At 47.8% G+C, this 72,089-nt stretch overlaps 1 protein-coding gene across 1 annotated transcript; it reads right to left on the reverse strand.

Moving 5' to 3' along the window:
* Positions 1–3,545: 3,545 nt before the first annotated feature.
* On the reverse strand, positions 3,546–29,818 carry LBH (LBH regulator of WNT signaling pathway). The gene is made up of 3 exons (XM_081100510.1): positions 29,566–29,818; positions 26,937–27,039; positions 3,546–6,182 (listed from the first exon to the last, which is right to left on the reverse strand). Exons 1-3 carry the CDS (start codon positions 29,589–29,591, stop codon positions 5,994–5,996), a joined length of 318 nt encoding a protein of 105 aa, XP_080956636.1. The 5' UTR covers positions 29,592–29,818; the 3' UTR covers positions 3,546–5,993.
* Positions 29,819–72,089: the final 42,271 nt, after the last annotated feature.

Below are 72,089 nucleotides of genomic sequence, written 5' to 3' on the forward strand. Positions count from 1 at the left end.
AGTAAGAGGTAGGAAGGACTGAGCTACAGATCTGGGAGTATGATCTCAGAACCACAAGTTCTCTTAGCCCAGTGGTTGGCAAACTGCGGCTCACGAGCCACATGCGGCTCTTTGGCCCCTTGAGTGTGGCCATGAAATTTCAATCGCATTGTACGTGCGCACCCGCATATGGTATTTTGTGGAAGAGCCACACTCAAGGGGCCACAGTTTGCCAACCACTGTCTTAGCCACAAGTTCCCTTCAGTAATTGGAGGACAGATGAACAAACTGAATTCTACCTCATTTAATTCTTCCTTGATGATCCAAAAGTCCCTTCAGGATGTGATGGTGCCTCAGGTCCATCAATACTGACTGCCATATATCATGAGTCAGGTAACTTTGGATAGACTGACCAGTAGACTTTTAGGGGCTGAGATGCCTGGTGAGCCTGCTTCCTTCTTGGGGGGGCTTCTCACAGTGGGCAATAGTGATTCTCCGTGGTATCTGACCTCAGCTACTCTTTCTCTGTACTCCAGCCATGCCAGCTTCACAGATATTCCTCAAAAAGGTCAATTTCTACCATGGAGCCTTTGTACTAGGTGTCATCCCTGCCTGAAAGCTCTCCCCAATCTACACTAATAAAAGAGAAACATGCAAATTGGTGCCACTCTGCTACGCCCACCAGCCAATCAGAGCAACTATGCAAATTAACCCAACAAAGATGGCAGTTAATTTGCATACACAGGCACGAAACAAAGACTGAAGGCTCCAGCTGAAGACTGAAGACTGAAGAGGCTTGGCTTCTCTGCTGCGGCCGGACCAAAGGCCCGGGTCCCAGGTGCCAGAGGAAAACCGGTGCCGGCAGCCAGAGGAAGGAAGGCCTATTGTGCGAATCTTCGTGCAACGGGCTTCTAGTGTACAATAAGCACAAAGCTCAACAATCACATCAAGGATCACAAAGGAGCCAGGCATCAAGCCCATTTAGTGGGTCATGTCTCCCACTTCCCTCCCAACTAATTTGGTGGGCAGAAGGCATTAAAGTTCCCTTCTTTTTCTTGCTTCCCCTTCCCCTCCCATACCACCGCGCCCCCCCCCCACCCGCCCCCACCCCCCCCCCCCCCGTCCCCCAGTAAAGACTAAGGGAGTTGGGTTTGCAAGTAGGGAGATGTCTTCATCTTGAAGTTTCCCTTGACTCTGTTGTGCACAAATGTCCTGGAGCAAGAAGTTGGAGGAGAAGGCAGGAGCTAGTTTTGTAGACACCAGATCTTCAAGGGAAAGAGAGAAAAAATCCTGACTTGTGGGGCACCTACAGAGTGCTCACCTTCATACTCCTGTAAGGAGGTACTAATCTTAGCTCTGTTTCATAAGGACACTGAGGATCCTGGCCGTCAAGAAACTGGCTCCCAGTGACACATGGAGGGGCAGAGCAGAACTTGAATGTAAGTCAGCCTGAATAACACAACAAAGGTCACCAGCTGCCACCTCATGCTCCCCCTTTAGGGAGAGAGGAAACAGTCTGGGGTGGAATAGGGACAATAGTGAAGCAATTGGCCAACCATGAAAAAAGAATTTATTTCTCAACGCATAATTTTTCTATTTAGAAAATTACATGAAAACAATAGGAGCAGAAGTGAAGACACACGCTCCCATCCCCTGGGACTATTGCAGGTGAGTATCCAATTGTCCCAGCACCATTTGTTGTAAAGATTAACCTTTCTCCACTGAGTTGCCTTGGCACCTTTGTCAAAATCAAATGACCATTTATGTGTGCATTTATTTTTGGATTCTCTATTCTGTTCCATGAATCTATTTGTCTGTCTAGACCAGTGATGGTGAACCTATGACACATGTGTCAGAGGTGGCACGCGAACTCATTTTTTTGGTTGATTTTTCTTTGTTAAATGGCATTTAAATATATAAAATAAATACCAAAAATTTAAGTCTTTGTTTTACTATGGTTGCAAATATAAAAAAATTTCTATATGTGACACAGCACCAGAGTTAAGTTAGGGGTTTTCAAAATGCTGACACGCCGAGCTCAAAAGGTTCGCCATCACTGGTCTAGATGCTACTCATTGTTTTGATCACTGTAGCTTTGTAGTAAGGTTTGAAATTGAATTCTTTGTTCTTTTTCAAATTGTGTTCTTTTTCAAAATTGTTTTAACTATTCTAGGTTCTTTGCATTTCCATATGGATTTCAGAGATGGTCAATTTCAAAAGCTTGCTGGGATTTTGAGTGTGTTGAATCCATAGGTCAACTTGGAGAAAATGACATCTTAGCATTATGTTCTCAGATCAATGAACATAGTATACCTCTCTGTTTATGTAGGTCTTATTTCATTGATCCCAGCAGTGTTTTGTAATTTTCATTGAAGAGATTTTGCACATCTTTTGGAGATCTATCACTAAATAGTTTATATTTTTTTGAGGCTAATGTAAGTGGTATTTTAAATTTCAACTTCCAACTGTTTATTGCTATTATATAGAAACTAGAAGCCCAGTGTGCAAAATCGCACAGCCCTACCCACCCACACATGCCTTGCTGTGCCCGCCCGCCTGCTGCCCTGCCCACCTGCCAGCTGCCAGCCTTATTGCAATTGCAGCCTGTGGGCCGCGCTGTGTGAGCCGAAATTACACGAGACCCCAGACTCGCCGAGTGAGGCGGGACCCCAGACCCCAGACCCACTGCGTGAAGCGGGACCCCAGACCTGCTGCGCTGGCGAGACCCATCAATGCACCTCCTGGTGACCGGTTGTTTGGTCATTACCATGTTACAGCCACAGGCTTTTTATATATATAGATATAGATATAGATATAGATATAGATATAGATATAGATATAGATATAGATATAGATATAGATATAGATATATAGATATAGATACAGTCAATTTTAATATATTGATCTTGGATCCAACTGATCTCTCAGAGCACCCTATTTTTCCTGCCTTGTACTTACCACACTTGTCATTGAAATGTGCACTAAAGCAACGCCACAAGGGCTGGGGCCATTTCTATTTTGTTTAGCCAAACCTCTCAACATGCCCAATAAGTGGTAGGCACTCAATAAATGGTCTTAATGAGTGCTGGCATTTTCTTTAGCTACATACATACCCTTCCATTCAACCCTAGTTTTTGTGAACAAACTTATAATATATCTTGGGTATTTCTCTTCCATTAGAATGGTGGTTTGAAATTGTGTATTAAAATCTCCCCAGGTGATTCTAAAATATACTAATGCTTCAGCCTCATGCCGGCCTATTGAAAGCCACCTCTCAGGGTGCAGGACACAGGCATTTTTATATTTTTAAAAAATATTTCTTGGTGATTCTGATGTGCATCCAGAGTTGTGAAACACAGGCATAGAAAAACAGGCTGCCTGCATTCAGCCAAGTTGTAAAATAAAAACATGGATGGGCTTACCCTGGAAGGTCCCACGGGTGAGATATAAGGAAACTCACATGGGGCTCCCCACTACCCAGCCTCCTCTGAGAGTTGCACCTTGGTTTCTCTCACACTCTCTCCGCTGCAATGGAGCAGGAATAAAAGAAGGAAGCCAGACCAGAGTGGAAAGCATTTTCAAACTTTATTTACAACTGTCACAGTGACAAAAAGTAGTTTGGAAAAAAAAAAAAAAAAAAGCTAGTTTCTCCCTGAGCCTCAAAAAAGAACAGATAGAAGTTACAGGAGGTTCATCTTACAACAGGCATGTTTACTGAAATACTAGTTTGTTTGCTTTTAGTACGATCAGTTAGAAATACACACAAGATACTTTAAAGAAAAAAAAAAAAGAGGAGGCCAGACAGGAGCTCAGCCACTTGTCCAAGAGCGACTGGGTCCCCCCAACAGGCTCACTGCTGAGGGTCCTGACTTTAGCTGTCAGCCTCTGGCCTGCTCAGACTCCACATGGTCGTACAAAGGGGTCTAGCGACCAGCAAAAATAATAAACCACCCCCATAAACACACATATACACAACGTAGGTCTGTTATGCAGTTTACAAGCACATTCCCATCACACGGACAGATGATACAGGGGAGCACATTGGAGGGGGACATGAAACACAGGATTTTAAAAGGCAAGACCCCATCCACAAGGGAGGCACAGGATGAGAAATGCTGCTGTGAGGGAAGGAGAGTGGGAGGGAAGGGTCTCCGCAGCCAAAACCGGAGGAAAGGGAGAGCAAGAGAGAAACACCCCCAGTACAGGCTGCAGGCTCTCCCACTTCCTCGAGGAGCTGGAAGAAGTTATTGCCATCGATCGGTGAGTAACACAAGCAGTCAACACAGAGGAAGGGAGCAGGGGCGGGGATGGGAGAGTGTCGGCTGCCCAGAACCAAACCCTGTTGATGTATCAACAGCACACCCTGTCCTCCTGCCCAACCTTCCCCAGAGCCACACTAACCTTGAGGTATTAAATACAACCTTCATGCAAGTCCAAACCCGGTCACCCTGGACTGACTGGACACCTGAGGGCTCACATGGGTGCCTCGCTGGGCAGAGTTCAGCCCCAGGGCTGCTCTTGAGCCCACCTCTTGGCAGCACCGTCTGCTCTGAGATAGAGATGAAGCGCGTCCTGCATTGTGCAGCTCCTGGTGGTTCTGAACTATGATAAGAAGCTCTAAGTCCAAGGCTAACTTTCTCGGGTAACTGTGCCCTTGCAGGGGACAGGCGGGAGGTGGGGAGTGAGGAGGACCACCGTTCCATGCTCCCTCGCCACGCCGTCCTCCCACCAGGAACACCAGGGGAGAAGCCAGGGATCGCATGACACCCGTTAGTGTCAAACTCGATCCCCAGGCTGCTGCACAAGAGCCTCCTCACCCATCCAGTAATTCCCGGGCTTTGCCAGCTCTCGGGATGGACACTAACTTAGTCACCTCCCCAACAAGAAACAGAGTCTCCTCTGCTCTTCATGCAGCTCCCACCAGGAGAGCAGGCCACAAGCCCACATGGGAGTGGGTACGCAACTGACTCTGGTGGCTGGAACCCACTGCAGGGCTGGGAGCCACCTGGGCCTCATGGCTGTGGCCGGGGGCTGGGAGGGCATGGTAAGGAGAGAGAAGGGCCAGCCTGGGAGAGCCCACCCACTCGCTCTGGGCCTCTGCTCAGACTGAGAGCAAGTGTGGAGGGGACCTTCATGTCCAAGTGTCCACATCAGTCCTCCGACAAGGGCAGGAAGAACTCTCACTGCTCCCAGGGGCGGGCGGGACAGAAAGGATAAATAAGGGAAGAGAAGCTCAAAAGCACTGCCTCTTAAAAACAACCACTCCAGCTTACCGCAGGGATGTCAACCCGCCACAGCCAGGAGCAGAGGGGCCGTGGAGAAAGATGGGGAGCCTTTCCCTTTCTGAGCACCACCTCCGGCTGGCTTTGCAGGCAGCCAGGGTGCACTGCTCTCCTTTACCCGCCTCCCCTGTAACAGGCAACACGCCTGAAACGAAAGCAAAGGCTGGCGGTGGGCGAAGCTGGAGAGAGATGAAGACTTGGTTGTCTGATGCCCCAGCAGCAGAGAGAGGGCTCACTGAGAAGTAAGTACTTCCTGGCTGCACCTCTCTGCTCAATGTTTTCCTTAAACCGTGCATTTGCTCTTTTGTCCTGTGTTTGTTTTCTTAGCCCAAATGTTCCTTGCTCGCTGTGTATGACCCATTCCCCCCACCCCCACCCCCCTACAGAGCCCCCTGGAATCCCACCGCTGCCTCTAGGTGCTGAGTTCAGATACTGATCTCAAAAACCAAAGCTTCCCCACACCCCCAACCCTGGCTTGAAGCAGTTTCCTTTCTCAGAAGGCCTTGCAAAGTGCCCCAGAGGGCTCCAGGGTGCGACACAGTTCAAAAAAAAAAAAAAAGAAAGAAAAGAAAGGGAAAGAAAACCAACTCAGTGATTCGCAGGAGCAAAACGGAAGCCTGGTCTGACGTTTCAGAACGATTGTGGCCCACTCTCTTCATCCATCACAATGGGAAAGAACACAGTTCAGGTACAGATGCTGTCTGGTGTGACCCGCGGGGAGTCGGTGGGAATCTACTGCTCCTTGTTCTCTGTCGCTGTCTCTTCACAGTTGTCCTGCTCATCCTCCTGGACCAAGAACTCCTCGGGGGGCCACCGCAGCTCCCCGCTCTCCACCTCCCCCTCTGTGGGCTCCACCACTATGGAGGGCAGGCGGTCCTTCAGTTTGCAGCAGCGGTCAAAGTCTGACGGGTCAGGGAAGATCTGAAATAAAAGCAGAGCGAGCGCCCGGTCACGTACAGATCTAAAAAGTGCAACTCCTTTCCTTCATCTCACACCCACGGGCAGGGCTGAGCACCTGCCGTGTGCCATGGACTGTGCTAAGCCGGGCTACAGCAGCCGGGAAGCGAATTCTGGGCAACGTGGGAAAGCATTCCTCAACTTGAAGCTGCAAGTTTTCAGGGCAGCACCACCGAGTCTAAAAGGTGGGGTAGCTCTGTTTGCACTATTTGTTTTGTTTTATTTCTGATAAAATCATTCAAAGCCATGTCATCCTCAGTAAGCCACATCTCTGTCTGCAGCAAGCATTTTACTCTGGCAGTCTGACAGGTCTCATTCGGTAGCTCAGTTGGTCAGAGTGTCGCCCTGATACACCAAGGATATGGGTTCGATCCCGGTCAGGGCACATACAAGAATCAACCAATGAATGCATAAATAAGTGGAACAACAGATCAATGTGTCTCTATCTCTCTCTCTCTCTCTCTCTCTCTCTCTCTCTCTCTCTCAAATCAATTTTTAAATTAAAAAAAAAATCCTCTCAGGATCATTACTGACACCTTGTATGAGCCAGCTCCCAGGTGCTTTACATATATAATTTTGAACTAACATAGTCATACTGACAAGCAGGTGTTCCTAATACTACCTTAAAGAATCCCAGGCTTAGAGAAAGAGGCTGCCCAGGCCATGCAGCCTGGAAATGGGTGGTGGAAGGAGATTCAGACCCAGGTATGTTTGACTCCTGTGCCCGTGCCCCAGTACCACCCTCACTCCTCCAGTAGATGGGTCCTGATCTCCTTTCAACTGGACAGTCAAGGCCACATAAGGGTTGAGGTGTGGCTCCCAGCCACAGGCAGGCTGGGGACAAAATCCCAGGCTCCTTTTTCATCTGTGAACAATTCCTGGCTCCTTGATGGCTCTACACCTGAAAGAACTTACTTCTCTCTCCAGAGTCCCATCAACAAGGCTTTTAAAAAATGCCTACTGTGTGTCCTGCCCAGAAGTGGGAGAAACCTCAAACCAGACTATAAAATTGAGGCCTCTGTGTATTCCCTTCGCATACACTGCCCTGTGACTACAGCTGACCCAATTCTTTGCCCAGCAGTTTAAGTACTTAATCCGATGGGCTGCTGGTCCCTTGCCATTCACAGTCCTGGGTGACGCATCCCAGAGCTGGAGAGAGGAGCCTCTGTGGCCTCAGAATCCCACGGCACCTTCAAGGCCATCTCTTCCCACCTCTCTATTTGACAGGTGAGTAAACGGAGGCCCAGAGGGGTCAGGAGACTTGCTCGAGGTCACACAGCTCGTTAATAGCAAAAGAAAGGAAGGCAAAACCAGGACTGAGTAGAAACACACACCTGAAGAGATGCCTGGCTCAGATCCAGACAAGCCCACGGCAACAGACAGGTGTCTTCCATTCCCCAGAGGCAGAAATGCTCTCCTACAATCGCAGGCCTTCCGTGATGCTATGAGGGTGCCCCATCTTCCTGCACCCCAACCCCAAGCAATGCTGTCCCAGTCAAGTCACCAACCGTGTCACAGGTCACGCGGGGCTGCCGGGAGTCATGGGCCTCGCCGAAACCTCCCCAATCCCTGCAGACAAGTGATTATTAACCATTTATCCAATAAAGCCCTATTGCTGGGGATTAAGCCTTAAGCCAGCTGCACAACCAGGCATCATTAAAGACTTAACAAGCCTTATAAAAAGTGCCTTAATGGCAGCCAGGAGGAAAACAAGGCAAGGGAGGGGCTGGGGGAGTGGGGCTGAAAGAAAGCACGGGACAGGTTGACCCCACTGCTGGCTTTCTCCTCCTGGTGTGGCCAGCCCTACAATTCTGCCCTCAGACTGTGCTGTGCACACAGATCGCCGGTGCTGAGCTAGGAGAGGGTCAAGGGCCTCTCTGGGCCGCTCCTCACTTCTCTTCCTGTGCAGCGGGAGCCTCTCCCTGTGTGTGATGACACAAGTCTACGAAGCTTTCAGACATCACCTCCTTTTGGCCTCACCACCCCCAAGAGCAGTGAGACCTGAGGCTCTGAGGGCCACGTGGAAGAACCAGGATTCAAACCCAGATCTTCTGTTTTCAATGCCTGTACCTTCTGAAAAAAATGAATAGATGCCACTGGGTGAACATGTCAATTTTACAGACAGAAAACTGACCAGGGAGGATGGGCAAGACTGTGGGTTTCAATGGCTCATTCAGCTGCCAGGGGCCCCATGATGACCCTCTGGGCAGCTGAGCTTCCCAGTCCGGGCAGTTGTTCTAAGTCTTCAGGACCCGAGAAAGAGCTGTGAAATGTCAACAGATGGCACCTGGCCCAGACTCGGCCCCCTACCTCTACCCTCTGACCGCAAGCCCAGGGCTGTGCCTGCCCTGTGACTCCCAGACGAAAGAGATGGCAGCCAGATTCTAACTGTGATCACCGTCTGAGCAAGAGTGACAGGGACAAGAAGTAAGAGGAGGAGGATAATAAGGGTGGAGAACAGGGATGTTTGTTTTAAGCTGGAAGCAGGCCTTTAGCTAAAATAGGCAGGGGTGGGGTGGGGGTGTGTGTTAAAATAATGATGATGATGGGAGACATACCAGGCTTATCTGCTGATCAGCCCTTGGTGACACATCCCAGATCAGATTCTCTGTCTTCACAATAGTCCTCTGAAGTAAGCAGCAGTGTGATCCCTATCCTATATAATAAAAGCCTAATATGCAAATCAACCGAACGGCAGAACAACTGGTGGCTATGACACACACTGATGACCAGAGGGCAGATGCTCAATGCAGGAGCTGCCCCCAGACTGCAGGCCCCAGGCCAGCCAAGGTAGATGCCAGCAGGGGCCCCGCCGGTTGCCCCACAGATTGGCCCTGATTGCCAGCCAGGCCTAGGGACCCTACCTGTGCATGAACTTCATGCACCAGGCCTCTAATATTATAGATAAGGAAACTGAAGTACAGAGAGGGCAAGCGACTTCCTCAAGGCCATGGAGCTAGGAAGTGGCAGATCTGAGACCCAAACTCAGACCTCAAGGACTTCAAGTAATGTGTTCATTTGATAACACAGCATCCAGCCAAAGACCACCAATTCTCATTATGTCCTTGACATCAGTTGTATAACCCCAGCCAAGTCCTCTCAATCACCCGTTCCTCAGTTTCTCCTTTTGAGAAGCAAAGTGACCTTCGTATCTCACTAGATGGGTACAAGTGCTTGGCAAATCCAAGTATAATAAAATGCTGTGAGGACACATGCTAAAGTCAAATTTGAATGTCCTTTGTGGAGCCGTTTCAACAGGACTCCGGTAAGTGTTCAATCTGCAAACAAGAGGCAGCCATACTAACGCAGCAATTAACATAACTCCACACAATGCCTTTCATACCAGCAGCTGCACAATTAAGTCTCTGACGTCCTTGGGGGAAGTCTGAGCAGTGAACTTCTGATACTGCTTAGCTGCCAGAGAACTTTGCTCCCTGAATTGTTCAAAGCAGGCACCATCAAAAAAAACAAAAAAAAACAACCATAAAACTTTTTTTTTTTTTACAAAGCCTGTTAATTACATTTTTAAAAATCACTATAATAATCTAACCCTTCCATCAGAGATTTTATTAGTAGATAATACCAATTTATGACTCTGGAGATTGTAGCTCTCTCCAAAGACAAACAAAAGGCACCCAGAAACCAACAGCTTCTCGTTTCCTTGCACACAGACAGAAAGCCTTGCGAGAGGAGGATCTCACCAGCGCACTCTTATCTCCGACAGCTGCTGAAGAGGCTGACCCTAAGGAGGTCAAGATTTTTCCACTAAGTCATGCTTTTTAATCATCTGGGCAGCAGAAAAATGAGAGGTTGCAACTGCTATTTGCCGGGGTGGGGAAGGCAGTGGAAAAAAGGACTCAAGTCAGCCTTGCCAAGCACATGACAGGTAGGGTTGAGGCAGCAGGCCAGCCCAGCATGCCGTTGGCCTGCAGGAACTGGCAGGGAATAAGGAGCTGCCCCATTCCAAAAAGAAACTGCTTCTGGTTAAACCGCTTACCCCAAAGCGCCCCTTCTCTCTGGACAAGGAAAAGAAAAAAAACAAACAAAAAAAAAGGCAGGAAGAGAACAACCAAAGAACTTGTTTGCATATATACATAACCCATGGACACAGACAATAGGGTGGTGAAGGCCTGGGGGCAGGGGGTGGGGGCAGGCTGTGGTTCTCTCAGTTCTGCCCTTTCCTCCCTCTGCCAGTGCTGGATTTCACAATCCAGCTGTTACACTCGGCTGTCTGTTGGGGCTGATGGTCTGGATTAAGCTAATAGACACCAAGTTCCCTCTTTCATAAATGAAGTGATGTGTTGAAGATCAAACATATCAAGAATACCCCGGGCCCCAGGTATCCGCTGTATAGAAACAGCAGGCACGCACTCTGGGACAGCTTCAAGTGCACCAACATCCGAATTATAGGGGTGCCAGAAGATGAGAGAGACGAAGATATTGAAAACCTATTTGAAGAAATAATGACAGAAAACTTCCCCTACCTTGTGAAAGAAATAGACTTACAAGTCCAGGAAGCACAGAAAACCCCAAACAAAAGGAATCCAAAGAGGACCACACCAAGACACATTGTAATTAAAATGCCAAGAGCAAAAGACAAAGAGAGAATCTTAAAAGCAGCAAGAGAAAGACAGTCAGTTACCTACAAGGGAGTACCCATATGACTGTCAGCTGATTTCTCAACAGAAACTTTGCAGGCCAGAAGGGAGTGGCAAGAAATATTCAAAGTGATGAATGCCAAGAACCTACAACCAAGATTACTTTATCCAGCAAAGCTATCATTCAGAATTGAAGGTCAGATAAAGAGCTTCACAGATAAGAAAAAGCTGAAAGAGTTCATCACCACTAAACCAGTATTAGATGAAATGCTGAAAGGTATCCTTTAAGAAGAGGAAGAAAATGATAAAGATACAAACTATGAACAACAAATACACATCTATCAAAAAGAAAATCTAAAAATCAAGTGAATAAATAATCTGATGAACAGAATAAACTGGTGAATATAATAGAATCAGGGGCATAGAAAGGGAGTGGACTGACTATTCTTGTGGGGGAAAGGGGTGTGGGGGATGCAGGAAGAGACTGAACAAAAATCGCGCACCTATGGATGACGACAGTGGGGGGGCAGGGGGGGCCAGAGGGTGGGGTGGGAAGCAGGTGGAGGGGAGCTATGGGGGGAAAAAGAGGAACAACTGTAATAATCTGAACAATAAAGATTTAATTTAAAAAATAAAATAAAATAAGATAAGATAAAATAAAATAAAGAAACAGCAGGCACGCAAACGCAGTCCTGGTGAATTTTATGGGAGACACGTCTTCAGGGGCAACCTTTGCCAGGTGACCTCTGATGCCAAGAGGCCCTGATGTTCTGGGAACTCAAATGGGTTCACTCAAAAGGTCAAGGGAACTTCAGGCCCTTCCAGGAGGAAGACACGGCCGGTGAGATGTGGTCTGGAAGCCAGGACACTAGAATTTCTGGCTGTGTAGATCAGAACTTTCTGTGATCGTGGAAATGTTTCCTATCCGCGCTGCCCAACAGTAGCCACTAGTCACGTGTGACCACTGAGCACTTGAAGCAAGGCTAAACATGTTCATTTTCTTTCATTTGTATTAACATACATGTATAGGATATATTTAAATATAATATGTTTACACCTGTGGCAACTGCACTGGATGGCACAGACCTAAGCGTGTAAATAGGAGGACAATGAAAGCAGGACTGTCCAGGGAAATTCGGGATGTTTGGCTGTTGGACCAACACAGGCGGCCGCGCAGCAGAGGAGTCTGGGGTTGAGGGCGAGCTCTGGGGATGAGGAGTTAGTGGGCAGGCTTTTGGCTTAAGTAGAAAAGTTGCCAGTCAGCTCCCGTTTCAGCCATGGAGGGGACCTGAAAGGCAATACCAAGGCTCCAAAGGCCTGAAATTTGGGGGCCTAGCTATCAACTGTCTGCCTCGACGCCAGGTGATCTAAACCTGGCTGTCTCTGGGGTAGGGAGAGGAGAGAGATGTCTGGCACCTGGAATGGAAAATGTGAGTAATTCTGGTTGGACCAGCCCTCCCCTGTGTGCTTGTGTGCGTCCCTCAGCCATCATCCCTGACAAGCAGCCTGAGCTGGCCACAAAGAGGGCGGAGGGTTCGGCCAAGAGCTGAGAGATGCTAACGGGGAAAGTGGACACCGGCAGGTAGAGGGGATGAAAGGTGGCTGACTGGACACAAAGGGCTAATTACCAGCTCTGCAAGCTGAGACCTCGGGAGCTCCTCTGCTGGGTGGGTGGAAAGGGGAGGTAGGGCAGAGGGCCTGAGATGAATAAGCAGGTAGCTCCCCAAAGAACTGAGAGTGATCTGCTTCTGTGTAAGCCTCTCCCCTCTCTGGTTCCAGCGAGGGAAAACGTCACCCTCCAACCTGCTGTTGGAAATGGCCGCTCCCACGGGAGTCTAAACACCTGGCTTTGACCTGGCCCTGAAAGCATATTGTCTCCATGACCATGGTCTCATCATTTTAACTTCTCTGAGCCTCAGCTGCCTCCTGAGTAAAATGAGGAGGGAATGTCCATGTTACAGTATTGTTGCAAGATTTCCATGAGGCTGAATGCTGAGCACCATCATGGTCCCCGTCAGGCTCAAAGAAGTGGAGACCCATCCCCCAACCCTTCCTCTATAAATTGGGGTTAATGCTAATTCCCATTTTATGGGGCTTTGGAAAGACTGAAATACAGGGATATGTGAACATGTTCTGTAAACTTTAAATTCCTAACGATGGTTCTTAGTAGGTAAATTGGGTCTCCAGGGACCATTCAGAGCCATGGTTCCCAACCTTTTTTTGGCCATGTCCCACCTAAGCATTTCTAAAATCCCGGTCCCCCCTCCCCTTGTGACATGTAATTCTTATTATTCAAAAAGTGAGCTCCTATTCACATGGAGGAAGCCTAAGGGGCCATTAACTCGGTCTAAACAAACTTCCAAAGAACACGGCATCCATGAAAGAGAAAAACAAAAGAACAAAAGGACAGTGGAAGCACTGAGGAAGAAATCACTAAGAAATTGTTTAAAAAATAATAATATAAAGTGATATGAAAAAAAAATAGCAAATAAATTTCAAAACATATAATAGAGAACCGAAATGCATAAATATGTCACAATATATATTTTATATGCTGTATATGAGGCCCCTAGAACCATAAGAAATGCAAAAAATTCACTGTTAAGAACTCATTCTCAAATTGCCCCCCCCCCCCTTAAAAGTCAAATATCCCCCCCCCCCCCCCCGCCCCGGGGAGCGGGGCCCACCTTGGGAACCACTGGTTTAGAGTGCGGGGCTGGGAAGTCACAGGAGCAAGTCAGCAGCACTCCTGGGCTTGTGCTCACAAGCTCTAGGCAAGGCTCTTTGGAGAAATGGTTTGACCCCATTGCTTCCCTCCCAGCGCCTGCTTTCCTAGGGCCTGGGTTCGCCAGCTGGGATGGAAGCCACTGCCTTGTCCAGATCCTGGTCTCTCACTGGAAGTCCTAGAGCTGGAGGTCTTTGCATTCTGCGCCTCTCCCTCAGCCCACTGCATGGGTAAGTCAGGCCCTCCTGCCCCTCGGGTCCCCAGAGTCTTATTCCTCCTGGAGAACAACACTGTGCTGGCTCTGTGTGTTTATTCCTTCCTAGGAGGGGCTGGTTTATAACAATGGGCAGATCTCTACCAATATCCTGCTCTCCAAGGGCTGAATGAATGAGCCGCAGCAACTCATTAAAATGAAAAGTACACCCCGCTTTTCTGCCCCCTAACAATAAGCGAAGGCAAGAAATAAGTTCTTTGCCTCCTGCTATTTTATCATCATCATCGCCATCATTATTATTGACATTTTACTGACTTTTCAAAGTGAAACGTGGCTGGTAAGGACAGAAAAATTAGAGCAAAGGGGCGGAGTGGCTACTGCCTGGATCCAGGGAGGGAGGAACATTCTCCAATTTCCATTTGGATGCAAGTCACCTCCTTCTCCATCCTTGAGACTCTCACCTCGCTCAGATCTCTCCTGGACTGGGCTACGGAACAGCCACCTCTCCCTCTCCTACCCTGCTCTGGGGTTGCTAATCCTATAGGGGACTCCAACACAGATTGGAGGCTAATAAAGATGCTGAGGCCTCGAGCCTTCACTTAAAAGAAAAGGAAATCCTCTGGGAAAACACCACCTTTCATAAACATCTCTCTCACACACACCCACCTGCAGGAGGAGAGTTCCACATCCCAGTTAATTAGCACTAATTGCTACCGATAACTCTCTGGGCCCAGAGAGCTGATGGGGCCTTTGGAATGTTCTCCAAGTTCTCCAGGGCAGTGAGAAAAGCCTGCAGTTACCTGGCTTAGATGATTGAAAATACCCACATCCTATCAACTACACCACCATTGCCCTCTGGGAAGAAGACACGCCTCCCGGTCACTTCGGGCCTCTGCAGAATGACAGATCCCTTTCTCTGTCTTTCTCCTTTGGTGCTACCCAAATGTCCCACAGCCCCACCCCCATCTCTCGGAAAGCCCAGATTGATGTGGCTGCCATTTCCAACCATTCCTTCATCCTTCATTTTGGAGACAAAAATCTTGAGACCTGGCCTGGTCCCACAGCCTTCCCATCGTTGTCTGGGGTTCCCTTCCTAACCCCTACCAAACCCACCCTGTATGAGAACAACTCTTTCTAGTCCAGTGATGGCGAACCTATGACACGCGAACTCATTTTTTTGGTTGATTTTTCTTTGTTAAATGGCATTTAAATATATAAAATAAATATCAAAAATATAAATCTTTGCTTTACTATGGTTGCAAACATCAAACAATTTCTATATGTGACACAGCACCAGAGTTAACTTAGGGTTTTTCAAAATGCTGACACGCTGCGCTCAGAAGGTTCGCCATCACTGCTCTAGTCTCTAGGACTTCGTTACCACCTGCCCACGGCCTTCGCTCAGCCTCAGTCAGCACCGCCTCTGCAGCACATGACCTGGCCAGGCAGCCTGCTTTGGGCTGTACACTCTCCCGATTCTCATGACCCTGCTGAGATCCACCTGACCTGTCCAACCTCATCTTCCCTGTGCCCTCCTGGACTGGGAGTCATTCTAGGATTTCTCCAGCCTCCGGCAGCCTCCTGGCTTCGCCTGTCCATCCGAGGCTGCTGGATCCCCAGTCCACAGCTACACTCCCACCTTCCACGATCTGTGCACCATCCCCACTGGGATGACATCCATCACCTCCAATCCACTTGTCCCACACGGAGGTCATCAGCTGATTTCCGTGTCTTTAAGTTAAAACTTTTTTTTCCCCCCTCCCAAGCAGGAAGCCTTGCTTGATCGTAGGTCCTGCAAAAGAGGCCCGGATATTTCAGTTGGTCCTAACTGCAGTATTGATGCTAAAAAAAAACCCTGAGTAAACAGGGCTATATTCCCAGTGGTCCACGCATCTCACGGAGGCCGTCCACACTCACAGGAAGGCGAAGGTCCTCCTGTCCTCTGGTCAGACAGATTCTGTTCAGTTTAGAGCAGTGGTTCTCAAAGCTCAATTCCCATCGTTCTTCCAGAGAGGGAGTGTCCACGGAGTTACATATTTTCCTTAACAATACTAAGATGTTACTTGCCTTTTCTCCTGTGTTGACCCTTGTACTAGTGGTATGAAAAACAATGGTGGGTGAAATTGCTGGCACCCTAGCAAGAATTAATGAATGCAGTGATATTAACTATACTTTGTAGTGATTATATTTTTCGCCATCTCCTGCTCACAATTAAAAAGAAAACTTAATGTTTGCAGTGGAGCAGAAATTTTATTAAATATTGACTCTTAAGTACATCTTGTTTTTTAAAATATTCTATGTATTGAAATGGAAAGTCAGCATAAAACACTTTTGCTGCATAGCAAAGCACAATGGTTGTCTCGAGGGGAAAAAGGCACTTATGTGATTGAGTTGCAAGCTGAACTAGCCACTTTTTCCACGGAACACTATTTTTACTTGAGAAAATGACCAGCAAACTATGGTTATCCAGACTTGATTATTTAGCAGACATGTTCTCAAAAATGAATAAAATGAGCCTCTCATTTCAAAGAAAATGACTGATGGTCTTTGTTACCGGTGATAAAAATTGAGCTTTCAAACAAAAATCAGAATTTTGGGAAACATGTATCAGCCACTGTAAGCTTGACAGTTTCCTAATACTTGAAGAACTTCTGATGAAGCCAGTGGAGACATTAACAAATATGATTTTTTTTTGACATTATATAATGAAATGTGTCAACATTTGGAAGGTCTTTAATGTTCATTTGTGAAGGTTTCAGATTCCACTTGGCCACTAACCTTTAAGAAACCATCACTTGTTGAGTCTAGGTGAAATATCAAAGAAAAACATATTAAAAGGCTATTACAATCTTTCTTCTTTTTATAACTACATGTTTGCATAAACCAGATTTTCTTTATTTACTATAACAGATTGAGGCAGAAACAGTTATGAGAATCCAGCTATCTTCTATTAAGGCAGACACCAAACAAATTTACAAAAATGAAAAACAATGCTTTTCTTTTCACTAAACTTTTCTTATTTTGGAAAATAGATTTGTTTTTATGATAAACTTACTGGTGTTAACATGTAATGGTTTTATTATTTTAAATGAATTAATAAATACAATTTAAAAAGACATAATCCACATATGACATAATCAGAATATATAACCCACCTGAACAAATATCCGTGGGGCCCGCAATCGTTTTTAGGAATGTAAACGGGACTGACACCAGAGTGTGAGAGCTGTTGGCCTAAAGAACCCGCAAGAGGAGGGTCATGTAAGTCAGCGGTTCTCAACCTGTGGGTGGCGACCCCTTTGGCGGTCGAACGACCCTTTCACAGGGGTCGCCTAAGACCATCCTGCATATCAGATATTTACATGACGATTCATAACAGTAGCAACATTACAGTGATGAAGTAGCAACGAAAATAATTTTATGGTTGGGTCACAACATGAGGAACTGTATTTAAAGGGCCAAAAGGTTGAGAACCACTGGGTCAAGGTTGAAGGTCAATACATTTTAAAACTGGAAAAGATTTAAAGGGAACCTAAAAGCTGCCTTCATTGTCAGAAAGGCTGGCATAAAGAAGAAAGCCGATGTTTTAACTCCAGGGCTGATCTCGGATCAGGATGGCGGATTTCACCTCCCTGTACAGTGTTCTAATCACAAAAGTGACACGATCCACGGGCCCCTAACGACAGAGGAACCAAGGCCCACAGAGCTGACCGATGCGAGTTGCCCGAGCTGACACAGACAGAAGCAAAGCCACGATTAGAGACCAGCTACCCAGATTCGTCGTCCATAATCCCACTGTGCTGAGAGCGTCTGAGCGCCATGGCGCTGGCAGCATCCAAAGAACACCTGCGTGACTCAACGCCATGCTGCCGTGTGCATCCCTCTATCCGATAGGAGACTGGCACCGTCGCCAAGGTGCCCTCCCACCCTGCGAGACCACAGTGCCACAGTTCTCACTCTAAGAACAGTGTACGCATCCAAAAGTTTGTGTGGGTCCCTCCTAAAAGAATTTTGAAAAACTGTGTCTCCTTTCATGTGTTTTTAAACCGACACCTAAAACTTCTGATAAATTATAAATCTTAACATTTTAAAAATAAAACTTTTAGGCCACTCTTTTCAATGCACTCAGTATGCCACAGCAATTTGATATCAACAATCGCCTATTTTTTAAAAAAATTCATAAACAAGCTCTTAAGTCAAATCTTATTCCTTTCTCCACTTGAAACTATATTTCCAGTCCACTTCTCTATAGGATTTTCCTTCATATATTTTTATATTTGAAAGTTTTAAGTCATTAGCTTTTCATACTTCACTGAAATAAAAAGATGTATTTGTGTATATAAAAACAACTTAAAGTTTTATGTCTCATGACCCTAAGGCTTATTAATTTTAAAAAATACTGAATTGGCTTATTGCAGCTATTAGTATATAACTGATCAGTAAACACACCATACTTATTAAGCACAATGATACATTATTTAGATTGGTTTCTTAATGTGATAGATAGGAAGATTTATGGAGCTTCCTAGACAGTAACATTTTGAATGATTCATTTATTTGATGCTGCCAGGGTTTCTATATCCTGGAGGAAAGCACCTTAAAATATTGGGGAGGGGGAGGGGCAGGTCCTTCTCTTATAAGGGAGAGGTGGGCAATTGTGATAGGAAAGGTAGGAAGAGAAAACTGACAAAGCCCGTCTCCAGGAAATGCAATTTTAGAAAAGCAACAGAAGGAAGTTGAAGATGTGGAAAATGATTTTCCAAAAATGCTCTCTGCTGTCATATCCCTTGGAAAGTTTCTGTGAACCCCAGGGGCAGCTGTCCTCCCGTTTTAACACTTTGTTAAAACATGAAGTAATATATACACAGAACATTCTATGTATTAAAAAGTAATCTGGCATGAAAACCTCCAATATTAGGATGCCAAGGAAAACAGCTAGGAAGGATCCTGACCTTCAACTGTTATATCCAAAGGGGCAAATGACCAAAGGCATACAGAATTCATCATGGAGGACTAGCTAATCTTTAAGAATGCTTCCAACCAAGAGGATCACATTCAACTCTTGAAGAAAAGAAATTCCTTCGTGGTAACAACAGTGATGTCAGCCTCAGGAAGTCTTTATTCCTTCCCGCCCAGCACACATATGGCTCAATTCTATTTCTACTTTACTCATTTTGTTTAAAAAATAAAACTATCTCTACCCAAATGGGAAGCTAGCATTACTTATTATAGGTAGCAACCATAAAGTTACACTGACATTTTTAAAGCTTGTCTGTGTGACACCTAAGTGAACTTTTTGAACCATCAGGAGTATGTGGACCCTGGACCATGGCCAAGGCTGCTTACTCACTGCGAAGCACCTGGGGCCTGCAGGGTTGGGCAGAAGGACCCTGAGCCCTGGGCCCAAGGCTCCACTGTGTTCAGATCTACTTCTAAAAGCGCAGTCCATGCTTGACTTCAGGGAAGCAATATTTCTCAACCATGACCATGCATGAGCCAGGCCTGGAACCCCAGAAATACCAAGATGGCTCAGGGGACGGAGCGTCCATCCGCCCAACTTTCATGGGACGCCAGGCTGAGGCAACGTCACTGGTTGACACTCAATGTCATTAATAGAATAAAGGCGATAAGTAGGGCCTGTACAAATATACATGTGTAATTTTGTCTACACACCCACTGTGGGACAAGAACATGATCACCAGCTAAGCAATTTTGCAATGCTGGCTAATTGCCTAACATCATCAACTGCTATCATCTCTGCTCAAAATAAGCAATTAACAAACTAGAGGAAGATGTACAACATCTCCTAACCACTTTAAAATAACCAAGCACCTTTCTGACCCAGTCCACAAAGCGCCTCCATTATTCCGTCCCTACAGATGTGACACCCGTGAGCTCCTGTTTGCTAGACCTTTCAATGCCAGGAGCTTCTATTTTGATAAACTCTTTGATTTGTTTTCTGTTTTTAAGGTAATCAAGAGGCTTCATAATGTTGAATCTCTTTGAATCAGTAACTCCACTTCCAGGAATTTATTCCAAGGAAACGAATCAGACCTAAGCAGAGATTTACGTAAAATGAGGCTTGGAGCAGCGCTCTTTTTAAGAACAAAACATGCCACCACCTAATTTTCAGCGATAAGAAGTGGTTCATAACAAAATGAAATGCCATTTTACAAAGAAAACCAAATTACAGGAACACAGTCACCGTGTTATAGTATGTGAACAAAAAGATTCAGTAGAGCAGAGACAGTATTATGTCAGTTTTTTAAAAATATAAATGCATATTAATATACTGGAAGGAAACATACCAACATGGTTCAGTAAATAAGAATATGGGTGTTCTTTTCGTCATACTTCTCTATAATTTTTCCTAAATTTCTAAAAGGAATGAAAATTACCTTTATAATAACACACACACACACACACACACACACACACGCCCTTGGGAAGGCCAAGGATGCCTCTCAAACCCAGGATGGGCAAAGCAAGTATTTCCACTCTCCAAAGTAAAGACAGAAGGCGTACTATTAATCCTGCCTGGGGACAACTATTAAATTCAAGGTATTCTAGTAACAGAGACCAACCACCTCTGGACTGAGGTTTGTGAACACCCTCGTTGCTCAGGCCAATTCTACTTTGACAGAGAAACTCAGACCCTTCCTATCCATTGGCTCCAATAGAATTCCTGGTCGAGAAGCAAGTTGTTGCTGCTACTTCAGCTAAATGCTTGGGCGCCTCTTCTGTAGTTTACTGAAAAGGAGCTTCTGACAGTGCAAGGGAATTAATTCCAGAGGGAGCGGCCGAGGGAGCTCCCAAATATCCCCTTGGTCAAAGTGCTAGAATCAGTGGTTCTCAACCTGTGGGTTGCAACCCTTTTGGGGGTCGAATGACCCTTTCACAGGGGTCGCCTAAGACCATCAGAAAACACATATATAATTACATATTGTTTTTGTGATTAATCACTATGCTTTAATTATGCTCAATTTGTAACAATGAAATTGGGGGGTCACCACAACATGAGGAACTGTATTAAAGGGCCGCGGCACTAGGAAGGTTGAGAACCACTGTGCTAGATGGACAGCAGCTGGAGAAACTTTTGGCTGATTTTTTTTTTTTTTCTAAGACAGGTCTGTGCAAGAAGGGGCCCTCCCGGCCGAGGAGTGAAGCCACAGCCACAGGCTCTGATTTACTGATAAAGCCTCCTCCTGAGGTGGGCTCGGGGACAGGGGAAGGACAGGTGGCGAGGTGACAGGCAGCAGACGTGGCACGGGGCTGGCAGACTGGAAAGGAGTGAAGTCCCGTCAGCTCTGAGCTCCGTGTGAATGAGGGCCTGTCTTCATACCCTCCGAGAATTATTTTAGGACTCGGGCCTGAGAGATCATTTCAGGACATTCACTAGACACCCAGGAATAGCTCTTGGCTCTAGTCATAAGATTCGCCACCCAAACTCATCCCTTTCCCTAATGGTGCAGTCCTCCTTTCTACCCAACTTGGGAGACGGGGGCGACATAGAGAAAATGCTGATCCTACAAAAGTCTACGCCATGGGGTGGCCAAGGTAGAGGGATCGTCCTCGGTGCAGGAAAGGGAGGGAGGAGGGGTCCAGCCAGCCACTCAGCCCTCGGTAAGCAGCTATTGGAGGACACTGCGGGGAGCACCGCAGGAACAAAGCAGAGTCTAAGACGCAGACCCAGCTCCAGGCGTGATGAACACGCCAGCACTTGAGAGGCGTCAGGCCTAACACAGGCCCTTTGAGAGGAGGCCGGCTGTATGGTTCTAGTGTGCACCACGTTGGCTCGGAAAGTGAAGAGCGCTTGTTCTCTCCCTGGACGGGCTACAGACTCACTGTTGTGATCACAGTGTATGTGCAGGGGGGTGGGAGGAGAGCTAGAGGGGATGGGGGGTCCCCCATGGGAATAACTCTAGCCCTCTGCAAGCCCTCACCCAGGGGCATTCCAAACAGAGAACGCTATGTTTGTGTCCAGGCTTCGGGCCTAGGAAGGAAGGTGCTGGACCCCTCGTAGAAAGGGGGCTGGATCTGAACAGTGTGTGCTGACTCCAAAAGAAGCAGGCTGCAGACACAACGCCACCCAAAGCACCGGACTCCGTGGGCTCCTGCACCCTGTGGCCCTCACTGCCTGACTTGCATCACATGATTTTGATTTGTACCCAGGAGGAACTGGGGTGGAGGGGGACGGGACAGGAGACAGAAAACTCACTGCAATTCCGGTAACGTGTCGTGTCCATGGCTGGATGTCTCCTGCCAAGTGCTTTGGAATTTTAGCTTTATGTCTCTCCAGGGATGACTGAGGCCTTTTAAGTCTGATGTTGTGAAAGACGATTTCCTGGTGACCATGAGACGTCCAAGGGGCTGCTCCGCAGAACGTGCGGGGTCCCACGCTGGGGGTCACCCATGAGACACGGGGTGAGGAGGAGAAGGAAGCAGGTAGTTGAAAAGGTAATGCCCAGAACAGCCTCACGAGCAGGGGCTTGTGGGAGATGGAGGCAGGGATAGGAAGCAGGAACGTCTCTGAGAACTTAACTCAGAGAAGAAGCTCAACCCATCACGTATTTTAACACGTGCATTTAACAGGTGGGAAGGGCTCGGGGGAAGGCAGGCTCATGTAGATGTGAGTGAAGACAGCGTTTCTAACCACTGCCTGACTTCAGTGACTAAACCGAGCCTGTTCCCTGCTGCTGATAAAGAGTGAGGAGCGGGGAGAAAGGAGCCAGTTATTGCTGGGCCAGGGAGCTAGAAGAGGCAGGGAATTCGGTCCAGGGAGAGGCAAGCTCGGCCAGCATAATGCTTTAGACCCGCCCTTATGCAGAGCTAGAACCGAGGCGCTCGGACTGCCAGGAGCAAATGGCAGGGCTGTGGCAAGAATAGGTCACCCCCACTGTCCCTCCTCCCTACCATATAAAACACCAGGATATCCCTCCCTCTAGTCTTGGGAAATGCAGGGGACGACGCAGGGAAGCTCTGAGCTCTGTGGATCACTGGGAGGGCGTGGGCACGGGGCACAGGGCAGGGTGGTGTGTGAAGACCTCACTCCTGGTTGACAGCACATCCTCCTGGCTTCCCTGAGAAGGAGAGCCGGCCGCCTGTGAGACTGGTGGATGGGCATCAGGTGGTAGGAGTACGTGACCAAGACCAGCAGAAGGAACGCAAAGGGCCTCCGGTAAGGGACACGCGTACTAATCAGAGAGGAATTTAAAGAACCTAGGGAAGGATAAAGTCATCAGATCTTGGTCCAGATGCTTTAGAAGGGACTTAGCAAGGGAGTAAACCTGGAGAAGCTCAGCATGCTGTGCTGGGGCCCTTGGGTTGTGGCAGCATCCGTGTCCCCGGGCAAATGCTCAGGACCCCTCCCTATTCAGGACCCAGGCCAATCGTGGGCAACATGGAAGGCGACCCAATCAGAGAGGCATTCCAAAAGCCACATTCTTAGAGCCCCTGGAGCCAGAGCCGTGCAAAGCAGCACTGACCTGCCTCCCTGAATTAGGGAAAGGAAGAAGGCCTTAGACGGCATAAATTCTACCCCAGGGCAGGACCCCAGGAGGCCCACAGATGCAGTGTGTGGGGGGGGAGGCGGCGGGGGGGGGGGGTACTTGCAGCCATCAGGGACATAAATGTCCTCAACGAGGCCCTCCCCACTCAGCCCAGTGAGCTGGCTGCCACCCACCACCATCCCAAAATGTACTCAGACTTTCTAGTAACCATTTACTCACCCAACTGGTGGGTGTTGTAATTCATGCCAAGAGAGTACACAGACATGAATTTCTCATATCGACTCTCTACATAAATGTTAAGACAAGCCAAGGCACTGGCTCTGTCGATTTTTATACAATGCTCACAAAATAGCACTAACTTCCTGAGCACAAAAGATCGGGCTTGCATGAATCTTTCAGGGGATACAAAGGCATTTCTGTAAAGCTGTGACCGGCATGAGACTAAGGAGGACGTTTACAGGTCCTCAGGCAGAAGGGAGGCTGGCTAGCTTTAGAGTCTGGAGACTGGGTATCGCTGAAACAACCAACATCGTCTCGGCGCCTGCTCTGTGGAGGCCCTGAGCCGGTGGGCACCTTGATTTGGGGAGGGGTGTAAGAAGGATGATGGCTGATGAGCACAAAGCGGGTAAGAAGTCATCCCCCTGCCCTCAGAGATCTGAGCAGGGAGAAGGTAAGGTGGGACCCGTATCCTCAAAACCCAGTGTAGCATCATTTCAAAGCACCATGTGCCACAGGTGTTGAAAGAGGTCAGACCTGGGGCAGAGAAATCAGGACAGCTTCGTGCTCCTTAGGCCTGGAAGGTGGGAGAATGATTGACAAAGCCCCGTGTGCCTATTTACTTTATGACCTTGTTTCAAGGTCAAAACACAAGCCTGAGATTCTATTTCATCTGCCAAGTCGGGATTGATGTCTCCTTCCCACTTTCAGTTCCTTGGAAAAGCAGGTCTCAGTGAAAAGCCGTGTACTATTATTACCCTCAGGCAGAATGCCAAGAACAGAGCTCTGAGGTCTTCCGCCCCCAGCTCGGAGCCCACAGCTCTGGCCAAGTGCAGTCCCAGCCAATCCCCAGAGCGCTGGTGGGAATGTGTTTAATGGGAAGGCACTAGCTTTGAGCGAGCCCCGAGAATACCCATCATAAAGCCATTGTCAAGCCGGCACTCTGCAGAGCCCCGCACCTGACCTCCATGGGGCACACCAGGGGGTATCTGGAGATGCAACAAAATTCGATCAGAGATGGTGGTGCCTTCTCAAAGTCCTAATTTTCTTTCAAGGCCAGCCCCATTTTGACCTCAATCCAAGCCTTCTCATTGCCACCCAGACCTGGACTGACCATGGCTTCTGCATCGCTCCACCAGCCTGCCTGTGTTCCCGTTGTTATGTACCTGCTAGCTTCCACCATAAGCCCTGAGCCCGCTCTGTGCAGGTGCCCAGCACAGCACCTTACACTTACCAAGGGGCCACTAAATGTTGCTTGGTTAAAGATGACAAGCTTTCTCTTCACCAGGCAACCAGAAGACCTTTCTGAAATTTTGTGAAACTTTCAAAGAGTGCTTTGAAGTTCCAGAAAAGATATTTTGGAACTGGACAGTAGTCCCCACCCCAGCAGCAGGGACAAGTTTCCTGCGGGGCTGTGAGAACTGGATGGCAGCCCTCAGTCCAGCACCATAGGGAAGAGTTGAGGGCCCGTCCTTCAGGCAGCGCCAAGACATTTCAGGAGCCCAGAGGTGATTTGATTTTCATTCTGCCGTTGCGACCCCAACTCAGCCGTCCTCACCCTGTGTTGCAGCCCTGTCCTCCATCGTCACCTGCTCTCTCCCTCAGACCCAGCATGGCGGCCTGAGAAAAGTGCCCTGTAGGACCTGGCCCTTCATCCTGGGGCAATTCAAACGGAGAATATAAAAAGCACACACCACACATACCGACGGCTGCGTTTGGAAAGGTCCTGTGATGGAAATCTAAAACTCAGAACTGAAAGAAAATCTCACCTGTAACCACAAAGAGATTCAGTCTGATTCAGTGGCTTGGAAACTGGTATTTGAAAACACCCCAGCTGGTGAGCCAGGAAACTTCTGCCCTCCCACAGGCTGTGGGGCCAATTGTCTCGCTCAAACCCACTCTGGGTGGAGAGGATATAAAACCCCAGGAAAGGGTATTCCCCTCTCCCCCCCACAACCCCTCGGGCCACCTGAATATTTATTTCCAGGGAGAAAAAGTGGGTAGACCACACTGACAAAACAAAGGGGTCTTCTTGAACCTCCCCAGCATGCCTGTGGGTGACTCCGCTGTCACCTGTCAATCTCCTTTACCCAACCTTAGCTTTCACCAAGGCAGGCTTTGATCACCCTCCCTCCACTGCACCCACCTGGCTTTCTACTTGTTTATCCCTTTACTAAATAAATGCCCTTGGGATGGTGCTAAGGAATGGTTAGCCAGAGCAAGCCTGGAACCTGGCCAAGCACCAACTCGAGATACAAACACATGATCCATCAGAAGAGCAAGGCTTTGTAGTTCCAGACCCAAGTCACCTCCTCAGTCTGAGCCTGTTTCCTCATCTGTAAAACCAGAATTACCCCCTCAGGGCTGTGGTCAAGAAGGAATGAGGCACTGGCGGGGTAGTTCAGTTGATTAGAGTGTCATCCCCATACACCAAGGTTTCGGGTTCGATCTCCAGTCAAGGCACACACAAGAAATAACCAATGGATACATAAATAAGTGGAACAACAAATCAATGTTTCTCTCTCTCTCTCCTTTTTAATCTCACTATTATCTGTACAGTGCATGGCCCATAGCAGACATACAGTTAGTATCTGCTGAATGGGCCCATCACCCACCCCACCCCCCATATTTCTTCCCCAGTCCAGCTACCCACACAATTTCCCTAGCCCCGAGGTCTTTCCTTAAAAACAGACTCCTAATGTAATAACTTAGGTGCTCTCCTCGGAAATCTGCCCCACAGGTAACCATAGGGGTCCCAATGCCGCTGTCAGCGAGTGGAGGAGCAACATGGCAGGTCAGAAAGAGCGTTGTGCTGAGAATCCAAAGCTCTACCTTAGGCCACATTTTTGGTCCTTTATGTATTTTAAATCCACCACACAGGACAATTTCTAAGCTAGATCCCAGCAATGGCCCCTGAGATAGCCTCTGGCTGGGGAAAGCTCTCTTCATTTCTAAATAGTTTGAACATTAACTCTGTTGGAATCAGTTGGTCAACCATCGTCCTGCGGAAGAAAGCAGCCTTTGACACAGCTATTCCTCCACCACACCACCCTTCCCCATTAGCTGCCCCTCAGAGCAATGTTCCCACTGCCCAAGGCCAGGCTGGGAGGGGAAGTTCTGTCCGAACTGACTGCACAAATTACTTCCTCCACAGCCGCCAGGATGACTAATTAATAGCATCGGCTCATGTTTGCTGAATCCTTACTGTGTCCCAGGTTCTATGTGTGCCTTATACACATCCTATCATCATGGTGAATCTTTACCACAATTCTATGAGATAAAGAATATTGTTGCCCCATTTTACAGACAAAGAAACTAAGGCTTATTGGCAGTAGGGGACTTTCCCAAGGTCACACAGCTCTTAGTGGCAGTGGGATGCAGAATCAAGTCTGCCACCAGGCCCAGCAAAAGCTACTAGGCTCTGCAGAGCTAGAAGGAACCCAATACTGAACTCACCTGATAGGAAAGGCCATCCTTTTGGGGGTTGAGGCCAATCTCCTCCATGGATGGGGTGCTCATCATCACCTCAGTCATCTCGGCCGATCTCAGATAGTCAGGGCTGCCAAGAAACCCAGACCAAACGTCAACAAACACACACTTTCACATTCCTCCTCTTGGTGCACTCTGCTGCTAGATCAAGGGAGTGTCTGGAGGCAGGATGAGAGGTGTTCAAAACAAAACTCACAGAAAAACAAGCTCACACCCCGAGGAAGTGCCTACAAGGCCAGAGCATGGGGCTCTCAACCTTGATCAACAAAGCCCATTGTCTGAAAACCTCTCTGGCAAACCTCCTCTTCCCTCCTCTCTGGTACTAACTAGTCTCCACTGGCTCAGAGGGACTGGGTTTTCTTTTAAGTGACAGAACTAGAAAAAACAAAACAAAACAGTAGGTAGCTGAGCACATCTGTCTATATGAAAACCAATTCAACCCTTCTCCTGGGGAAAGGCATATTAGAGTTACATAATAATAACAGGTCAACCTCAGGGAAACCAAGCCCAATAATACTGCCTTCCTAAATCTCTCTCTGGTGTTGCTTTTCCCCCCAAAAAAAATGTCCCACTTAAAGCCCCAAGGGGTCAGCTTTCTGCAAGCTTCACATCTGCCATCCAACCCCCTTCTCTAGCCACAGCCACAGCAGCTGCAAGCTCACAGCTTGAAAAACATCCCTGTATTTTTTTTAAAAAAAGCCTTAAGGATGCCCGGACTCTGATCGCAAAGGAAATTTCCAGAGGGGCCAAGCTGGCCCACCAATGGCAGACATGTAAAGTGCTTTGTACTCTGTAAGCAGGATACAAACATGCCATTATCCTCACACAAGCCACGGGCACACACAGGGGCCCGAAAGCAGAGTGCCAAATGGTACCAAAGTCAATGTACTCACTACACAATACCCAATATTTTCATGCCTTTACACATAGTTTTAAAAAAACATTAAAAATGGAACGGGCTGTAGAGAGATTCTGTCTAAGGAAACAGGGGTACCAGACGCTTCTTCATTTTATGGATACTATAGAATAACAATGACATTGGATCTGAGAACAGACACAGTAGGTTCTGGTCCAATCTATGCCACTCAAAAGCTGTGTGATCTTGAACAAGTCATATGACTTCTCTGAGCCACAGGCGCCCTGTGTGTCTGTTACCAAGATGCTAATAATGCATATCTCACAGTTATGCTGAAGAGTTCATCTGGGTTGGGGGTGGGAAGCGCTCATCAACTATAAAATAACCCCAAATCTTCATGTCTCCGGGGATAAGAACCCCGATGAGCTCTAAGGGGTTAGAGCCTTGGCAAGTTTTAGTGGCCACGGGCACAAAGCCTCCAATAGCCTTCAGTCTCACCCATATGGCACCTGGCTGCTGACACCCACGGAGGTGGTAGGGAAGGGGAGCCCCGAAGGAGAGGGGTCTAAGAGAAGATGCTGGGATTGGGGGCAAGTTTTGGGTCAGGAGTGGGAACTGCAAAGGCATTTTCCTCCTGGGTCATGGAAGACTGCCGCCGGACAACCCCACCACCACCCCACCCCTCACCCCCCCCACCCCCCCCGCCCCCAAAGAACTCGGCCAGAAGAGCGAGAGCGCACAGGGCTCTCTCCAGGCTCTTCGTCTGGCGTAGGGGCGCTCGCTCCTCGCGCCGGCCGGGAAAGTTAAAGTCAGAAGCATGAACTTTCTGGAGGTGCCTGGGCTGAGCAGGAACGCGCCGAGCTGGTCTGCCGTCCGGGCTCTATGCGCCTGCACCTGAGAGCGCGCTCCGCAGCCGCCAGCGCTCGCACCCCGGCCGCTCCTCCTCTTCCCCGGAGCAGGAAGGAAGGAAGCAGCAGCCGGCGCAACTCCCAGCGGCCTGGGGCCTCGCTCCGCAATGTGCGCATCCCTTCCAGCCCAATCCCAGGTCCAGTGCAAACCTCCGCTGCCCCCTGCCCGGCCCTGGCTCCTTCTAACCGGGCCGGGGCGGGCGCCTCCTCCCCAGCCCGAGCCCCCACAAAAGCGCGTCGGTTTTTAAGGGCTATGGAGAGGGAAGGGGTCGGGAAGGTGCAGCGTGCGCTCGAGCTGCTGCTTGGGGCTTCAGACAGGTTACGTTTCCCCCCACCCCTCCGAGACGGGAGAGCGTTTCCCCGCACCGCACCGAGCTCTGCAAACGCCGCCTGCACCAGCTCAGCCCCGCTGCCGCCGGCCTCGACGCTAAGACTTGAAAGCAAACAAAAAGAAAAAGGGGAGGGGCTCGAGAAGAGCAGCAGCCCCCAGAACAGGGCAAGGCTCCTGCAGCCCTCCCCACAGGGAGTTTTATTAGCAGGGTTCAGACGTGACCCCTGGTTCTCCCCCCCACCCCATCACCAGCATGTATACACCTTCCCAGACGCCCCTTAAGTGAGGGCTTTGAGTTCACTTCCTTTGTCTCTGTGCTCTCAGCACCACCTCCCCCCACCCCCATCTTTGCAACCTTGACGTTGACTCCTGCACGGGCTTGGGCGGAGGGTTAGTGCCACGCCGCCGGCTCCACTCGCACCCGAGCTGGCACGAGTAGGCGCCCGGACCCCGTAACCACGGCCGCGAGATGGATGCCCTCCGAGGGCGCAGGATACTCACCAATGAATGGGGAAATATACAGACATGAAGTCCTAGGGGAGGTTGACCCACGCCCTTGTGATTTAAAAACGGTCACTGCGCCCCGAGTAAGGATGGCACGGGCGCAGACAGGCCCGGCAGGCGGGGGCAGGCGGGGAGCAGGCGGCGGAGTGCGGGCACTGGGCGTCCGCGGTCCGTCTTCCGGAGACAGCCCCACTGCCAGCTGCCTCGGCAAAGCAGACGGAGCTCAGGGTTCTCCACTGAGCTCGCGGCCCCACAAAGAGCCCGGGAAGTCGTATTTATAGGGGCGGAGGCGGGGCCCGACCCCGAGAGGCCCCGCCCTCCCTCGCCCACTCCTGGAATAACGTCACCAAAATCATGAATGGCTTCAGTGCTTGCAGATCCCGCGGGCGGCAGCTCGGGGGCGCGCTCGGCTCTGCTCCTCCAGGGCCGTGGTTTGCTGCAGCTTCTAGTCCGCCCCCCTGCCCACCACTCATACACGCAGGCACGCGCGTGGATACGCGCGCGCGCGCACACGCACGCACGAACTGGGGCTGGAGTTCAATGTCAATGCCGCCTTGAGCTTACAAACCAGCCCGCGTTGGCGCCCCCTCCCTGCGCTCACCCCTAGGGACTTGGGGTCGCGAGGACCCTGGGCCTGAGGAGGGCGCTGGACCCGCTCCTCCGGACATGACCGCCTGGCGACCGCGCTGCGCTGCGCTGAGGGAGGGCGCCATCCCTGGATCCTGGCCGCCCGGCACCAGCGCTCTCCTTTGCACTCACTCGCCGCCCCTAGCCCACACCTCGGACCCTGCTTCAGCGTCCACCCCCCAAACTAGGCCTCTCCTTGGCATCCCCGCCTGCGGCACCTCGATCGCTGGTCCCCTCTATCCCTGGCAAGCTGTGTGGAAATGAGAACAGCGCTTAAAGAAACACTGGGAGGTGGGAGGGGACACGGAGCTGGGGGGAGCCCGAGGGGGTCGCGTTAGCGTTCGAGGGGCTAGTCCTGAGATCCATGGTGTGTTTTGTTTGTGTGAGAAAGAAGTGTCGTCTTAGGGTTTTTCCATTGGACACATACAGACACGCGCGCGCGCACACGCACACAGCAGCGGCGCGGTGCCGGGGTGGGGTGCGGGGTGGGTGCTGCTCAGCACACCTCACCAGCCTTGGCTCCCAGATCTGCTCCAAGGAGAGGAAACAAAGAGCTTCGGCGGGACCCCTCCACCCTGCCCTGGAATCGCAACTCCAAGGGTTTGTCCAGGCAGGCAGTCTGCACAGCCCCAGAGCCGGGATGGGAGTCTGCCCCTCTGTGGCTGGTGTGCATTGCTTCATACCTCTGCTCCATAAACTCCTGTAACATGGCTTTATAACCCTGACCTATGTGTGTACTTGGAGGACGTGTGTGTGTGTGTGTGTGTGTGTGTGTGTGTGTGACGGAGGGGGGGGGCAGGTATTAAAAACTTGGCAAATTAAAATGCGCTTTAAAGTCAGCCAGCTCTTTGAAAGGTAGTGAATGTATTGAATCCATTTATATGCACTTAAAGGTGGAAATGAATAATCTATCTCAAGTAGAGGCTGATAGGTATAATGGTGAGGGCGTAACAGAGGTGTAATTTTCATCAGACCACCTCATCTAAAAGAATGGATGAGTATTAATTATGTCTATTAAAAAGAATGGATAAGAATAAATAAAAATAATTTTTGCTATTTTTAGTCATTCATATATACAATCTGAGTAAAAACTGTACTTTCTAGGAAAATGCAACTTCAAGACAAACCCCCTAGTCGCTCCCTCCCAGCAGTGAAATTCAGGGGCTTCCCTCCACCCCCCACCCAAGAGTTAAATCAGAAATTGACTTGCCCTGCCAGGTCCCACCTGCATTCTGCTCCTCTGGAGGAGGTGTCCTGCTGGAGGGCAATGCTTCTATGGACAGGAGCTGATGGGGGAGGCTCCAGGTGTGGGCTTACTGCTGGGGACCAGCTGTTTGTGCCTTTAGCATAGGATGGGGCAGCTTCTCAAAGGCTGGGTATGACGCTGTCATTTAAGCAGGTAACCAAAGGAGAAGCCAATGGTTTCTAGGCTGGGACTCTGGGAGCCCTGAGCCAGGTCCTGGCCAAGCAGCACTGATGCCTCTTGCCGCGTCTCCCCAGGAGCCATCCCTGGCAGGCCCGGGATGAAAGAACTTATCTCAGGACTTTCACGTACCAACAACCCCACGTTGTATATTTGTGATCATTGCTTTGTGAAACTCTCAAAACTCGGAAAGAGACCCTCCTCACACCCATCTATAACCTTCAAGTGTCAAAATGGCCTCATATAGGAGCAGAGGGTGGGAAGTAAGACCTCCATCAGCAGATATCTGGCCTCCGGAAAAAATCCCTATATTGGAGAGCATTGAGGTGCCTACCCTAAGGGAAATGCTGTGTTAATGCCCAGTTTTTTGTTTTGTTTTGTTTTAAATATATTTTATTGATTTTTTACAGAGAGGAAGGGAGAGAGATAGAGAGTTAGAAACATCGATGAGAGAGAAACATCGATCAGCTGCCTCCTGCACATCTCCTACTGGGGATGTGCCCGCAACCCAGGTACATGCCCTTGACCGGAATCGAACCTGGGACCCTTCAGTCCGCAGGCCGACGCTCTATCCACTGAGCCAAACCGGTTTCGGCCTTAATGCCCAGTTTTAAGTAAATTAAACCAAGCCTTGGGCTGTGACCCCCAAATCTACACTTTCTGTCTCCCTTCTGCGACCACAGTGACACATCCATTCATTGGAAAACACGGGAGGCATGGGGCTGAACTTGGATACAGCTGTAGCAAGGATGCCATTTCTCAATCATAATACTTTATATAGTGCCCTGTGGTTTTTCAAAGCGTTTTTATAAACTCGGCTCTCTACTGAACATAGTAACATAGCACAACGAACAGCCCCCAGTTTACAAATATTCAAACTGAGGCTGAAATAAATGAGGGGATTTGCCAAAGGTCACAGAGCTATCCTGTTACGTTGTTCTGGGTTACAGCATTTCCTTCAGATTTTTAAAGATAGGGGTATCGGTCACGCAGAATGGCCATTTCTTCTTAATGTCCTCTGAGCTAGGTTCCTATCCCACTGCCTTTGAACAAATGAAGAAAAAGGAACACAAGGGAATGAAGTTACTGAGAGCCCCAGAAACTTAGAGCTGAAAGAGACCTTCCAAATCACCTAATCCAGTTTCCTCATTTTACAGGTGAGAAGACACCTAAGAGATTGAATGGCAGGTCCAAGGTCACCAGGCTATTAAGTGGTGTAGATGGAACCTGAACGCAGGCCTTCGGGGGATGGTCAAATGTTCTTTCCACCACGCCCCACATCTCGCATTGCACTTGCCAAGAAGTCAGCAGCAGAAGTCAAATGCACTATCTGGACTCTCTCAACCACCTCAGCCAACCACCAACATCTAATGAGCACCTCCTATGTGCAGATCAATGAACTAAATACTCGGTTAAAGCCCTCTGCCTCCCACCTTTGTCCCAGGAACTAAAGGGTTGAATTGCAATTCTGCTTCAATAAAAACCCAAGAGTAATTAGAACTGCTTTGTTTTCCAACATCACACAAGTCCAGTTTTCCAGCTCCTTCTCTCCCTCACCTAAAATAAGGATTTAAAATAATAAAGGTACTGAGTTGGATATCTTATTAGAGTTACCGCTGGTGCCACTGTGCCGTATATGGAGGACATGTAGCTAATTATTCCTCGAGTAAAAATGTCCCCATTAGCCCTAAACGGTTTGGCTCAGTGGATAGAGCGTCAACCTACAGACTGAAGGGTCCCAGGTTCGATTCTGATCAAGGGCATGTACCTTGGTTGTGGGCACATCCCCAGTAGGGGGTGTGCAGGAGGCAGCTGATCGATGTTTCTCTCTCATGGATGTTTCTAACTCTCTATTCCTCTCCCTTCCTCTCTGTAAAAAAATCAATAAAATATATTTTTTTTAAATGTCCCCATTAAAATTCATTTACCAGCATATTCCCACACCGTTTCTCCCCTCTGGCTTGCAAAAAGACAGTATTGCATTTAATTTGCCGAGTCGTGGGGCCACTGGTCCTTCGGTTAGCTGTAACGAACTTCACTGAGTAACTGTTTGCCGAGGCACACCTACAGCTGTTAGCATATTTATGCCTCACGACAACTTAAAGGCATAAGCACCATTACTCCATTTTACAGATGAAGGAAGAGGGGCCCTGAGACGTTAAGCAACTTGGGCAAGACTGCAAGGCTCTCGAATGGCTGAACCAGTATTTGACTCTGGGGCTTACTGGTTCTAAAGCCTTTCTCACAATACTGCACTTATCCTGGCCTCTGTGGTTTTATTTGTTTGTTTTAACGGCTGAACTATAAACTAGATACAAAAGCGTTCGTTCCAATCGCAAAGTCCAGAACTACTGGTGTCCATTATTGGGGGCCAGTTAGCAAAATAATCAAATTTCCCACCCGGGGAATCTGGGAGCTTCTTATAGATATCAGTCAAAGGCCTGGGGTTTAAGAAGAAGAATAAGAAAGTGAATAGGAGAAGGGGCGTTTCTAGCCCATTTTTCGGCGAAACTTGTTTGAGTACATAAGAAATCTGAAAGGCAAGAATGTGTGTGGGTTGATGTGAGGCTGAAATGAGATAATGTTATGAAAACGCTTGGTGAGTGGGAAAGCACTGAACAGACACATGGCTTGTTTTTAAGGTGTTTGGGGGGAAAGAGAGGGTTCAGCAGAGTTGATAGCATCTGCTTCAGTGTGTCACTCATTTTAACCACAGACCGCCCCGTTTTCCCCTGGAGCCCCTTGGCTGAAGTTTCCAGCTTTGGGGGGACAGAGGCAAATAGTGAAGCTCTGCCTGGCGGGCACCGCTGTGGTCCTGGTGTCCCAGCACCTCCCCTCACACCCCCTCCAAGTTCCTCCAGTCTCTGGTGCCTCCCAGCAAGTGTCCAGCTGGGTTCTGGACACAGGGTGGAGGGGCGAGGCCTGAGGGTGTGAGCAGGCATTCCCATCTTGGCTGTTAGGGAATTAGCAGTCCACAGCACGAAGCAACCCAAACCCACCGCACAAAATCCTCCAGGCTCTCATTGGCTTTGCTGGAAGTCCGCAGGCGAGTTGCGTGACCTGTGTGTCTCAGACTCCTAAAGCAATAAAGCGGCAATAGACGTCTCTTTTTAGCTCTCGGGGTGCTCATAAGGCTGAGAGAAATTGCTTCTATAAATGCTCTAGAGCAGCGGTTCTCAACCTGTGGGTCGCGACCCCTTTGGGGGGTGGAACGACCCTTTCACAGGGGTCGCCTAAGACCATCGGAAAACACATATATAATTACATATTGTTTTTGTGACTAATCACTATGCTTGAATTATGTTCAATTTGTAACAATGAAAATACATCCTGCATATCAGATATTTACATGACGATTCATAACAGTAGCAAAATGACAGTTATGAAGTAGCAATGTTGGGGGTCACCACAACATGAGGAACTGTATGAAAGGGTCGCGGCATCAGGAAGGTTGAGAACCACTGGTCTGGACTGAGGAAAGTGCTTTGCAGCCTGTGGGTACCCCCGCCATGTGCCACCGCAGCGGGAGCCTCCTTCTTTCTACCCAGATCCCTCTCACCCCCAGAAGAAGTCTGGGATCTGGCAGCTCATGAACTCTTGCCTTTCCAAATATCAAAGAGCTTGAGCCTTGGCTTTTTCTTTATTTCTCTCAAGGGGCCTTTGAACCAAAGGGATTTTTCAGAGAAAGAGAACCCGATGGAATCTTTAGGGTCCAGGCTCTTAAAAGAAAACACTAAACCTGGAACCAGTTCAAGGCTCTCGTGTCCAATTAAGGAAATACTCACATTCCTGTCCCAGCTCTGACCCGAGCATGCTTTCTCTCTCTCCACAGCTCCCCAGGAATGCACGCTAACAGCCAGAGGAGAGGTTGCTATCACCAGGACACATGTCATTATAGCCAGGGCTCCTGGGGCGGGCTCCCGCGGGCAGATACCTTCCCCAGATTAGACAAAGAGCACGGGCCACGGAACAATCCACATTTCCTTCATTCCTCTCTGCCCCTCCATCCCACCCCCACTCCTCCACCCCACCCCATGCCATTTCACCCAAACTCTGGGCCAGAGAAACTCCACTGTACCTGGGAGGTAGGGGGGGAAGGGGGGCGATGAAAAAAGAGGAATACACTTACAATAGTTGCTTGTGAAGAAAAGCACTTTCAGTTTTCTTTTCAAATCGACAGGATGTCGGCTAGCTTCCTCCAGGGCAGCTGTGTCCCTGCCGATTTCACGCCCACTGCTCCTCGGCAGAGGAGCCCTGTGAATTATGCAGAGAGGAGCAGCTCCTCCGAATGCCTCTGCCAGCTCCCCGACCTGTAACCCGAGCTCCCACCGGCACGCTGGAGTCCCAGGTGTGCTTCACACCCACAGGGCGCCCAACCTTGAGATCAGATAGCTGGGTCCATGTTACACCTCCGTGCCCTTTCAACAGTCCTCCTGGCGGGTAGTGAGCACCCAGGATGGACCAGAAGGTGGTGCTTCCAAGGAATGGCTTTCGGAAGACTTCTGTTCCCTCCCATCTCCATCACCCCCAACCATTCCAAACACACACACTCGCTGATAGGCCAACACAGCTTTAAGACGTTCTCTAAATTGCCCTGGGGATCAGCTTCAAGACGTAATCATGAGGCTGAGTGAAAAAGGCGCACTTGCTTTGCAACAACAGTTTGCGAAGAAGACCCAGAGTCTCCATCCTTCCTACCAGATGTGCTGCTCCCAAGTTCCTTTTCTAAATAAACCAGGGGCTGCCTCTGGAGCAGGACATGGTGCCTCGGGGGAGACTGGGAGGACCAGAGGCCAGCCTCCTGTAAGAGGGACCTACGATAACTGCTGCAGTAGAGGCATGTGACCATGGGGGGTGCTGTGATTACTCTTGTCTTGGGGCTAGGGTGCTGACCACCAGATTGTAAACTCTGGAAAGGTAAGGATTGAGTCTGTCTTCTTTACTGCTGTACCTCCACCACCTGGGAGAGGGCCTGGCACCTCGTAGGCACTCAGGAAATATTTGTTGACTGAGTGAATGAATGGCATCAGGAGAAGCTCAAGAGAAAGGATGCCACTGAGCTGGCCTCCAAGGATGAGTAGAAGCAGCAGAGAAGGGCCATCCTAGCAACAGGGACACCACAAACAAAGGCACAGGGTTGAGAACGTGCCAGGGGTGGGCTGGGAAGTGAGCAAAAGAATCCAGATCGTGGCAGGGGCCACTGGAGTCCCCCCCACTTGCAGGCCGCATGCTAACTGGGATTCTTCTTTGTTAGTGAAGGGCCGTGTGCTCTGCAGAATGGACCGTGCACAGAATTTCTAGCAGGAAAACACTTGTGTCCTTTGTATTAGCCAAACCAATCCAGTTTCCGTCACCGGTGCATTATTTGAGTGAATATCAGCATGTCTTCTGTGGTCGGTGGGGCCCAAGCAGAAGTGTTAAATAGGTCAAATTGGGTGTATGTGAAATGTGTGTCCTGAGACTTCCCCTTTCCATTCCCTCTTGTTTCACACTTCTCTTCGACCAGCCCCAGGCACCCACTGATCTCAAAAAAACAACAACATTGCAGCTTCCCAAACTCCAAAACCATCCTTTTCTTTTTCCATTGACACGTTCATCTGTTGGTCCTTCAGCTCCATAATCTCAGGCAGCTGCCAGGCCAGCGAACTTGATCTGACAAATCAATTCACACTGTGGTGAAAATGACCTGCTCCCAATACCTCCCAGGCCTCGGTCCAATAGCCGCATTCAGGCGGGGTGAGGGGGTGAGAGGCAAGATCTCTGTGGTCTCCGAGGCGACCGATGGTTCATGGCTAATGTACCAAGTCTGAGGGGAAACCAAGCCAGGGTAAGACGGAGAAGGAAGTGAACCCCTCAGAAGGGCTGGGTGGGTGCAACCCGTGGGCACCCATCTAGAATGGCTTTCTCTATTGGTCACAGCCCTATGGAGGATCTGATTAGAATCCTTCCTCTCAGCTGGGATATGGCGACAGCATTTTAACGAATTACCTGCAGTGACCAATGGGAGGGGAGTACAAATGGTCTCAGCAGACCCTTTTCTTCCTCCCTGCTTAAGAAGGGACAGAGCTTCAGGCTGAAGGGGACTCCTGCAAGTGGGCTCCGGGCACCAGTGCCCTTTCCCAGGCCAGGCCAGGCCCGGAAGTCCAGGTGTGCCCCGGGGAGCTGGCCCTGACCCACCGCGAGGTCCTGCTCCAGCCCAGCCGGAGCAAAGCCGATGACAGGTGACGGGAAGAAAGGCCAAATGCCTTTCACCAGCTTACCGAGGCCCTCGGGCAGCGGGGCTTTCCTGAATGTGTCTAAGCCCAGTGAGGACAGGGTGGCACATGGCAGGCCCGGGAGAGCCAGGGATCGGACCGTCTGTCAGCTGCTGAGGACAGCAGGGCTGCTGGCTTCCCACACCTTCGGCCCTGACTCCTGAAGCCTGAGGACTCCCCAGCTGCCTCTCAGCCAGCGCCTGGCTGTCTTGTTCCTTCTTAGCCAGGCCTCAGCTTAGGAAAGGAAACCACATTGGCGGGAGGCAATTCTCCTGAGACTGTTTTCCAAGTTAATTCTTTAATTCCTCCGATGTCACTATTGAAAAAAGCCAGGCCCTCACCGGTTTGACTCAGTGGATAGAGCATTTTGTGTGTTTGAGTCTGTGGGGTGGCGTTCCCCACTCCTGGCCAGTCCTCCCTCTCATTTGGGGGTGGTGGGACAGTGCATCAATGAAAGTCCTGACTCACTCCCGGTTCCACACTAGACAGGGCCCCCTTCCCACAAACGCACCAGGGTCGTTCTCATGGAATTGCCTCGTCGCCATTTAAAAAGAAGAAAATATAAACACTGATGAATTATACACCGCATGGGATGTCGTCTGACGCGCATAAGAAGAGAACAAACAGGTCTCCTCACTGGTCCGGCCTCAGTTTGCTCTTCTGTAAAATGGGCCTGATATCCCTGCCCTCAGCTCCTCGCTCAATGGGGAGCCACCGTGGCAAGCACTGGCCCGCCTTGGCAGGTGCAGCTTTAAACTACCCTCTGTTGGATCTGCTTGAAGACGAACAGTAAAGAAGGGAAAACAAAAGCCGCATCAATGATTTCGTTTTGTTGCCTGTTAACAGGAAAACGTAGTAGAGTCAGCAACCCCCTTTTGTTCTCTGGGGAAGAGAGGCCACGCCAGTTATCTCAGGAGAGAATGATGCCAAATACAGTGATTGATATCCCGACTCTCCCTCTGTGCTGTGCATGTTTAGAGTATTTGCACCGGGCCTCCCGCTAGCCAACGCCTGGGCTGGAGGCAGCCAGGGGTGCGAGTGGCCGCATTCCGTGGCTGCCCAGGTTAGCCCTCGCTGGCAGGCTCGCAGTCTCCCACCTTCACAGCCCGCCCTTCCACACGTGGGGACACTGGCATCTTAAAGCTATTTGTTCAACAAGGAACATTAAGAAATAGCGTGGTGGCGGCTGCCAGCAAGTCACCCGGCCTTTTGTTCTCGGGACCTCCGCATGTCCACACAAGCACATACCCTTGCGTGCCAGGGGCATCGCGGCAGTTGAACAAGTGCTCTGTTTTCTGGATCCAAGTTGGGGAAATAACGCTGACCTCAATCCAAATAGAAACAGAAGCCTCTCGTCCAATTCACTTTGCTTTACCACCTTTGTTTGTGTTTGGGGATTTGTCACAAGCAGCAACGAACACCTCCCAGTGACTTCAGGGGAAACAGGTGTGAGGGACTGGTGCCATTCCAATATACCTGCCTCCTCCTCCCCCTCCTCCGGCAGAGCAATGGCGGGGAGCAGCGGGAGGCATCCACGGGAGTGACCTGATAGTAAGAAAGGAGGGGTGAGCGGGAGAGAGGGAGGTCAGCAACGGGCTGCTGCCGTGGCCCACCAGGGAGGCGGTGTTCGTGGGAATGTGGGTGATGTGGGGAGGCAATGCGAAGGTGAGGCTTCAGAACTTAGCAACTGTTTGGATGCGGGCAGCCTCTGAGCCCTGGGTGCCAGGCCTGGCTGCAGACTGGGTTCTTCAGTGGCAGATGCAGAGATGGGGTTTGGGCCCAGCATGGATAGAAGGAAGAGGGGAGCAGCAGGCTGGGCCGAGAGAGAAGTCTAATTGAGATGCGGGCTCCACAAATCCCAGCCAAGCCTATGTGGACCTTTGGAGTTAATATTTCCTGTCCGAGGGTCCTGCATTGCGACAAAATGCCTGGGCCTTTGTTCCCCTGCCTCTCCCAGTCTTAACTGCGGGCTGTCCTGCGAAGGGCCTGGTCTCGGGAGAGGGCCTCTTTGCCACAGAGGCCGACCTTGAAGGAGCTGACAGCTGGAGGCAGCTTGCTGACCACTCACCACAGCTGGGCAGCAGGTCCTCCCCTGAAAGGGGATCCAGGTGACACGATTTTATTTCCATCACAGACCTCGAAGTTCACAAGGCTCCTTCATTGCCTCTCTGCCGTTTGCCATGCATTGCAGAGGGGCCAGCTGGGGGAACCCTCAGAGAAGGGACGGATTAGAGCAGCGATGGCGAACCTATGACACGTGTGTCAGAGGTGACACGCGAACTCATTTTTCTGGTTGATTTTTCTTTGTTAAATGGCATTTAAATATATAAAATAAATATCAAAAATATGTCTTTGTTTTACTGCGGTTGCAAATATCAAACAATTTCTATATGTGACACGGCACCAGAGTTAAGTTAGGGTTTTTCAAAATGCTGACACGCCGAGCTCAAAAGGTTCACCATCACTGGATTAGAGGCTAGTCCACCTTCCCCTGTCGCAGGCAACACCATTAGGATTGCCTTTTCTCAGTTCTGACAGTGAGTGATGAACTCAGGGCCGGCACTCGGTCCTCCGGCTCGCCGGCCTATGCTTCCCCCAAGAGAGAAGACTGCTCTGTGCTCAACAAGTCACGGTGGGAAAATCATTGCTCCCAGACTGTAAATGGGCTACATGCTGTGTCCTCTGCCTTGCCCTTCGATGTCTTTGGTTTTGCTGGGAGGGCTAGGGATTCATGCACTGAGGGTGCACCAGACCTGGGGAGAAGACTAACTTCAGACTCCCAGAGAGAAAGGGTGTGATGGGGTGCTTAGAAATGGGCAGATTACCAAAGCAGTTCCTTGCCTCTGATTTCTATCCTGGGACTAAGTCAGCTCAGCAGGGGTCATTCTGGAGTCTTCCATCATTTCTCTCTGTGGGCGAGGCACTGGCATGGTCACTGGCCTGCACTGGGGTGTTATAGGAAACATCCCCATGAGACGACCTATGAGGGTGCCCACAGAGCTGGTGCTGAGGACACCCCATGACATTCCACTGTGTCTTCCAGTTGCCCCTTTGAGGCCCAGGGGAGCCTTGGAGTCAGGAATGGATGTGCTTCTCTGAAGCAACTGCTTCATTTTTTCACATCAGAGGTACAGCGAGCACTATCTGTGCTTTTCTTGCACTTTTGGTTTTTAGGTTAAGAAGTTGGGGCTTGAGTTGAAGGTGCCTTAGTCCAAGTGCATGGGCCTGACTGTAGTGGAGAAGATTCTGACCACGCCAGGCTTCGTTCTCTTTTACCTTTTGTTTATCCTCTTCTCAGTATTTTCTCTTATTTTTTAAAAATGTATTTTTATTGATTTCAGAGAGCAAGGGAGAGGGAGAGAGAAGTAGAAACATCAATGACGAGAGAGAATCATTGATCAGCTGCCTCCTGCGTGCGCGCACACACACACACACACACACTGGGAATTGAGCCCACAACCCCGGCAGGTGCCCTGACTGGGAATCGAATCATGACTTCCTGGTTCATAGGTCGACGCTCAACCACTGAGCCACGTGGGCCAGGCTGTCTTCTTATCCTTTGACCTTGCTTTATTTATGTGGTTTCTGTAAACTCCCTCAAATATTTCTAGCATGATGTAATATGTAAATAACCTGACTTCTCTGCAGGTCTTCGATTTGTCTTGGGACTTGCCTCTCTGAGAAGGTTCTTCTGTGTAACAACGTCCCGGGATGGAGCTGTGATGGGCTCCAGGAGGGTCTGGACCTTCCCCTCCCACTGTGCAAGTCATGGTCTTATCTTGGAACCACTGTGAGTGAGGTTCTGGTGGGAATGGAGTCCCAGAGCAGCCTGGCATGTAGAATGGTCACCACAATCCAGGTCTCCCAGGGGCTCAGGGAGCCTCCTGGGCTTTCCCCACGTGGCCCCGAGTGTAGTGTACAGCCAGTCGGGCCACCTTGCTCCTTGATCCAGACATGATGCAAGTCCATACCTGCAAGCTCTCTGGGTTTTGCAAGGGCACATCGCGGTTCTCCGCGGCATTTAATTGTTTATCTCTGGGTGGGTCAGTTGGTTATAATCGCCTTTGCTTTGGTGTTTCCACAAGCTGGGGCACTCACCCCCCGGCCCCTGCAGTCCTGAATGGCCCTTAAGGGACATTCTTTCCAAGCTGACTCATCAAAGCATCTCCTCCTGGTATTAAGAACCTCAAAGGGCGCGTCCTACGGATGAGCACATCAGCACCGGCGGGGTTTGAAAGCCACACTTGTCCACCTTTCTGAGAACCTGTTGAGGCTGAGGCTTACTAGGTCAAACCCTGATTCTAGGACTCCTGAATTCCTGTGCTTGGACCTGATAATTCTGTACAAAAGGAATTACTCATTCTCAGGTGTCAAGAGGGCCAATCGCCACAAGCAGACAATACCCAGCCCTACCACGGGGTGTTTATTATCCTTTGTCTTTGGGTGATTTCAGATCACTGGGAAGGGGAGGAAGGGTGGTAATAACATCTCTTGGAAATGGCACATACCCCGCACAAATGAAACTCTCTTAGCTTCAATTTCCTTGCCGCCAAGGAGAGGGCAGGGACCGTAACGCCCACCTTGCAGAGTTGGTGTGAAGGGTAAAAGAGCTGGATGACAGGAAACACCTGGCACAGCACCTGGCACAGAGGCAGACGGAGACCCTCACGTGGTAACTATTTCAACTGCGTAAAATGCACACGGTCATCTGAACATCAGGATTTTGCTAGCTCACAGCGTGGTCCTTGGGCCAAGCTTCATCAGCATCACCAGGCAGCTTGCTGGAAATGCAGTTTCTCCACCCTGGCCCCGTCTCCTGAGTCAGAAGTTGCATTTTAATGAGATCCCTGGGTGACCATATGCAGTCTGAGGATCATCAAATTGAGGGATGGCAATTTTACCTGTGAATCGGGTAGATCTGACGGCAATTCTCTTGGCAACCAACAGTCAGCAAATGAGTCTGTCAATCAAATTTAGGCGATATTGACCCCAAACCGCCTGCTCCTGGGCCAGGCTGGCTCTGCAGTGGCTCTGGCAACCCTCAGCTCACCCTGCTCACCTGCCTCCTGCGGTCACCTGCTCAGTGGCCAAGGCTCCAGGGAGATTGAAGGCTCCTTGTTTACTGGGCAAGTACAGATAAGGTTTCTCACAGCCCCACCTGAGCGCCTGTGCCAAGGTAAACTTGCTCTCCAGAATTACTCCCTGACTGGAAAATGTGTCAGTCTATTTATTTCTCACTCCCACTGGAAAAAAGGTGGGGTGGGGGAGTGGTTGATCATGATGTCATTCTTTCCACGGAACTTCTCAAAGGCATCGCATTTCACGGTGACTTAAGGCGCCGCTTGTGTTTCGCTGCACAGTGCGGAACAGAGCTGGCCAAGAGCAAGGAGTTTCTCTTCCTTCTCCCAGCACTCTGCCCCACTCCCCCCCCCCTCTTTCTGGGGGGGTTTTACTCCCCGAGGGCTTTGCAAGCAGCCCAAAAAAGCAACCTGGAATCCAAGAGGTGTGGGAAAGTTTTATTAGCATTTCTTACAGAGGTGACTTGAATCTGGGGAAACAGTTCCTGGTCCAGGGGGACGGAGGGCAGGTGCTGGCTCCAAGGGGGCAGGGAAGGGACTCCCTGGGGACAAGCCTACTGCTTTCAGACACATCCAAGAATGGGGAGCAAAGGGGGAAACAATTTTTCTAAAAGCCATACAAAGGGTCAGCAATAGTTGGGGCCATTGCATTTCTCACAATTCTTGTTTGCATTTCTCTGGAGAAGAGCTAAGACTTTACCATTGGGTTTCTTCTGGCTGCCACAAGCTAATAGCTAGCAGAGAGCAGCGGAGGGAACCTGGACTCATGCTGGGAGTGTGAACTCATCATTCATTCCTCTGATGAAGATGTCCTATAGTTCAGCTTTGCTTCCACCCAAGTCTAAAGTGCTTATTAAAAAAAATAAGAATTAATAAAATAAGAGGGGTCCCTTGCACAGGCCAATAAAGATAATGTGCCATGATCTAAGAAATATGACGAAGCCAGTACAATTTTAAAACTGTTTTAAAATTTCATTTGTAATATCTTGACACATAGATGAAAACCACAGACAAATACAGTGGACCCTTGTGGACCCACTTCCAGGTATATCAGTCAGGATGAACTTGGCTGTGTTGTGGTAACAAACATCCCCAAATTTCAGTAGCTTAAAGCAACAAAGGTTCATTTCTCACTCACCTACCTGTCCTCTATGGGTTGTCTGGGGATAGTGTGCCTGCTCAGGGACTGGAGGACAAAGCTCTGTCTCTGCACTGCCATGTTGACCAAAGCTCTTGTGCACTGGCTCATGAGGCCAGAAACATAAGTCCCTTCCACTCCAGTTCATTGGCCAAAGTAAATCTCTAGGCCACGCCTAATTTCAAAATGGATGGAACATGCAATCCTACCACGGGCCTGGAAAACAGAGAACCAGAAATATTTGATGGGCAGCATTATGACCACATCAATATTAGCAAATGTTAGCAGATTGCCTTATTTGTTTCAGGTCTTTCTACTTTATAGAGAGTAAATATTAAAGCTACAACTGGGTTTCTCCCTGTAGTCCTCCCCACCCCATTCTCCTCACCTCAATTCCCATAGCTAAGCACTGTTTTGAATTAATAAAATAAGAAGGGGCCCTTGTACATACCAGTAAAGACAATGTGCCATGTTCATCATTCTTATGTTTTCATATATTTTTATAAATGTACTAGAGGCCCAGTGCACAGATTCATGCACCGGTGGCGTCCCTCAGCCTGGCCTGCACCCTCTTGCAATCCGGGACCCCTCGGGGTATGTCAGAGAGCCAGTTTTGACCTGATCCCCGCAGGCCAGGCCGAGGGACCCCACCAGTGCACAAATCCATGCACTGGGCCTCTAGTATGCATATAAGATCTTTGGTTAATCTCTTCTCACCCTCTCCCTTCCTCCCTTCCCTCTAAGATTCATCAGTCTGTTCCATGTTTCCATGCCTGTGGTTTCTGCTCCTGCATTGAGCATCTGCCCCCTGGTGGTCAGTGAGCCTCATAGCTACCAGCTGGTCGGCCAGTTGGCTGGTCGCTTAGGCATTTATATATATAGATATGTATCCATAGACAGTTTAAAGTATTATTATGCTGGCTTTTGAACTATAAGTGTACACATATTATTAAAATCTTTAGCAATGAGCATTTCTTCTTTAGCATTGCAATGATGAGATATTTGTCTGTGCTAACACATGCTTGTTGCACTTCATCATATAACACAATTTAGTCATTCATTCTCTTGTCGATGGACATTTAGGTTGTTTCCATGCTGCAGCAAACAATCTTAATACATGTTTCCTGTGCACACATACAAGGCTATATGCTTCAGAGTACAATTTCTGGACATGACCACCTACAAGTTTACTAGTTATTGCTAAATTGCTCTCCAAAGTACTGGTATCAACTTACAGTCCCACCAGCAGTGAATGAGGATCTGTGATTTAGCAGATCTTTGCTAACACTGGCATTGGCTGACATAAATTTCTGCAGATCTGGTGGGTGTGAATGGTATTTTATTATTATTTTGATTTGTATTTCTATGATTAATAGTGAGAGCAAGCATTTTTCTGTATTTGTATTGGGTTTCTGGGGTTCCTCTTCTATGAATCAATAGTTTATGTTCTTTGTCCATCTCCTCCCTGTGCAATCTTTTTAAAATTAATTTGAGTGATTTCTTTACATGTTATATTCATCCCAGGCTATGGCTTGTTTTTCACCTTGTTACAGTAGCCTTCTGTGGTATAGAAGCTAATTTTAATGTAGTCAAAATTATTACTTTTTATGGTTTCCATTTTGTATGTGTGTGTGTTTTAAAAGCACTCCTTCATCTTAAGGTCATAAAGAATTTTTCTTTATTTTCATCTTGCGTTTCAAAGTTTTGCTTTTTGCTTTTAGCTCTTTAATCCACCTGGATTAAATCTACCAGATCTAAAATAGAAATCTAATTTCGTATTTTCCACATGGATAAAAGTTGTTCCTGGGACTCATTTATTAAACAGCCACCCTGTCCCCTGCTTTGTAACATCATCTCTGCCGTGTATGTGCCCAAGCATGGGTGAGCAGTGGCTCAACTCTCTATTCCGCTCTATTGATCTATCCTTTTGCCCCAACCCTATTGTCTTCACTACTAAATATTTTCATAATAAGTCCTGACAGGGCAAGTTCTTCCACCTTGTACTTTTTCAAAATTGCTTCTCAGTTTTTCTTGGCCCTTTGCCTTTCCAAATCAATTTTGAGATCAGATGGTTTGGTTCCAAACAAAATAAAACAAAACACAACACCCTGTTGGACTTCCATTAAAATTCTATAGATAAAATTGACATCTTTATGATTTTGAATGTTTCATCGTGTTCCTTTTCTTTTGTGTGGCATGCGCGTATAATTTCCAAGCCCTCCATAGACTCTCATTTCCTGCTTTGCTCCCTTAGCCAACCTTACTTACTTTGACTCAAACATTGCTTACTTCCTATTTTTTTTATTGTGGCTTCAGTTTCTTTTCTTTTAAAAATATTTTGTTTTGAGAGTATGTTTATTAAAGTTGGGGACAGTGAAACAAGGAAGGACCCAGAATAGAAGCAGCAATAGGAGAGAGCTTAGGCGGGGCTGCTTTGGCTCTTTAGATATGTTATGGGAAAGAAGTGAGCCTAGGAGAGGCTGCTGTCAGCTCACTGGGGAGTCAGAGGAAAGGGGGCCTTGGGGACAGGTTTAGGGGGTTAGCCCCGGATGAGCTGCTTCCGCCCTTTGCTCCCTTGGTGGCAAGTCTCATGGGGTCCCTTAGAGTTCAGGGCATGCCTGTGGGGAAGAAGGGAAGAAGGGAAAGGTGCAGACATGCTCCCAGGAGAGAGAGTGCCTTCAGTTTCTTTGCTGATAGTAGTTATCTTTCTTTCTTTCTTTCTTTCTTTCTTTCTTTCTTTCTTTCTTTCTCTCTTTCTTTCTTTCTTTTTAAATATATTTTTATTGCCTGGCCAACTTGGCTCAGTGATTGAACGTCGACCCATGAACCAGGTCACGGTTCGATTCCCGGTCAGAGCACATACCTGGGTTATGGGCTCGATCCCCAGTGGGGGGTGTGCAGGAGTAATTATATCTTTCAAAGGTCTCCTAATTCCAACTCCTGTCGGTGTGCAAAATATAAAACCAAGACACATGTTATAATGATAATGTGATAAGGGAGAAGGTTTGGTAGTCTCCTGTGAGAAGATATGACAGCATAATTATATATGGGGGGGGGGCGCTACACAATAATCTTTGCTGAGCTTCAGGAGGTAGTATGGGGAATGGTTAAGAGGCCAGACTTCTGAGTTTGAATCCCAGCTCTATCATTTATCAACTCCAATCCAGGGCAAATTACTTAAACGCTCTGTGACTCAATTTTCCCTTCTGAAATGCAGAGATGAAAATATTAATTATCTCATAGCATTACTGTGAGAAATTAATAAGTAGTGTATGTGAAGCTCTTGGGACAGTAGCTGGTATATTGCGTATTATCTACTCCTGTCATTACTAAGATAGGATTTTTGTGGCACGCTGGCCATGTTCAAACTAGATGATGTCAGAGTAAATCACTAATCTTAACACCACCTAAGAACTTGCTGATTAGTGTTTTATCTTCTCATTAGGCAAAAGGGAGGGCATCACCCACATAGTTGAAGGTTTAATCATTAGTGATCCTCAATGGAGCTAGTTTAGTGTTAACCACGTTTTAAATTTCATGGAATCAATGAGTTCAGGGTAGGATGGTGCCCAAGATAACCCAATCTAATCTCCCACTGCATGCTTGAAACCTCTTTTTAAAAAACCTTTAAAAACAAACAAACAAACAAACAAAATTGCTATAGAAAAGGAAGACTTTCATGAAAGGAGATTAGAAAGTGAGGAATATTGAGAGGGCATGCGATCTATTTTTAAAAAATAAAACTGAGGAGGTGGTAGAAAAAGCATGACTCAATAAAGGTTCAAAGGTCGCTGGGAGTGGCCATTGAGAAAAGCTGAAAATGAGAGGTGGTTCTCAAAGTGAGAGTTGATAGCCTCCGTCCACAAGAATCTCATCCAGGAAAATGTCTGCACCTTGGAAACCAAGGGAGTATTTCTCAAGATTCCACATCGCTGCCTAACGGAGCTATTTGAGCGGCTTAGAACATCTCCTTAACCCTCCCTGTCACCAGGCTGCCAAGGGACCTGACATTTCCACCCCTGGTGCCCCTTTGGAGTAAGACTTTGGGTGCCTGATTGAAAGAAAAGCATATAACTTATGAGGAGTAAGCCCAAACCATCTACCCTCCAGGAGACCCTCCAATGGAATTCTTCAGTAGAGAAATAGAGTACAGCAATATGACATTAAACAATCTGGGTGTTTTAAAGGTTATAAAATAGCCCTAACCTGTTTGGCTCAGTGGATAGAGCGTCAGCCTGCGGACTCAAAGGTCCCAGGTTCGATTCCGGTCAAGGGCATGTACCTTGGTTGCAGGCACATCCCCAGTGGGGAGTGTGAAGGAGGCAGCTGATCGATGCTTCTCTCTCATCAATGTTTCTAACTCTCTATCCCTCTCCCTTCCTCTCTGTAAAAATCAATAAAATATATTTAAAAAAATAAACATAAAAAATAAAGGTTATAAAATACACAAATACATGACAAGTTAATGGAGGAAAGGAAGAAAGAGGAGACGTAAACATGCAATTAATATGGAAAGAAACAAACACAACAAAAAGTTTTAAACTAACAATATGATGAAGAATTGTAATTTGGAGACTTACTAAAATTGATGGAATTCTAGAAAAATGTGAAATTGCAAAATTGGAAGAACAAATAGCAAACCTAGTTTAATTAAAAATTACAATATAATCAAAGACCCACACTTCCTGGAAAGCCCTAGGCTCACATGTCAGATGGTTTTATAGATAAGTTCCACCCACTTGTAAGGGTAAGATAATCCCTTGATAGGTATAAATTGTTCTGGAAAATAGAAATCAGTTTCTTCTTTGTTATAAGATTGGTGTAACCTTTATTACACAGTCAGATAAGAATGGTGAAAAAAAAATCCTAAGGCTATTTCATGTTTGAATATAGGTATAAAAATGATAAATAAAATATTAGCTAACTGTATCCAACAGTGTATTTAAAAATGTGTGACCAAATAAGGCTTATTTTAGAATATGGGAAAGTTTAATGTGAGAAAAAAAACAATTAATGTCAATTACCATTAGTGAACTGAAAAATAATTTTCATGAGTACCTCAAGATTTTTTAAAGCATTGAGTTTTAATTAATTAAACTTTTTTAAAAAGCTAAGAACCATATGATTTCACTCATATGTGAGATAGGAAACTGAAACCCAGAGGGAAGGGAGGTGGAGGGTGGTAAAAGGTAAAGAGCGCCAAATATTTGGTGATGGAAGATGATTTGGCTTTGGGTGGTGAGCACACAATGCAATATACAGATCACGTTTCACAGAAATCTACACTTGAAACCTATATAATCTTATTAACCAATGCCACCCCAATAAATTTAAATTTTTTTCTTAAATATGTGCTTACTGATTTTAGAGATGAAGGGAGAGGGAATGAGAGAGATGAGTTGCCTCCTGTATGAACCCCAACTGGGGATTGAACCTACAACCTGGGTATGTGCCCTGACCAGGAATGGAACCAACAACCTTTCAGTGCATGGGACAACCCTCAACCAACTGAGCCACACTTGCCAAGGCCCCAATAAATTTAATTTTTAAAAGTTAGCTCCTCAGTCACATAAGCTGCATGGCAACTGCTCAGTAGCACATTTTGCTAGTGGTTGCCACACTGGACAATACAAAAATATAAAGCGTTTCCATTAGGTGGAAGTTCTGTTGGATACCACTGCTTCATCATTCCACTATTAGAGTATGTGAAAGTTGTCAAAGGATCCAGATGAAAGCAAGACATCAATGACTTACTGTCAGCCTTATATGGACTTCTATGTGCTGGTTGAGAACTGATCTAAAGTGATTGCTTCTGGACATCACTGTCACCGACTTGGATGAAGGACTCAAAAGCACGTACAGTAGATAAAGAAATAATACAAAACAAGCAGGGAAACAAGCTCCAAGGTGACCATTAAAGTCCAGAATAATATAAAACAAGTCAGAAGCCAATAAAATAAAACAAAGTAAGCACAAGTAGCAAGTAATATATTTAGGAATGGCAAGAGTGGGAGACAGCATATAAATATAAGATGGGAAATTACTGGAGGTCCCATGAGTTGTGAACAGCAATAACAAAAAATATTTGTTTAAAAAATCATAAACACATTATTGGTCAGAAATGTATCTGTCTCAAGCCTCTGATCAAATGAATGAATGAATGAACTAGCCAGCCAACCAAATTGGAGGGAGAGCCCATTTGTGAGGCAAAAAGAAGTGTATAGAGGAGTAGAAATACAAATTAGAGATAATAGGAAAAAAAATGAAATAAAATTAAATCAAACAAAACAAGAGAGGGTTGCCCTAACTGGTTTGGCTCACTGGATGGAGCGTCAGCCTGCGGACTGAAGGGTTCCAGGTTCAATTCAGGTCAAGGGCATGTACCTTGGTTTTGGGCACATCCCCAGTAGGGTGTGTGCAGGAGGCAGCTGATCGATGTTTCTGTCTCATCGATGTTTCTAACTCTCTATCCTCCCTGCCTCTCTGTAAAAAAAAAAAAAAAAAAAAAAAAAAAAAAAAAAAAAAAAAAAATCAATAAAACATATTTTAAAAACAAAACAAAACAAGAGAGGGTCTTTGCAAAGCTTGATGATAATGTATCCTAAATTGAAAATGATGACTTTATATATCTATCCGAGAAGTTTAAAAAGAGAGAGAGACGGAAAATCTCTGTTGGTGAAAACATTACTGCAAGGTGATGTTTTAAAGCCACAAGACTGGGTTCTGAGTTTTACTTTGTTTTGCTTTTAACCATTGCGACTTTGGGAAAATCAGTTAAGCTTGCTGAATTCTTCATCTTAAAAAAAAAAAAAAAAGGCAGGGGGAGTGGGAGAGAGAGGATAAAGCTGTATTTGTTTTACCTGCCTCTCAGGATTGCTGGTCTGATGAGAACGGGACAGAAAGTTGTGCTCCTGGGCAGAACTGCAAACTGCTGTTACTGTAACAAGTGGTGTGTGTGGGTGGGGTGCGTGGACTCTCTTGCTAAGCATTTCAGTTCTGAGCCATCCGGCTGGGAAGGAACTCTGACCATGATCCCCGGGGCTGAGGGAGCTGGGTCACATGGTTAAAACTCAGGCTCTCAGCTCCGGAGTTCAGGGCTGTCGTCTGAGGACCTAGGACCCCAGGGGGCAGGCAGCCTACTTGAAGCACACCACACTGGGATGGAGTGTCCTGAGGCCAGGTGACTCTGACCAGAGGGTGGGGGCAGTGGCATCTCCCTCTTCCTACGGTACCAGCTCAGTGCCAGCCCGAGCCTCTCCCCCTCCCCCCAGCCTCCCAGCATAGGCTGCACTTGGCCACCTTGTCACCAACTCATGTGCTACTGTGAGACACTGGGGGGGGGGGGGGGGGGCAGCATTCAAATGCACCTCAGCTAACCTGTGGGCATAGTTTATCGTTTGTAAAGTGCTTTTACCTGGTTATTCCAATACTTCTGCGAGGCCGTTGTTATTATCTTCTTTTCATGGATGCAGAAGCAGAAGCAGAAGCAATGAGAGGAAATGACACGGGCAATGGCCGATGGAGGACCCAACTCTTGGCTTGTTTGTGTTTAAATCCTGTGCGTGCCCACGTGGCATGCTGCTGTCGGCCTTCTGGGTGCAGGCCCCCCGAGCGGGGGCTTTTCTTCCATGCACCTGGCTCTCAGGTGCACGCTGCCTGAAGCCGGCCTCCAGAACAGCCCACACTGGCATTTTCCTGCTTTCTCTGCGTTCCCTCAGTGAGAAGGATGGGCTTCAAAGGATGTAAGTAAGCATCTCCTACTAAAAAGGCAGGCTCCTGCCCCCTCCTGGTGACTCAAGAGCACTGCCCTGACAGCTAACTCGCCCATTCAATTCCCCCCGCCTTTCTTCTTTGAGATCATTTTCTTTCTTGAAGATAAATACTCAATAAGAGCAGAACTGTGTCCGAACAGAATACAAATCATGATATCATACTATGAGCATCATACTCAGAGCCTGGAAGCCTGGGCGCAAACCACTTACCTGTTGTGGGACATTCACCTTCTTTGAGCCCCAGTTTCCTTATTGGTAAAACAGGTATAATATCTAACTCTTGGAGTGTCTGTGTCACAGAGAGGGTCTGAGGACAGTCCCAGTTAATGTTTGTTCATACTTACTGTTTTGCAGGATGACCATTGCTCCTCCCCTTGCAGGAGACCTCCTGAATTCAATCCAAACACGTCAAGGAACTGTGAAATTGCAAGGCAGCTAAAAGTAGGTCACAAAGTGGGTTTCAGAGGTTCCCTGTAAGGCTTTTTCTAAGTATCCAACACCCTACCCATTGTTCAAATAGTCCTGCTCTCAAACCTCACTTTTCATCCTCACAAAAGGGCCCCAGTGCCGAAAGGCCATCTCATGAAGCGGTCCAGCTCCTCTTTGGCCATCTCTGCCGGGGGCCGTGGGGGAAGGGCTCTCTCCCTCGGGGAAAAGGACCCCCCCACACACACTTGACCACACTTGCTGAGGCCCAGAATCGAGGTCAAGGGCAGACTTAGGGCATATGCTGTTTTTTGCCAAAATCTTATTTACCAGATTCTCTTTAGTAGACCCATTTAAATTGCGGCTGCCTGGTTTTGCATTGATTAAAATATCTCACCCTTAGATCCCCTGGCTTTTGTAGGAACAGAGGTCTGAAGTGCTCTGGAGCAGGTCTCTTGACCATTCCTCCCTCCATATGGAGTCCAGCCCAGCTCACTGTCACTTGCAGCACAGTCAGAACCACCATTGGTGAGAGTTAATCTGGGGACAGGCAAGCCTAGATGGGGTGAAGGACATAGAGAAGTGAGGGGACCAGCTGAGGCCATCTGGGAAGAAAGGCACCCAAAGGTGGGGGCTGGAGAAGTATACAGAAGAGGTGGGAGCCATAGCTGGTTTGGCTCAGTGGACAGAGCGTCGGCCTGCAGACTGAAGGGTCCCAGGTTCGATTCTGGCCAAGGGCACATGCCTGGGTTGTGGGCTTGATCCCCAGTAGGGGGTATGCAGGAGGCAGCCAATCAATGATTCTCTCTCATCATTGATGTTTCTCTCTATCCCTCTCCCTTCCTCTCTGAAATCAATAAAAATATATTAAACAACAAAAAAAGAAGAGGTGGGAGGGGGGGATGCAGAAGTTGACTTTAGTTACTTGACTGTTTGGCAGTGGAGCTGCTGAAAATCATCCCAGCTCAGCCTTTGCAACTTGTGAGAAGGGTGTGCATTCCTGCGCCAACATTCACCTCGTCTGGAAGGCCACACCGCAGCCCCCAAGAGCCCTCCCCAAGCCCCCCCGAATCCCTACCTGAGAGCCAGGCGGCTGCCCTGACACACCACTGTGTTTCTGTTTGATCTGGGTCCTACTCCCTCTGAGGGGAAGGGAGAGGGGAAGTAATGATGAAGGAGGAGAAAGACGCAGGTTCCTGCATGCCTGCCTCTGCCTCCCCTTTTATTTGTAAGATACAGGCAACATTTCCGTTGCACTGTTTGTGGGGCCTCCAGATGAAATGAATGCTGCATGTTTTATCTCCCTTGCTGGACTGTGGGAGCCTTCAAGATAGGAACTGGGGCTGATTTCCCCCTGTCTCTGAGCCTCACATAGTACCTGGCCTACAACGGGGTGCAAAAACGGGTGTTGAACTTAAAGGAGCAAGTCATCTGAATCGTTTAACGTTGGAAACTTGACATCATTTAGTCTAGTAGTTCTCAAACCTGGAAGTGCAGGTTTGCCGGGGGCCGTGGGGGAAGGGCTCTCTCCCTCGGGGAAAAGGACCCCCCACACACACACTTGACCACACTTGCTGAGGCCCAGAATCGAGGTCAAGGGCAGACTTAGGGCATATGCTGTTTTTTGCCAAAATCTTATTTACCAGATTCTCTTTAGTAGACCCATTTAAATTGGGGCTGCCTGGTTTTGCATTGGGAATCATCTTGGGAGCTTTAAAAAAATTAGTGCCCTGTCTCGTCCCTCCTCAGACCAATTACCTCAGAATCTCTGATAGCAAGATTTTCATAGTTAAATGCCCAGAAAAAGCTCATCGCCTGAAGGCATGTTACAATGAATCCTTTTATAAACCTGAGGTTATTTTCTAATGCATGATAATTATCCATTGTCTTATGTTTGAATTATCATTTTCTTAAAGTTAAGCCCATGTCCACAAGATAAACAGAACTTAATTTTAAAAATAACTAGAAATATATATAAGGGAAAAAAGTAAGTTTCACTGGGTATTCAGAGATTTGCCCATTCATGGAATGGCAAAAAATAAAATAAAATAAAAAATTAGCATATCATAATGATTGAGCTGAATTTCATTAAAACACACACACACACACACACACACACACACACACACAAATGAGCTGAAGGGATGAAATGGAGAGAGAGAAGGAAGACAAATTCTGGCTCAAAGACACCTTCTTTGGAAATCTGTGCATATCTGAATGTCCTTCGGTTTCAACAGAGCAGGAGTGATAAGAATCTAAGTGTGGGTTTTAATTCCATTAAAGTGTCTGCTAAGAGAAGCTTGCTTGGCAGCATGTTGCTTACACAGATCCAGCTGCATGAAGGGTTGATCGATCAGAGCACTTCAGGACTGGAGCGAGGCAGACAGGAAGAACCTCCACATCTGCTTCTCTACGTGTGGTCCTCGCCTGGGGGCTCCTTGGACCTACTGAATCTGAATCCGCACGGTAACAGGATCCTGGGATGGTTTACAAACACACGGGAGATGAGGAAACACTGTGTGAAAGGGTGCCCCACTCGGCCTCCTGATCACTGCCGCCAGCTTCCCACGATGGCGAGGGCGAGATCCTCATTGTCACCCAGGAGCCAGTGCGTAGTAACCCTTCCAGTCTCTGAACAACCTTTCCGAGCCCTCCTGACTTTCCCGCTTTATAGGGGAAAGAAAAAAGAAATGAAATCGCTATCATCACTGATGGAGGCCCAGAGGGAGAGGACGAGATCAAAAGTCAACATCTGTGGTTCTGCAAACAGAAAAAGAAACGTTTCCCAGGCGGGCTGGGAAGCGGCTCTCGGGCCTTGGCTGCTCCTCCGTGATGTGGTCCCATTCGGGGTGGCTGTGCTCAATCCACAGCTTTTAAAGGAAACCCCAGGGCTGACAGCATGGAGCAGTGGGCGTGCTCAGCCACACTCCTGGGTCCGAGAAGGCCTGGGTACCAGCAGAGCTGGGCAGCGTCAGCCCTTGCGCTCACTGGAGATCCCTGAGAAGGAGCAGGATGGGCTGTCACCAGGGTGAAGGACACGTCCAGGTACCTCCTCCTCACCCTGGCTCTGAGCCAGCGCCTGTCCTTCCTTCATCTGCGATCAGGTGTATCGGGAAGCAGGAGGGTCGTGCACAGTCCACAGCCTTCTCTCTGGTCTTCCTGACAAGGTGTTGCTCTAACAGTGGTTCCCAACCTTCCTAATGCCGTGACCCTTTAATACAGTTCCTCATGTTGTGGTGACCCCCAATTTCATTGTTACACATTGAAGATAATTAAAGTATAGTGATGAATCACAAAAACAATGTGTAATTTTACATGTGTTTTCCGATGGTCTTAGGCGACCCCTGTGAAAGGGTCGTTGGACCCCCAAAGGGGTCGCGACCCACAGGTTGAGAACCGCTGCTCTTAGAGAAAAGCCAAAGCACTGCTAAGTAGTCCCATGGCTGGGACCCAGTCTCCTCTCCGTAACGGGGGAGGGAGGGTTGGTGAGCCTTTGGAAGCCCCCCGTGCTCCTTATCTGGATCGGCTTCCCCAGCAGGGCCTTCAGCAAAGAGGTGAATGTGTAACTGGCGGTAGTGAGCTCCTCCTGTGGGCCCAACATGACACCAGGTCCTTGCGAGCCTTATCCCTGTGACTCCAGGAGGAGCCCTACGAGGCAGGTAGCCCATTCACAGAGGAGGAAACATGGGCATCAGCCCTAGGCTCAAAGAATTGATGCAGAGCAGAGCTGAATGGGAGCCCACGGCCTGTGACCTTCCCCTCCTGCACCTGCCTCTGAAGCCGGGATTGAAAGGCAGCCAACTCTAGTCCAGACTCTTTAATTTATTGGCCCTGTAACCTTAAGCAAGGCCTTTTGTTTCTCTTGGCCTTGGTGCTCTCGCTTGTAACAAGGGGAATATTAACAAGCCTCCCATGTATTGTAAAGAGCACGGCACGCAGCAAATCCTCGGGGGAAACTGGTTTTCTTGCTTCTTCCTTTTCCAATGAAGGGATGGCCTTGGCACTGAGGAGCAGACTGTGGAAGTCGAGGGCTGTGTGACTGACCGCCCTCGGGCCAGGGCTACTATCTCAGATTGAAGGCACCTCAGGCAGAGGGCAGAGGTCCATGTGGTCAGCAGGTATATGTCCACTCTCCAGCACCACACCTGCTGGCAGCTCTGTGTGCCCTTCTCCTCCTGGAGGCCCAGGGACTTCCAACCAGATAGGCTCACCTTGGCCCAGATGCAGTTTCCTTCTCCCTGCTCTGAATTCCAGCCAAGAGAAAACCTCAGATGCACTGGCCGCAGGAACATCGATCACTCCTCAGCCCCTGGCAGTGCTCCCGGCCTGGAGGGCTCCTGTGAGGAGGGTGCTGGGAGCCAGGTCTAGAGCAGTCCCCGTCCTCTGCCATGAGGTGTTCTCCCCACAGGGGGGAAACGACATGCTGAGCACAGTAGGGGAGGGCTGGGAGCAATTCCATAGCCAGTGGCCCTGAGCCAGAGTCCCCTGGCACCCTGAGCCAGGTGCTCATCACCACCTGGGCCCTGACTGAATTAGTTATGAAGAAGAGCTGGGTATGAGTGAGCAACTATTTATTTCCTACCCAATAGCAGCCAAACAATCAGAATTGGATGTGTTCCTGCCTTGAGGGTAGAGAGTAGAAAGAAGCACTTTCTTCCTTTAGGATATTGGTTCTAGAGCAGTGGTTCTCAACCTTGGCTGCACCTTAGAATCACCTGGGAATCTTTTTAAAATCCTGATTTCTGGGCCTCATCCTCTGGAAATTCTGTTGTTTTTTTTTTGTTACTAATGTTGTGGCCCCACCCCATAACAAAGAAACAGAATTTCCAGAGGATGAGGCCCAGAAATCAGGATTTAAAAAGATTCCCAGGTGATTCTAAGGTGCAGCCAAGGTTGAGAACCACTGCTCTAGATGATGGGGTTATGGTTTCTTTGGGGAATAAAACTTTAAGTGTTGATGCTCTTTAACCAGTAGTTTCATCTTTCTGAGAACAGATCCAGGGATATTAACAAAGTTATATACAGACATTCATGCTATCACCACTTAAGATAGTAAAAAGTTGAAAATAACATAAATATTCAACAATAGGGAAATGGTTAAATAAATTATGATGTAGCTTTATAATGGACAATGATACCCATTAAAAGTGATGTTTTCTTGGAGATTTACTTACTGGGAAGGTACAGGAATCATGTCAAGAGAGCAAGTGGGATTCAGATCTATACAAACACACCTTCGTTGTAAGGGATCGAGTGCTTTACAGTCATCCACACTGTTTAGCAAGTGTGTGCCATGTGCCGACCGAGCACGAGGAACCGAGGCACCTACCAGAGAAAGCCTGGGTCTTGCCCTTCAATGTGCTCACACCTCGTTGGGGCACCAGACCGGTGCGTGTGGAATCACAGGTTGGAAGGCAGAGCTGGAAGGGGCTTCCAAGGGCTCACCAACTCTCCCTCCCCCGTTACAAAGAGGAAACTGAGGCCCAAAGAGGGCAAGAGTACAAGGCCCAGAGCCGGAGCAGGTGGCATAGAACGCACTTATGCGGTAGGGGAGAAAGGAAAGGCGTGTGGGGTGGGGCAGAGGCGGGATCTCAATAGAGCTCTGAATGAACAGGAGGCAGGCAGGCAAAGGACAGAGGGTGGTCCCAGGAGGCAGAGGGGAATGGAACCAAACTTGGGACCTTGGTGCTTACTGAAGGACAGGAAGAGCGAACTCTGAGACCTAACCTCGCTGCCCTTCAGTTTCCTCATTATGAAATGGGAAAAGCGTAGTCTCTCATAGGTGGCCGTCGGGTGTTGGGTGTTCTGTGAGATAGTGTGTGTTAGAGCGCTGGGCTTATGGCTGGTACATAGCAGACAATCAAATGGAAGCTCTTTATTAGGCCCCTTAAGTTTCCCCTAAGCCATGTGCAAGAGGTCTGATCATCTGTTTGCTAACCAGGAGACTGAGGGATCTGCTGAGTAGAAGGTCAGGAGCCATACACCCAGCGTGCCCCACTCGAAGCTGAGTTGTCCCCACTTCAGGATCCCACAACTCCAAAAGGGAGTGGGGTCACCTTCAGGCTAAGTCAGAAACTAAGAAATGCATGTGAAGTGCTTGCCATGGCTCCATAGATGCCGAGGAGGAGGTGGGTAAGGGGGGAGGGTGGGGGGAGAGGAAACAGCTGCCTCCCTCCTCTGGTTTTACCACCTTCAAGACACAGGGTTTGGTTCATTGGGGCCACTGCGATCTTTCCCCTCCCTCGTCTCTGCATCACTCTTTGCTGTCCAGCCCACAGCCCTGGAATTACTGATCCCTTTACCCTCAGCAGGGTGTTCTGCCACCATCCAGGCACCTTCCTTTCAGGGTGACATTGACACACATCTGCTAAAAGTAAGTTCACGGAAGCATCCAGTGATATGTGCTCATGCAAACAAGCGCCCCCTCCTGGTCCCTCCTCAAAGAAGACACAGGGAGAGCCTCTCTGTGTTTTCAAGTTAATAAGCAGGAAGGCAGCCAGCATTTCTTCTTTCTTATGTGGACAGCTCTTTCCCTACACCAGGCCTCACTGCAGCCCCACCCGATGGCCACTATGAACAGGAAACAGTTTGGTGACTAGAGAAGGGAGAGTCGGGACAGGCGTTTTTCAATTTGTTAAGAGATGAGCACTGACATCTCATTTAAAAAAAAAAAAAAACAAAAAACCAGACTATAAATTTTAGAGTAGTTTTAGGTTCACAGCAAAAATAAGCAAAAGGTACAGAGATTTCCCATATCCTTCTGTCCACAGAGGCATAGCCTCCCCCATATCAGCAGCCCTCCCCCGAGTGGTACATTTGCTACACACAGTGAACCTGCCTTGACACATCACTATCACCCAGGGTCCATGGTTCACTTTAGGGTTCACTCTTGGTGTGTCCTGTGGGTTTGGACCAACGTGTAATGACTCATATCTATTGTTAACACGTTAGGCGCCAAGCCTGTTTGTCTTCCTTTCCGTTTCAGTCACCGGTGACTGGCATGGCGCTTAACGTGTGAAGATATCACATAGAGTGTTTTCCCAGCCTTAAACATCCCCTGAGCTTCACCTCTTCATCCTTCTCCCCCACCCTAACCCCTGGCAACCACTGTCCTTGTTACTGGCTCCATCATTGTGCCTTTTCCAGAATGTCATACAGTCCAAATCATGCAGTATGCTGCCTTTTCAGATCGGCTGCTTTCACTAAGTAATATGCAGTTAAGGTTCCTCCATGTTTTTTCATGGCTTGATGATAGCTCATTTCTTTTTAATGCTGAATAATATTCCATTGTTTGGATGTGCCACAGCTTAGCCATTCGCCTACTAAACAAACATTATGATTGCTTCCAAGATTTAACAATTATGAATAGCACTGCTATAAACATCTGTGTGCAGGCATACCAGTAAGTTTTCCAGGCTCCTCGTTTTTAAGAAAGCACCAGACAAAGAAGGAGATAAAGGGTATTTTGTGTGTTGTGAATGAATCGGGGGCTGGGGGGGGGGGTGTGAATCCATAATTTGTGATACCCTTCCTGGAAATCTGGAGACCAGAATCACTGTTTACGCCTGGCAGTGAAAAGATGACATAGGATTTCCTCCTCTACAAGCCTTCCCTAGAACTTCCTTCTTGCCATCTCCAGCTGCAGAAACCCCCAGGTCTTCTCAGCAGGATCACAGCTGCTGAAGGCTCTCATGAGCTCATGAGCCTACAACACTCCATCTTCCACACCGGACTGTGAGGCCATGAGGACAGGGACCTATGTCTTGCTCTCTTTGTGTCCTCCAATCCTAGCAATTGTTCAAAAAAACATTTGATGGATGCATACAAGGAGAGAATTCTGTCTTTACTCTAGGAGCTATAGATACAAGTGGATCCAAATTTCCACTTGTATCTATTGCTAAACCAGTATGTGTTTTATTTTTTAAAAATCCATTTTTATTAATGCCTTTTGTGGCAGAAGGTGGTGGTGTTATTCCTCCCCAGATGCAAATGTCATGGTCACAGAGCAAGTCCCCAAGCCAGGAATAGCACCTGGGTCTTGGGTCTCAAACCCAATCCTCTCTCTCGTCAGCCTGAGCCCAATCTTTCTGGAGCATCACTATCTCTGGACAAAGAATGAAGTTGTGATTGACGTCAGGGAGGGGCAAACTTCAGCCAACAGCATCATTCTTTACAACATGCCAGCCATGACTGTTGGCTAATTGCAGTTGAAAAGATAACGAACTGGGCGGTCTTGCTTCACATGGCATTGTGAGGTGAAGAGGGAAGAGAGCTCAGAGCCTGCTACCCTCCCCCAGCCCAATCTGGGTCAGTCTCTTTCCCAGGGTTCAGTCAAGGGGTCAGGTTCTAGGAGCTGTGCCTGAATTACGTGGTTTCATCCTCACAGCCTGTGAGGTGCTATTATCCTACTTTACAGATAATGAATTCAAGGACTAAAGAAGTTCATTGATGTGCCCAAGATCATCCATCTTGTAAGTAACAAAAAAAAACATGATTTTTACCCCATACCTAACAAATTCCAAGACATGCATATTAGCTATCTATGGGTGCCATGATAAAACAATAGTTCTGGAGGCTAGAAGTCTGAAATCAAGGTGTCTGTAGGACCCCGTTCCTCTGGGGAAAATCCTTTCTTGCCTCTTCTGGCTTCTGGCCATTGCCAGTGATCCTTGGTGCTCCTTGCTGGTAGATTTATCACTCCAGTCTCTGCCTCTGTCTTTATATGACCTTGTTCCCTGTGTGTCTGTGTCTGTGTCTGTGTCTGTGTCCAAACTTCCCTCTTTTCATAAAGACACCAGTCATATTGGATTTAGGAATCACTATAATCTTGTATACTTCATCTTAACTTGATTATATCTGTAAGGATCCTGTCTTCAAATCATGTCACATTCATGGGTACCAAAAGTTAAGATTTGAACACATCCTTTGGGGGACACACTCAACCCATCGTATCATGTGTTCCTTATTATATCAGCTGCTTCATCTGAAAGATGACAAAAATGTCAAATGCTTCCCTCTCAGGCATTATTTTTTCTCAGTTTTGCTTGAAGATTTCACGGTATGATGGAAAGAAGCAAAACTGGTCTTTGAAATGTGGGTTGTGATCTCAACTCTGCTGTGCACTAGAAGTAACTGCTCTCATCTACTCTCCCTGGGTCTCAGGTTCCACATACGTAAATATGGACGTTAGACTAGTCAGTCAGGTCCCCTGGAGCTTGATGTGATGGGTGGATTACAGAGACTGTAAAGACAAAACCTCACAGAGCACCTCTCTGTTCCAACTGCAGCTACTTGATCCCACTTCAATCAATATTTACTTAGCACCTCTATTGTCCATCTCTAAGCATACTGCATTTCCCACCACTGGATACGTTGTTTAGGGCAGTGATTATGCCCAGCACCTACTATGGGCTCAATAAATACCTGTTAAGTAAACAGTATATCTGGAAGGTAAGGCGGGAGAGGTAGTTGGGTGGGAGGTGATCAACCAAAGAATTTGTATGCATATACGCATAACCCATGGACACAGACAATAAGGTGGTCAAGGCCTGAGCGGGGTTGGGGGCGGGGGGAGGCTAGAGAGGGTCAATGGAGGAAAAAAAGGGAACATATGTAATACTTTCAACAATAAAGATTTTTTTAAAAAATAAACAGTATAATAGAATAGTAGGAATGTGGGAGACAGAGAATAAAAATGTCAAGTCATGTTGACTTGCTCACCCAGTGCTGCAAGGGTTTACGCCTTGTTCCTCCGCGGGTGTGGTGGACAGAGCCTCCCTCTAGTCTTCACAACGCCTGCCGCCAGCTAGAGACAGCGGAGATGCAATGCATAGTTTCACTCTCTGTCGCCTTCCTTTTTACGTAAACACATACATTTGATGACATCATACTTGGCTGTTTTTATTGTCCCTTTTTGTTTGCTTCCACTTTTCCTCTCCCCTCCAGCCTCTTCAGCACCCACCACCACCCAAAAATCCTGCTGGGAGTAACTGATATTAACACACTGATATGTTTGCTTTTACTAGTGTATTTTTCTCCATACCGAACATGTAGACTTACACACATGTATGTAAATGCTCATGTGCATAAATGAGAAGGTTGTTTCTCGCTGTTTTATATGGTAGGACTGTATTTTAGATGCTTCAAGAGCTGAAGTATCTTACTTTTCTCCTTTAATAACACCTGATGGAAATTCATTCAACTCCCTTGGTGTAAATCTAATTTGTACTTTTTAAATGGCTGCACATTATTTCATGGTGTGGGTGTACTGTAATTTATTCGGTCATTCCATGTCAGATAGGTGGTATATGATTTATTGATTACTTGTTCTTGAGGAAACGAGTGGCTGAGAATGCTCTGATCTTAGGACCAAATTATGCTGTCCTCATTTACCCGCCCCCGCCCCCCCCTCCCCCCAGGTGTCCATAGGAGTCTGCTGGTACTCCACGTTCTGACTTCTCTCATCAAGTTGGAATCCACATGGTTCTCAATATGTCATTTTAATGGGATCTGAGACTTTTAATAATGGAATCCAGACTTTCTGAGCTGTTTCCAAAGGAGATGACTTTTTACTTAATGGCATCAACCCCACTAATCCTGTCTGAAATCTAATCAACACATCAGACGGGGGAAGAAAATGCTGTTTCTTATGTGAAATGGAACGGACTTTCCACAATAAACTATGCCTCTTCTTCACCAGAAACGCTGGAATAAGGGAAGGGCTATTTCCAGGGTCCTAACAGGCTGAGGGGCAGGTAAAGGAGGTGGTCCTTGCAAGGAGGGGCAGCAGGCCCTCTGAGCTGAAGCCACTCTGCCTGGCAGGCCTTCCCAGGGCCTGAAATCTTCAGCTACATTATGAAAGCAACAACTACATTGCCTGTTTAAATGTTTAAAACTTTGTCTTTAAATTGTAAAACATAGCCATAAACATAAAAATGTGTCCATCTTGTGAGCACCCCTAGGTCAATAAGTAGAATATTACCTCATTTGAGAATATTACCCTTTGCTGACCTTCCCTAATTACAACCTCCTCTCTCCTCCCTAAGGCAGCATGTCCTGATTCTCATGACATTTGCCTCCTTGCATTTGAAAAAGAAAATAGCAGCTTGTTTTCTTGGCTCAATATTATTTTTTTAACCTTTCACCTTTGCTTATTGAGTTATAACATACATATAGCAATATCCACATGAGTGGATTTTTGCAAATTATTCTATCTCTATAATCATACCCACTTCAATATAAGCACATCATCTGACCAGTTGAAGGCCATAAAAGCAGAGATCGAGGCTTCCAGAAGAAATTCTCCTCAAGACCTCAACATAGAAACCCTCAAGACCTGCCTGTTTACAGCTGCTGCCCCGCTGAACTCACACTCAAGGCTGCAGCATCAACACTCAGCCCAACTGCCAGCCTGCTGGCCTGCCCCATGGATTTTGGACTTGCCAGTCCCCACAATCATGTGAGCCAAATTCTGAAAATCAATTACTCCCCTGCATATATCCTATTACATAGGTATGTATGTGTGCTATTATATATGTACTCTAATACACATGATAGAATTATATACATAAATATGTCTATTTATAGGGGGTGTCTGTTTCTCTAGAGAACCCTAACAAACTTGCTTCACCTTTCTAGCTTTAATTGGCTCATCCATAACATAAGCGAGGATAAAATCAATCTGGTAAAGCTGTTGTGAGAATCAGATACAATGAAATTCCTAACACAGATATGTAATGGGTATTTAATAAATGGCTATTTACAAAAAAAACACACACCCCACCTATTTTATGTTAAGTAGATTAAGAAAGTGATATGTGCCCAAGTTGATGAAAAACTTAGTAGAAACAAAGATATAAATTGAAAAATAGTCTCTTTCTCTCAGCTCCAAGAACATGACTGTTATTGGTTGCTTGTATTTCTTCTAGAAATTTCTATGCAAAAACAAATGAAGGCAAGCTACATCAACAGTTCTAAATCTTAGTTAAAAACACGCATTGCATTAAAGACTCTCTCCAAGTGATCTAGATTCTGAGCAGTGTTCCAAACAAAGAATATCCCCAATAACCAAAAGTTAATTAGAAAGTATCTCAAGTTCAGAACTGTATTCTTCAAACCGCATGAAAGTTTTCTCTTAGAAAATCCAGCTTTTCTCTTCCATCTGTTACACCTGAGCTTTCCTTCACTCCCTTCTTCAAAATTCCCTGAAAACTCTCTCAGCGTGAGTCCTGGGTCCTCTTCCTTTTCTCTTTTCTCTCCTCTCACGTAGAAAAAGCTCATGGAAACTTGCCTGGCAAGGCAGGACCCCTCAGAGCTTCACTGAGAGAGAGGAACTGAGCCTCTTTTAGAGGCAGGGGAGGGAAAAGGCTGGTGACATGGCAACAAGCACCAACGTGAAGGTCAGGCACTGACATTACCTTATCACCTAACTGAATTCTCACATTGACCCTATGAGACGGGTGTTGTTATTCACATTTTATGGATGGGAAAACCAAGGCACATAAGTTAAGTGAGTGCGTCAGTCACGTGTAATTTAAATAGCTAGCTTATTCCAGAAGCCAGGGTCAGACCTTGGACATTAGAAAGATTCCTGCTCACATGCTAATAGGTTTGTCCAGTTCGCCTTCCCCTCCGTTGATTTTTTTGTGGAACCTTCCCAAAGAGATGTCTAATGTCTCATCTAATGATGTCTCCTATTAACTCTCCCTATTTATAGCCTAAAACCTTCCTTCCGTACATCATAATCTTCTTAAGACCTTAGTTCATTCCCTTCTGGGAATTGTTTGGGTACTTCTGGCTGGAGCCTGAATGAATCCATCTTACCTCCTTCTCACATACCAGGCTGGGGATGGAACGGCATCATGAACGTAAAAGTCTCCAGGACATCTTTCCATCCCTACCCTCTCTCTTTGAGCCTCAACCTCTTAGTTATGGTGAGGAAAAGGAAAGTGGGGAGGGAGCAGGCAGCCTTTAAATGCCCCTACTTGTCATAATCCATGTACCAGGGAGGCCTGTGCTTGTTTTAAAATAGGTTCACAAATTCTTTGACATTCCTTTCTCCAAAAGATGGAATCTAATCCTCCTTTTAAATATGGGTTGGACTTAGTGACTCACTTCCAACAAACAGAATGTGACAGAGGCAACAGTCTGTGACTTCCAAGGTTGGGGCATAAAAAGGACACAGCATCTGCCTAGCTCTCTCTTTTGGGACCCTGGTCCTTGGAACCCAGCCACCATATTCGGAGGAAGCCCAGGGCACACATGTTGGCTTTTCCATGGCCCAGCTGGTCCCTCAGCCTACAGTCAGCATCCACATTAGCCATGCGCATGGATGAGCCGTCAGGTCATCTCATCCCTGGCTTTTGCTCCTTCCAGCTAAAGTCCCAGACATGGTGGAGCAGAGACAAGCCATCCTCACTGAGCTTGGTCTGAATTTCTGATCCATGGAAACCACGAGAGAGAATACATCATGATTGTCTTAAGCTGCTAAATTTTGGGCTAATTTGTTACATAGCAATTGGCAGCTTATACAAAGACATTTTCAGCCCTCTCAGTTTTTAGGGTTATCCCACTCACCCTGTGAAATGTCAGAGGGTCAATGACTAGAGTACAATGTTCTCATGTATTGACAGTTCTGGCATATGGACAGCAAATTAGAGACTCCTACCCAATGCTTGAGGGTCCTGGGCCTGGAGCCTGCTTGTCTGTACCCCTGAGACCTGGAATGCCAGGGATCTGTCCCCTGGGGGGTGGAGCCATGACACCCTCAGCTCTGACTGGACATCTCATGTCTGAGCTGTCTCTCAGGCCTGCTTCTCGCTGGCTGCTCGAGGTATTTCTCTTTCTTCCTCAGCTATCTGGCACTCACATTAGATGGTACCTCAGAATAAAAATGACAGCCAGTACCCCATGGTTTGCTCATTTTTGGCTGCATGTCATCACAGCAGGAACTCAGAGAGGGCATGCATGGGCCCGCCAGCCTAGTTCTTTGGGTCCCAGGCAGAAAGCACCTCAGGATCATTTTTGGAGACATCAACACTCCCACTGTAAGGTCAGGAATTTGACATATCCATCCCAGTTGCTACCTACCCGGCCATATGCTTGTTTCACAGCAGTGGGGGTGACCCACCCAGACACACCTGCCTGCCAACTCCCCTTTTTGTGGGGCCTTGGAAATGCTCACGTGGGAGCAGCATCTCCCTGTTCTGCGGCCTCTTCCTCCGTGCTGTTTCTGTAGCATGTTATAGTTCCTTCCCAGACCTTTTCTCTGCTCCCAGCACAGGGATCCCTGCAAATCAAATGTGTTCTGGTGCTTCCCAGATGTTCAGTCTCCAAGGCAGTGGTTGGGGGGGGGGGGGGGGGCGGTTAGGGAGGAGCATGCAGGTTGCTGGCCCTGAACCAGCCTGAGCAGCCGACCGATTCCACAAGGGAGTCTCAGAGACTTCCTCAATTTAGTGACTCACATAATCGTTCTCCACTTGGAATATCCAGTTCTGAAACGTGCCATCTCCCAGAAATTGTAATTCCAGCCATGGCCCCCTCTCTACAATGTCCCTTTGGCTTTCCAATGGCATCTAGGAAATTTGTTCATGCGGGGTCCTCTCCCTCCCGTTAGGTGGCCAGGATGAAAACACAACTTTGGCTCACATCCAGGGGTATGATTTTACTTCAAGATGTAGCTGGGCATGGGCATTGCCCCTTAGTTCCAAAATCCTTACCAGCACACCCCTCCCCAAAGTTGTAACACTAGCAAAGCCACCCACATGTTTCCGCTTTAGAGCGGTAATACAGTGTATTGTTCTACTTCATTTAATTTAATGGGTGCATCATGTACCATGGCTGTACCATAATTTGTCTCACTAATCCCCTATTGAAGAGCATTAAGGTAATTATTATTGTTATTAGACAAGCAGCTGAACCTTGGAAACACACTCTTAAATGCTTTCCCTCTGAGAAAATTAAGAAACTGACTTTTAAAAAAAAAATCATGCTAACCCTGCCCTTGAGATGATTATACCCCAACTGAGGTCCACGGCATCCTCAGAGATTGTTACCGATGGAGTGGGCCACTCAGGGGTGCTGGGGTGGGGGGGGAGGGGAGGTTGACAACCAGCATGGTTTTTGAGGAATAAATTTTCAATCAAGGAGAGTGAAGGGCAAACCTCTGAGATAACACTGCTGAAAAACTAGCTGCCTCTGATTCTAACCCTCAGAATCCTCCTTTACCCAGCATGGAATGTCTTCCTGGGTGTGCTTGTGGCTGATGGTCCTCCTCTTCGATGTCCAGAAAGGACTGCTTGCTATACCCAAGCGGAGCCAAGAGACTGGGGGGTGTCCGCCACAGCCACAGCCCTCCTTTGTGGAGGGGGGCTCCTCCCCTGGAGTGTGCCATGCTTTGTGTCCTGTGACTGCACTTCTTAGCCAAAGCCAGCCGAGGTTAGGCAGAGGCCTATGAAAACTGTCCATCCAGAAAGTATTATCCTATCTAATAAAAGCCTAATACGCTAAGTGTCCTGTCATTCAGTCAGCTGTTCAACCAATCAAAGCGTAATATGCTAATGAAATGCTAAAGCCACTCAACTGCTTGCTATGATATGCACTGACCACCAGGGGGAAGGAGCTCTGACTGGTAGGTTAGCTTGCTGCTGGAGTCCGGCCTATGGGAACTGAGTGGGATGGACCAGACACGCCCTGGAGCCCTCAAGCGATCCCTCCCCAGCTGGCAACCTCCCGAGTCTCTCTCTCCCTGACCCCGATTGTGCACTGGTGGGGTCCCTTAGCCTAGACTGCACCCTCTCACAATCCGGGACTCCTCAGGGGATGTTGGAGAGCTTGTTTCAGCCTGATCCTGCAGGCCAGGCAGAGGGACCCCACTGGTGCATGAATTCGTGCACCAGGCCTCTAGTAGAATAAGAAGAAGCTAGGAAAATTCCAGGACAAGAGGAATAGGGAAACTGAGACATGTATTTAAATAGCAGTTTGTATCCACCTAGCAAATCCGGTCTTCCTAAACCAAGGACACTTAAGAGTAAATGGTTTGCACTTCTCCCCGCAACCAGAGGGTAAGTAGCTTAAATCACCCTACTAATAGCTTCTTACTATTCTATACTAGAAGGAAACACTGAACAGTGACACAAGACCTAACCAGGCTCGATGGGGAGACCACAGAAAGATGGGACACAAGTAGCACAGCTATCAGCAATGACTGCTATGTGCCACACTCTCCTAAACACTACCCATGTCTGGCTCCTTTCATCTCCTAACAGCTCTGTGATGTGGGTGCTACTATCCCCATTCCACAGATGAGGAGACTGAAGCACAGAAATGTTACTTACGCAATCAGCCCAAAGAACGTATCTGGTGGCACTTAGATCTGAACCCAGCAGTCTGACTCATGCTCCTACCAGGAAATGGCTGTTTTTAAACATAACCAAAGCAGAAACAGTGAGGACTAGATGCAGAGTCTGGCCTGTGTAGCTCAGTGATTGAGCATCCACCCATGAACCAGGGCATCAGGGGTTGAGGGCTTGATCCTCAATAGGGGTATGCAGGAGGCAGCTGATTGGTGATTTTCTCTCATCATTAATGTTTCCTCTCTCTCCCTCTCCCTTCCTCTCTAAAATCAATAACTATATATTTTTTAAAAGACCAGTGATTACAAAAAGAAAAAGACTTCATACAGAAACAGAGTTTTGTGACTGTCAAGGAGATTTGAGTCGGGAACTAAGGACACCCATGTCTAGGGGGGAAAACAAGGTGACCAGGTCACCAGGACCTGAGGACAAGGAACCCTTGTTCCCTGCTACCTGGGATGGATGGGGCATAGCTTTGATGGTTTCCCAAGCTGCTTCTCAAGGCTCAAGTAACAGGAGCCAGTCTTTGTTTCCTAGGGCCTGGAAGAGCCTAACTAACTTGCTTTATTATGTTAATTGTGCAGATAATCATTTTGAGTTAAATGGACTTGAGGAAAAAAGATTAGGGTAAATAAACCAGGAGACAAAGGAATTGCACGTCTTGGGACCTTGAAGTCAGACAAAGCCGGCTCTGTAACTACAGAGGAGTCTGTGCATCACTACTGTCCACGAAAGTTCCGTTGTGTTTCACAGGCTCAATAGTTTTTTATGTCCTCTATTTACTGAATTGTCACATCAGCCCTAGGAGGCATACCAGCGAGGCACTAGTCTCAGTTTCACAGATGAAGAAGCTGAGGCCCAGGGAAGGAGGGTGGGAATTGGTGGGGTCACGCAACCAGAGAGCAGCAGAGCCAGAATTAGAACCCTGGTTTCCCCACGGTGAGCAGTGTGTGGGAGCCGGACCTTATCAGCTCTCCCGAGGGGAGTGCCACATAGCTTCCCAAGTCCACATTTAAGGAGATCACTCGGTAGCTTGAAATCAGTCATGGTGGGAGTATTTACACCATGGAAATCAGCAAAAACTACAAATCTGGGCTGCCCGTGCCCCTGAGAATATCCCCATAATTTCTCATTGGTGCTAAAGATAACTCTATGGCCCTTGAGATTGCAGTTGATGCAAAATAACCAAGATACGAAGGTTCTGTATTCCCAAACCCTTCAAGTTCCCCCATTGTGGCAGCAGAAACCAAGGGAACTAACATTTATTTTGTGCTTGCTAAGTGCAAGGCTCTGTGCTATGTGCTCTATGCATTTTTGAATTTACTCCTCAGCGCAACCCTTCTCTATAGATTTGAGAAGTACATTGCTCAGGGTCACACAGCTAGAATGAAGTAAAGCTGGGATTCAAATGTAGGTTTGTCTGAACTTCTAAATCATGGTGCCACCATCTTGGTTACCATTATTATTTCACTAGGGGCCCAGTGCACAAATTCATGCACCTTGAAAGGAACTGTGGGCCACAAGGCTGCGGTGGGCACAGGGACGGGTCTCGGCCCATCTTCCATGCCCCCACCTGGCCCCTCCTGCCATGGCCCCTGGTTCCCTGTTTGCCAGCAGCCCCACTGCCACCGCCGTCACTCCCACACGCTGACGGCGCTGGCCCTGCTCGCACCCACTGATGGCACGGAGCAATTGGGGCTGGCACCAGGGGCGACGGAGGCCAGCAGCTACTGCTCGCACCCACTGACGGCACCAAGTGATCTTGACTGGCACCGGGTGCCAGCAGCGGGTGTGAGCAGTGGCTCCAGTGCCAGCAGTGGGTGCGAGCAGGGCCATCGCTAGCAGCGGATGTGAGAGGCAGCTGCTGGCCCCACACCTCAGGAGCAGGGGGAGGTGGAGAAGCCCTGAGGAACCATCGGGCCAGCAGCCACTGCTCACACCCGCTGACGGCGCTGAGTGATTGGGCCAGCGCCAGTGCCGGTAGCAGGTGTGAGCAGTAGCTCCAGTGCCAGTGCCATGGTACTAACAAGCAGGTGTTAGTACCATGTGAGGCAGTGGCACATGGGAGCAAAGAATTTTTTGTAAACCACCAGAGGCTCACCCCAATGACAACAACAGGTGCCCCTCCTTGGTCTGGCGCCCCCGCTCACCTGTTTCACCATCCCTCTGCGGCTGACGCCCGCCATGTTCCATGCTCTGCCACCTGCTGCCGAAGCCTGCCATGTTCTGCACAGGTCCCCTGGTGGTCAGTGCACATCAGAGCGACTGGTTGTTCGGTTGTTCAGTCATTCAGTCTATTTGCATATTAAGGTTTTATATATATGATAAGTAGAATGGACTTTGCTTCTCAGTTCAATGGCACCCCTCCTCCTCCCATCTTATAAATATATAATAGAATTAAAAGAAAATCAATCAAGACAACTAATTTCTAACACACAATAAATATTTTAAGGGCCATCTCAAACCTCAATAAAACTCCATATCCTATTAGACCATTTTAGCAATTTGTAATCATGGGCTATAGAGAATGTCAGAATTAATATTCTGTTCTCTTATTATTTCAATAATTAGAGATATCTTACATGATAATTGGCTCTTAGCAACCACAATCTAATTTAAGTTATTTATGAATACCTTGTATATATATTTCACAGATATTGTTTTAAATATTAAATCACTACATCTTGGAAAGAAATATTTTGTTACAGAGCAAATGTTCTTTATGTCGAAGACTGTAATGCCATTTTAAAAGTGTATGTGGATAAAAAGATTGCCTAGGTTTCAAAGACAAAATTTGTTACATTTTGCTGAAAAACATTTGTTAGAAAAAATAATACTATACATGCAGAACTATCTAGAGATCTACCTGATAATGCTCTTTAACCTACAGTGTCCAGAATTACTCTTCTAATTCAGAGAGATGGGCTGACTTGAATTAGATAACTAAGTCAGGAAGGCAGTACCACTGAGTCAACAGCATGGATTTGGGGTTGGTAGCAAAGACCTCACTTCAAATCCTAGATCTGCTTTTTCCCATCTGTATGATGCTGGGTGAATTACCAAACCCACTCTAAATATCAATTTCCCATTTAAAAAATGGAATCAACATACCTACTAAGCAACAGAATTATAGTGAGGATAAAACTGGCTATATAATTTTCAGAGTACAGAGCAAAATGAAAATGCAGGGTCCATTGCTCAAAAGTTATTAAGAATTTCAAGACAGTAGAAGAATAAGCCAGGTGTGGGCCCTTCTGAGCATGTGGCCCTGTGAACTGCATGGGTAATATATGCCCATGAACCAGCCAAAGGTAAGGATTATATTAAATGTCACGCGTAAACTTTGTCCAACCTGAGGTATGCCTGAGGAATCACTATTTGTGTTTTTGGTTCAGTTTGGCACATTTTTATGCATCATGGAAAAGAAATCTAGCCCTAAATGGTTTGGCTC

Source organism: Myotis nattereri (genome assembly GCF_964212035.1).
Source record: "Myotis nattereri genome assembly, chromosome: 10".
Classification (NCBI taxonomy): Eukaryota; Metazoa; Chordata; class Mammalia; order Chiroptera; family Vespertilionidae; genus Myotis; species Myotis nattereri.

What these genes read in the sequence shown, in the direction of transcription:
- LBH (XM_081100510.1), bottom strand. Translation starts at nt 29,591, where the DNA reads ATGTCTGTATATTTCCCCATTCATTG. An exon ending in GTATATTTCCCCATTCATTG is followed by an intron (nt 27,040 to 29,565) that starts GTGAGTATCCTG and finishes GTTTCTTGGCAG; the next exon opens with CCCTGACTATCTGAGATCGG. An exon ending in AGGATGGCCTTTCCTATCAG is followed by an intron (nt 6,183 to 26,936) that starts GTGAGTTCAGTA and finishes CTTTTATTTCAG; the next exon opens with ATCTTCCCTGACCCGTCAGA.